This window comes from Cricetulus griseus, chromosome 6 (genome assembly GCF_003668045.3).
Source record: "Cricetulus griseus strain 17A/GY chromosome 6, alternate assembly CriGri-PICRH-1.0, whole genome shotgun sequence".
Lineage (NCBI taxonomy): Eukaryota > Metazoa > Chordata > Mammalia > Rodentia > Cricetidae > Cricetulus > Cricetulus griseus.
In genome coordinates, this window is record NC_048599.1 from 45,626,516 (window position 1) to 45,698,119 (window position 71,604).

General features: G+C 44.1%; 3 protein-coding genes and 2 non-coding genes across 6 annotated transcripts in view; 3 read left to right on the forward strand and 2 right to left on the reverse strand.

The window, feature by feature from the left end:
• Positions 1-2,521: 2,521 nt before the first annotated feature.
• On the forward strand, positions 2,522-34,218 carry Fermt1 (fermitin family member 1). The gene is made up of 14 exons (XM_035446977.1): positions 2,522-2,672; positions 4,737-4,970; positions 8,031-8,177; positions 9,211-9,424; positions 11,191-11,293; positions 17,445-17,552; positions 18,109-18,240; positions 19,960-20,009; positions 24,831-24,955; positions 25,787-25,893; positions 27,639-27,860; positions 28,791-28,915; positions 30,858-30,999; positions 34,045-34,218. The coding sequence occupies exons 1-14, from the start codon at positions 2,522-2,524 to the stop codon at positions 34,216-34,218; spliced, it is 2,034 nt and encodes a 677-aa protein (XP_035302868.1).
• On the forward strand, positions 31,153-31,262 carry LOC113836004. Its single transcript, XR_003486661.1, has one exon. It is a non-coding gene; the product is annotated as a U6 spliceosomal RNA (small nuclear RNA).
• Positions 34,219-45,162: 10,944 nt separating the features above from the next.
• Positions 45,163-45,345, reverse strand: LOC113835954. The gene has a single exon (XR_003486653.1). It is a non-coding gene; the product is annotated as a U2 spliceosomal RNA (small nuclear RNA).
• A 12,360-nt stretch (positions 45,346-57,705) lies between these two features.
• Lrrn4 (leucine rich repeat neuronal 4) lies at positions 57,706-67,023 on the forward strand. The gene is made up of 4 exons (XM_035447122.1): positions 57,706-58,365; positions 59,277-59,481; positions 63,121-63,258; positions 64,210-67,023. Exons 1-4 carry the CDS (start codon positions 57,711-57,713, stop codon positions 65,282-65,284), a joined length of 2,073 nt encoding a protein of 690 aa, XP_035303013.1. The 5' UTR covers positions 57,706-57,710; the 3' UTR covers positions 65,285-67,023.
• A 2,890-nt stretch (positions 67,024-69,913) lies between these two features.
• Positions 69,914-71,604, reverse strand: part of Mcm8 (minichromosome maintenance 8 homologous recombination repair factor) — a 53,741-nt gene continuing 52,050 nt past the window's right edge. For both annotated transcript variants that reach the window (XM_027421701.2, XM_027421700.2), the window contains one exon: positions 69,914-70,768. In XM_027421701.2, the coding sequence (XP_027277502.1) occupies positions 70,681-70,768 (88 nt within the window). In that variant the 3' untranslated portion in view covers positions 69,914-70,680. The remainder of the gene's footprint in view (positions 70,769-71,604) is intronic.

The window sequence follows — 71,604 nt, forward strand, 5'->3', positions numbered from 1 at the left end:
CTCCTGTTTTGGTCTCTTTGGGTGCGCTTCCACCCGCTGAAGTTTACTCCACAAGCAACAACTTGTTGAGGATGAGAACTTCAGGGTAAAACGAAGGCACGGAGAGATAGGAAAGGAATGTGGGGAAACCAGATTGTCTTAATTTTAGGAGGAATTTTCGTTGTAAAGAATCTGTTCATTGTCTACGCAAACGTTTTAATCACTCCGGTGAGGAAGACTAAGGACTTGGTGTCTGAAGACCCAGTAAATGAGCAACAAGAAATCATCTTTTTAACAATAAAGTTATCTAAGTATGTACAAAACGTTATTTTAAAACCCAGCCTCGGGAAATAGCATTTTGACGACCATGAGGCTCTTCAAACCCATGTCAAGTTGACCATGGAGAGGGTGTTTTTATTGTCTCTTGACTGCTGATCTATTTTTAGAAATGATCTATGTTGTTAAAAGCTAGAATTTCATTCGTGTGGTTTCCTCCTGTCGTTGAAAATTACCCAGGATAATTCTCTAATCTGATGAATAGATAAATTTAGAGTAAAAAGGGATAGATTCATGTTTGGGTTCCCCAATGGAATTTAATGTGATTTACAGCAAGTGGCCTACCTTCCCTCAGCCCAAGTTTCCTCATTTTTAAATAAGTGTTGGTGGGAGTAGAGGACCTGATGATGGGATGGTAGCTGATGCACAGTGCTTCACCAGAAATGCTCCTGCAGGCTAATGAGGGGAGCAAGCATTCAGGCCGGCTCAATCATTGAATGGAAGAAGCCACCCTGAGGGCCTCTGTGTTGAGAGGCACACCATTGCATCCTTGTGCACCATTGGGTTGCTTCTGGTTATAAAAACACTCCTGAACTTTTGAGTTTAATTCAAACACCTTCAGTCTGTACTGCATGTTGAGATTGCAATAGTTCGTCTATGGATTTGTGGTAGTTAATGTATCCGGTGTGTTTTTGAGATTCACTTAGTGCTTACAAATACACCATGTGAAATGAACACGTGGTGTGATGTTGGTGGTTTATTTATCCACCAATTATTGTGAAAACAGTGCCCCTGGGACATCATTACCATCCCAGCTTCTTACTGGTCTGGTTGGTGGAAGGGGTACTGAGTCTTACATCTACATTTTTACTTGCTGGTTGTTATTCAGAGTGTGAGCTGGCTGGGCCTCTCTGGCTCTGCCAGACACCTCCTGAGATACCCTGAATGCTGCCTTAGGAATGTGAGTGCAGTGGGTCCCTCAAGATAGGCCTTGTGAAGCATGGGCTTCTCATAAGCGGTCTTCCACAGTGATGTGCAAAGAATTCCTTACAGTCATTTAAATGACTTTAAACCTTCTTAAAAGCCCAAATTAGCAGTGTCATTTGAGCTAATATCTCAAGTTTTGTTGAGGTCCTGCCAGCTTTGGCTTCTGAGGTTCCTGAAAACACCAGGTCACCTCAGTCTAGGTTCTACTTATTTTCTTTTCTTTTATCATCTCCAGTTAGGAGGAAACCATGGGTTTGAACTTCCTACCATATCTGAAAAATGAAATTTTCACCTGTCACTCATGATTTTTAATCTTTTGCCAAAAATATATTTTTATTAAAAAAAAAAAAACACTATGGAGCCAACAGTGGTGGCACACATCTGTCTTGTCAGCACCTGGGAAGCTGAAGCAAAAGGATTTCAAGGTGCCAACCGTAGAATGACCTTGTCTCAAAAAAAAAATCTTAATCAATGTAATTTATGCACCAATTATTGGGTGCTTTAAAACACTAACTTGCTTTGGGGGGTGTGGCACAGTGCTGAGATCATTTGGCTAAAGTGCACAAGGCCCTAGGTTAGACACCCAACACTATAGAAAGAAAACAGTAGCTTAAGAAATCTAATATATGCCAATGATTATGGTCATACACCTATGCCATCATGCACATCAAGGAAAGATAATGACTAATATGCATTTATTTGGCTGAGTTTTTATTTTGGGGGTTATATCACTGAGAGGAATACAATAACACAGATATATAAAGATGCTAAAGAGGGGTTTAGTGGGGAAATGGTTTTAGTGGAAAGTGTTTTTAAATTGACTTTATTGAAGTGTAATTTGCACAACAAAACATGCTGAACTATTACATTAAAATCTATTCATTTTATCACACACAAATTATATCTTAGCAAAGACGGAGGGTATTTGAAGGTCAATGGAGGATTGCCATGGTTTATCATATTTTATCCAAATAGTTGAGAGAAAGTCACAAAAAAATTAGTAGAAATGGAAAATGAAGATTGATACATTATGTGGGCAAAGAAAATATGTACCCCAGTGGAGAAGAGAAAATACAGAACTTTAAATAGTTGGGATTATTTTTATAAATTTAATAAGGACCCTAATTTAGTAACTAGGCACCAGTAACCTTGCAGAATTTTTTTGAACAAGAATCCAAAATAAAGTATAAATATAAAAAGCAATGGCCTTTCTCTAACAACCTGCACCTATTCCAACCTATACTTGTCTTTGTCCCTAAAGACACCTGCCTGTGCCACAATGCTGTCATCCAGTGACTTTGCATCTGCTTCTTGGGAGCTTGTAGTCCGAGTTGACCATGAAATTGAAAAGCAGCTGAAAGACATCACCCTGAGGGTGTCAGGGGACTTGCATATTGGGGGAGTGATGCTCAAACTGGTGGAACAAATGAGTAAGTCATTCCTTCTCCGTGATTTTTGTGTGTTTGCACCCCTGTCTGTACTTCCCCATTCCATGGCTGGCCGGAAGTTTCCTGAGGGCATGTTCCTCATCCCTGGTTTCTCCCAGGAAGAGGAAGAGGGATCATGCAAGAACTTCCAAGTGAATTCAGCCACCTTTGTAAAAGCTTGAGTCCTTGGTGAAGCTCTCAAGAATGTAGAATGCTATACTCCCACAAGTTCAAGTGTCATCCCACCAGGACATCCTTGGCGATCTTAGGTGACACAGCATCAGACTACTGAGTCCATTCTCTATTAATACTTCATAACTTCATGCTAAACTCAGCTTGCTGTTAATGTATCCTTTTATATTTGCCCACCAACAAAGACAGAAAAGTCTTCTTCTGGCCATGGAATTCAATGTTTTGTATTTATTCGAAGCCTTGGATGATGGCTTCTCATTTATGGTGAGATAAAGGTCTTTTTAAATGCCTCTTATGTCCATATTCACATGACCATCACCCAAATCAAGAGAAAACATCCTGTTTCACTCGAAAGCCCACCCACCTCCAATCAACAGTTCACCAAGGGCAGCCACTATCCTGGCCTCCCATTTTGCTGTTTTTGAACTTCGTGTAAATAGGTCCATACAGGGCATACTCTTAAACAAATGCTTTCTTTTACTTAACAGCATGTTTGAAAGAAATCTATATTGTTGCATATAGTTTGGTTTAATCTAATTTTGTTGCTATATAATATTCAATTGTGTGAACCTACCACATTTATCCATTTATCCATTGATGAACATATGAGTTATTTCCATTTTCATTTCATATAGATAGTAGAATATATGATCATTATCTCATGATAGAATTTCTGTTGAAGACTGCTTTAATTCATTTCTCTGTTGTAATAACAAAAGTACCTGCATCTAGGTGACTATAAAGAAAGAGGGTTATTTTTGGTATGTGATTTTGGCTAAAGGTCTAGGAACTACATCTGATGACAGAAGCCTGACTCTCAAGACAGCACAGGGTATCATATAGCATGAAGCAAGGTGTGTGTGTGTGTGTGTGTGTGTGTGTGTGTGTGTGTGTGTGTGTGAGTGTGTGTGTATGTGTGTGTGTGTGTACCTGATTCTCCTGCCTTTTCTTATAAAGCCACTAGATTTGACCAGAGGGGCTGTACTTTAATGGTCATACCTAACGCTATATACTTTCCTAAGGTTCCCTGTCACAACACAGTGGTCAGGTTAAGTTTCCACCCCTTCATTCCTAACAGTGGGGGATCAAACCCCAACTCATAAAGCCTTGGAGGACACTCAAGCCATATCCCAACAATAGCAGATACATCCTGTGCCACAGAGAACAATTACCGATTCATCGACTTCCAAAACAATTCAATGCTTCCACTAAGAGCATTGAGAAGAGGACTTTGTAATTAAAGAGAGTCAAAGTTCACTGAGAGAAAAACAAGTAAATTAAAATGGTAATGTCTCTTAATTTAGCAAAATAAAAGATGTGACTGACTTCATACTAGCGAAGGGAAATTTCACCTGCGGTACTGATGTCAAAGGCAAATCTGAAGGGGAGAATGTGTAGCTCGATGTCAGTGCAGGTGCTTTCCAAACTGCAACTATAAAACGGCTAGAGGAGCTGGACATCGCTGAGCAGAGTAAACTGTCAGCTTTCTGTGTTCTGTGTGGCCTGTGGGGACCAGCAAGCAGTGTTTCCTTGGGATCCAGAAGTGAAAGGATTCATTTCTGTTAGAGATTAAGATTGAGTAAACAATCAAAATTGATGCACAGAGTGATTGGGGGTGTGGTTTAACATTCATCAAAATAAAACATTTGCTTTTTTTATGCTACTTAAATGTAAATGAGGGTAGAGTTCACACACCATTTGTCCCCTGCCCCTCCTGGGAGACTTTGGAAGGAAGCTAAGAACTGTTGAGCTTTGAACCATAAAAAGAGATTGTAAGCTAAAGGTTAGTGTTTTACCTGTGAATAGATTAAGGTGTCTGGAACCTGTGCACTAAACCTCCTTTCATGTGTTTAACTGTGTTTTCCACTTTTGCAGACATAGCCCAAGACTGGTCAGACTTTGCTCTGTGGTGGGAGCAGAAGCGCTGCTGGCTTCTGAAAACCCACTGGACCTTGGACAAGTGTGGAGTCCAGGCCGATGCAAATCTCCTCTTCACCCCACAGCATAAAATGCTTCGCCTTCGCCTACCCAATGCCAAGACAGTGCGGCTTCGAGTCAGCTTTTCAGCCGTGGTGTTTAAGGCTGTTGCTGATATCTGCAAAGTGCTGAGTGAGTTCCCTGCAGGGGCCACTGTGCCCTTTAGACTCTTGGCAAAGGAAAACAGGAAAGTTACTTGTGCTTTCTGCCTGCCTCAAGCATTGGCTGGAGAACCCTCCTTTACAAGGAAGCAAACTCCCAAGCCCAGTGCAGAGCACCGCAGCTGGCCCAGTGGAATGAAATGAAAAGAACACTATTTGCATAAGTCAGAGCCATTTCCACGAGCTTGCAATTGTTTAAAATACACTTGTAAGTAGAAGTGGTCGTGTTGAGAGTGCTTCTCCCAACTTATTTCTCCAAACCTCACTCAGATGTTTAAGGCACACCAAAGAATGGGAGTTTTGTTGAATGCTTCATGATGGCACATCTCTGTCTTTGGGGTGATGGCACTGCACACTTCAATTCCTTCATTAGTACTCGGCTCTTGTAAATAACTCTATCTACAGAAGTCATTTAGGAAGCTTAAGCAGAAAAGTACTCCTTGGGAAGAGAGCGTATCAGTACAGGGCTTACCTTGCCAATCCCCAGGACCCATGTTTTTAAAAAGATGGGCCCAATGGCACACACCTGTAATCCCAACAATGAGGAGGCAGTGGCAGGCAGATCCCTACTTGGCAAGGTCCAGGCCAATGAGAGACCCTGTCTCAAAGAAGACAAGGTGGATGGCTTCTGAGAAACAACACCATGGATATCTGCTGGCCTCACACACTTGCACACACAAAAAGGATTTGTGGATAGAAGCCTCATCTAATTTTTGTTGGGTTTTTAAATATGCTCTTACTATGTAGTCAAGGCTTACCTCAAACTTGTGAACCTCCTGTCTCAGCCTCAAAAACATTGGGATCACCAGCATATGCCACCAGACTCATCTGATGACTAGGTGTCTTGTGACATGGTATAATTTCACAGAGATAATACTACTCTGATTATTTTTTTTTTCTTTATGCTACTTTGTAGAAAGAAGGACCCTTGTACCATGGGTCATTCTTATTTCCTACTTTTTGAAAATGTATGGGTGCCTTCTTTGGTACCAAGAATTTTACGCATCACCACCCAGCACATGAACACAGAATATTTCCTATCACTAAGTATTCACCCTCCTCCATTAAACTATAAGCTGTGTTATTCATTCACTCAACAAATGCTCACTGAGCTTACTGTGCAGTGGGTAGTGTGGTGAATGGTAGACACTATGATGGAGATGGCTGAAATCTCATCCTTTGAAACAGGCAGAGATGGATAGTCAGCAAATCAGCAAGAAAAGAAGTAGAGAGTGCTAAAACAGGATGGGAGGTGGAGCAAATGAAGGAAAGTATCCACAAACTTAGAAATGCCCACGTTAAACATTAAGGGTTCTAATAGCCTGAAATAGGATTAGGACAGAAACCACTACCTCAGTATATCAATGTCTGGCACACATGGGTTGTTTAGTGAGCCAACTTATACAAGGAACAGCTTGTTGCAGAGCACAAGTTCCTGCAGTGTCCCCGACATGGGGTGGGAAAATGTAAATGAAGCACAAGGACACATTGTTGTTGTTGTTGTTGTTGTTGTTAGTAGCAGTAGTAGTAGTAATCCAGTGAGGATTCGAACACCAAGTGAGCCATCCAATGAAAAGGCCTTTTCCATACCCCACAGGGACTAGGTGACATGTTACAGCTGAGGCCAAGCAGTCCTCTCAACTGTGGCTTTGAAGACACGTGAAGAGAGATCTCTGCTCAGCATCTCTAACCATGGCTTTTAAGCCCAATAATCAGCATTAACTCAGACTTATCAGTATGTTGGTTTCCCCTGAAGAATGGAAGAGGCACAGATCTTGGGCAGAGAAGTTTCACTTTGTTGATTGTCCCATGCATACACTATAAATTTAAGTTATATTAATTTAAGTTATCAGGTGTGCATGAAGTATACATTTGGGATGGCTCCAGGTGTTTTGTAGCCTGACAGTCAGGCATCCTGCATGATGGAGAGAGTCAGCCATGTTGCTCTTGCCTCTGGGCACCACAAAGTTCGTGACCAACTGGATAAGAGGATCCAAGAGAGCGGTGCCTTAAAGCAGCCACTTCCTTGGATCAAAGCTGCTCCGTGGGTTATCAGCAGTCTGGATACAGTTGCACTCTAGGATGAATCAGGGAAGGGTTATCACAGCTCAGATTCTTCAGAAGCAGACTCTGAGATAAGGAGTCTAGAACTGAGGTCCTGATGCCCCGAGATACTGTGTGGAATACAGATACAGAGAAGAGAGATCATTAACATCTGGCCTCCAGGAAAAGTGTCACACTGTGGGCAGCCAGGACCTCTGGGAGGCAATGTGTAGACACAGCCTCTGGGCTGTCCCAGGAGGGTGAAGTTACCAAGGGAGGAGCCTACCACTGAAGGCCCTTCTTGGAGAGCATAAATCCTCTCACAGGACTGCTGGAGGTGAGCAGTGCAGAACATGGCTAGCTGCCAGCACAAGTGCTTGATAGACACACAAATGCTCTCAAATCTATTGGAAGTCAGTTGAAATGATAGCATTGAAATGATAGAGACCCAGAAGGCAAGACAGGACATGAGGACATCTCCACAGGGACAGCAGGAAATGATGGGCAATGTGTAGGAAAAAAAGATTGCAGAGTCAGTTGTCCACAAAGAATAAAAGTATGTGGAGCCCTTTGTGGTTATTTACAAAACCAAAGAGAGAGACATAGATGGGAAAGGAAGGAAAAGAGAAAAATTGCTTGCTCATGGATGACACAGGAGCCGCACAGTTTTGACAGTGTTTGGAGCTGGATAACAAACCCATAGAGAGGGCATTACACCATTCCCTTTGCTCTAGGTGTATTTAAAATATTTTCATCACAGATTAAAACACAAACTAGAAATTGCACTAGACTGAACCTTCTGTCACTATTTGCCCCTACCCAAGTTGAGGGCCTTTGTCCCTTCAAATGGGATGCAGTGGCTTCCATTTGCAGCCACGGTCCCCTAAGACCCATCAAATACACAGGACAGCTGTCTGAGGAGTAATTCTTTTTCTTTTTAGTTTTCTTGTTTTTTGTTTGTGTTAGTTGTTACTTTGTTTTATTTTAGATATTAGAAGACCAGAAGAACTTTCATTGTTAAAGCCTTCTGGTGACTATTCTAAGAAGAAAAAGAAGAAAGACAAAAATAACAAAGAGCCTGTGATTGAAGACGTCCTGAACCTGGACAGTTCTTCAACAAGCTCGGGTTCCCCAGGTAAGGGGCTGTTTCAAATGTGACTGTAGACCCCAAAGGAAAAATCTCTCTCTCTCTCTCTCTCTCTCTCTCTCTCTCTCTCTCTCTCTCTCTCTCTCTCTCTCTCTCTCTCTGCCTCCCTTCCTCTGCCCTCTTTCTCTCCATTTATAGCAGTTTATGACCTAACTGCATGATCAGATCTAAGGGACTCCCACCGCAGGACCCTTAAAACAGCAGAGGAAATCTATGTCTCTCCTTTTTTCTTTCGCTTCCTCCCCATCCCCTACTCTCCAAACAAAGAAGGATCAATGTTGCTGGAAGATCAACTGACAAGTTGAGAAAGAGATACATAGTTAAGTTTCAAAGTCTTTGAATTTACGCTTTTACCTTAAGTATGCTTAGTAACTCACAGTTTTAATTGTGTATCTTATGTTGTAAAATCCTAGTACATCTGGCCATGATTTGTGGGTGAAAAAGTACATTTTAGAAAGAAGGTAATTTGGATAATTTAAATACATTTCTCTTTTCCTGGTTTGTTTTTGCGTGGTTCTTCAGCATGCTTTCATTGGCCTGTAAAGGAAAGGCAGGTAAAGATTTTGAGAAGGTATAACCTTTTCTTCTTGTATCAAACTGTCTCTAGTTTTCTTGCAATATCAAGGGCTTTCTCTTATAGTATATTCCAATGCAAAGAATAAAGGAGGGATTTGAGCAGTGTTCAGAGAGACAATGGTCAGGTAACCAGCTATTAGGTTCTTAAAAGTAGCTAATGTAGCTCTTTGCTGTCTGAGACATTTTGTGCCTATATTCTCAGTTTACTAAAAGCACCAAAAGATAGAGAACTCTGAATGCTTAGAAAGGACTTCCGTACCAACATTTATCTGTGTTGGAAACTTTTACATCTTTGGGATCCCAGGACTGGAAGGTCTAGACAAGATCTTTATCCGTGCAACTGATCTCCCTACTATCCTGACATTTAAAGTCAAAATTCATTTTCTTATAATCTTCTTCTAAATATCCCTAACCCGGAATCCCCTATCATTTGCCTGCCTCACAGTAAGCCCTGGCTTGTACAGTAAGACCATGACACCCACCTATGACCCTATCAACGGGATGCCAGCCTTATCCACTATGACTTGGTTTGGTGACAGCCCTTTGACAGAGCAAAACTGCAATGTTCTGGCCTTCAGCCAACCTCCTCCATCTCCAGATGTGCTTGCCGACATGTTCCAGCCTCGATCTTTGGTGGACAAAGCCAAGATGAATGCAGGGTAAGGGATGCTCCGTCTTTCTCCTCCCTGAACTGGTGTTCATACACTAAGAGGTATGAAAGAGACAGGGGGCATTTTAGTTAATAGGCATGGGCATTATGCTTCCTTAGCAAAATTCAGAATGCTAACTTTAACAGAAAAAAAAAAGAGAATGTAGGGCTGGAGAGATGGCTCAGAGGTTAAGAGCACTGACTGCTCTTCCAGAGGTCCTGAGTTCAATTCCCAGCGACCACATGGTGGCTCACAACCATCTGTTATGAGATCTGGTAAACTTCAAAAAAATTTTTTAAAAAAGGAATGTACACAGACTATGGTGGTCTCAGTACCTTAAAAGTATGAGAAAACCATCTTCAAATAACTTGAGGTCTTACCATCCATGACTGTGACTCTCGATGCTGTTAGGAGTGTGACAAGGGTGCTGGGGATGCAGAGTAATTTATACTAATGGTAGCCTCTATGAGCCCATTAGAGATGTTGAAGGCGGTCAACCCAGCTCCTGCTGTATTTTATAGAGCACTGCTTCCCCTTAATTAAAATTAAGATACAGCGTTACTCACATTTAAATATTCAATAGCCACATCTGGATAGAGGTTAATGCATTGCACAGCACAAGGAGGACTTTGCCATCATTGCAGAAGGGTCTACTAGGCATGTCCAACTCATGGCCTATGGGCCACACATACACAAGATAGCCACAAACGCAGCCCAACACAAAATTTTAAAGTTCCTTAAATTATGAGTTGTTTTAATTTTTGCATGAACTTTGTAGATGATAACACCATGTTGCTTGTTAAAAGGCTGGACACTGGCTAAGCTAGCCCTAGCTTTGGGCTGGCCACAGTGGAGTAGCAGAACCGGCAGGCAGAAGCACAGAGTTACATGCTAGCTCCACCATAGAGCTGTAACCCTGCATAAATCACCTAACTCACTGTGACTGGATCATGTCATCTGCTACACCTAGATAATGCCAGGCGCAGTGGAACATGTCTATAACCCCAGCCCTGAGAAAGCTGAGGCAAGAGGATCACAGGTTCAAAGCCAGTTTGGACTACATAGTCAGAGTCAGGAAGGAAAGAAGGAAGAGAGAGGCAGAGGGAGGAAAGGAGGGAGGAGGGAGAGGAGGGAGGGAGGGGAGGGAGGAGGATATTAGCTAACTACCCTCCTAGCTCCTTCACTTTCATATGTCAACGAGAATATTTTTTCAGCTTGTTTTTTTTTTTTTTTTTAACTAGTTCAAATTAGGAACAAGCTTGCTTCACATGTCAATCCTTCTTCTCTCCTCTCCCTCTCCCTCTCCCTTTCCCTCACTTCCCCCCTCAACCCTCCCCCAACTCCCCACTGCCCCACCCCATCCCCCCTCCATTCCCCAGGCAGGGTAGTGCCCTCGATGGGGGCTCCCCAAAGTCCACCACCCAATGAGAATATTTTTATCTCAAAAATTATAACATAGCCACGTGGTGGCACATGTCTTTAATCCCAGCACTCAGGAGGCAGAGGCAGGAAGATCTCTGTGAGTTCAAGGTCAGCCTGGTCTACAAAGTGATTTCCAGGACAGCTAGGGCTATTACACAGAGAAACCCTGTGGGGGTGGGGGTGGGGGTGGAACAACCATAAGGTAAAGCACAAATCTAAGCTATTATGTGCTCATTGGTTTTGTTGATATTATTTACGATGCCTGTATTCTTGTAACATGCAATATGTAACAAAATGTGGTGGGTGTGTGAGAAAAGTGGGCTGTTTTTTAATCCTAACCTATTGTTTCCTAGTTGGCTGGATTCCTCAAGATCCCTTATGGAACAAAACATTCAAGAGGATGAGCAACTGCTGTTAAGATTTAAATACTACACCTTCTTTGACTTGAATCCTAAAGTAAGAAATTGTTCTTTTGTTTCATTTTGTTTTCCTTTTGTGATGTGTGTGCACTTTCCATGTTGTTGTGTGTCAGGGCTGACTTGTGTGGCCCCCTCATCTCTGCAGGTTAGACTGCGACAGGTACACCTGCTTCTGGCTGAGCAGAGTTAGCAGGAGTTGCCTGGGGTCTTTGTACTCAGCGTGGTATTCACTGCCTCTCTACACTTACAGGAACAAGAAGGCATGAGTGAGGGACCCACATAGCTAGAATCAGTCATGCCTTAGGAAGGAGAGGAGGTACCAGAGCCAGGTTGAGGACATGTTCTTAAGAGCAAGCCAGAACCACAAGATGATCCACACAAGAACCCCCACAACGGTGTTAAAATGTCTTTTAGCCAGGCGGTGGTGCCGAACATCTTTAATTCCAGCACTTGGGAGGCAGAGGCAGGCGGGTCTGTGTGTGTTCAAGACCAGCCTGGTTTACAAGAGCTAGTTCAAAGCTATACAGGGAAACCCTGTCTCAAAACAAACAAACAAACAAAATGTTTTTTAAGGAAAAGGGATCATCTGTCTAAATAAAGAGCCCTGCTAGTCACCAACTCCAATTTTAGGGCAAATCTCCACCGAAAGCTTATTGGGAAAAATAATGAGGGGTGAGAGGAGTTCTTTGGACTTTTACTGCTCTCTCACTTCCAGTTAGCCATTTTGGGAGTTGAGCATCAGCGGCTCAACGGTAAGAAATATAAACTGAGGCAGTGTAGCCTCTGGTGGCCAGGCAACCCTGCTGCTGCAGCGCCACCCAGGGTCTGTGTCTTCATTCTGCCCTGGGAATTTGTATGAGGAGCTGCTTCAACCTTTTTCTAAGCTCTTCCCAATGCAGCCACGACTCTGCCTTCCTGGTTGATTTGTGTCTGTCCTTCAAAGGCCCATCTCAGTTCCTTACCTCCCCTACTTAATTTCTTCCAACAAGCAAACAAAAAAACATGTTAGTCCTTATTTCTTTTTCGGTGTGTGTATATGCTTGCATGAGTGGCAGGGGGAGGTCTGTGGGTCTGTGGGTCTGTGTCTATGTCTGTGTGTAGAGGCCAAAGTCAACATCAGATGTCATCCTCCACCACTCTCACCTTATTTATGAGACAAGGTCTCTCACTGAACACTGAGCTCACCAAATTTAGCTAGACTGGCTGGCAGCAAGCCTCTGGGACCTCCTGTCTACCCCTCCCCATCTCTGGAATTACAGAGCTGGCCACCAACCATGCTGGGTGCTGAGAATCCAAACCCAGGTCCCCATGCTTGCTTAGCAGGCACTTTGCAGACTGAGACATCTTCCGGGCCCTATTCCTGTTATTTCTATGGAAAAACTCTGGCCCGGCCCTTGCTTTAGACCCAGGTTAAAGCTGATGGGTGTGTCCTATGTCTGAAATGCATGACCCCCAGTGAATTGTGACCAAATAGGAAGTTTTGGTTTCTTAGTAAAAGTATTCAGAGATCATGAATGTATCACTTTTCTAAGCAACTGTTTTGTTTTGCTTTGATTTTTGTTTAAGTTTCTTAATGAACATGGTTTATGCTTTCTTTTCTGCATTGTCTACTAGTTACAAATCTGTACATTTCTGTGATTTTATTTTTTGTTGATTTAAAGGTACTTTAAATATTGGAAACTATTTCTGACATACGAAAAGTTAAAAAGTAGTATTTTAGCTTAAAGTAAAATTTCTCTTTTTAAATCTTTCCAACCCTTCTTCCAGAATGTTCTGAGTCTTAAGTATAGGAGATGTGTTGTAGATGTATCAGTTGGGTCTGGCACCCTATAGTCAGTTGTTCTCTACATTTTGACCAGTTGTAGACTCCATTTGTAGGGGGAAAAAAACTTCTTTGATGAGGAATGAGAGTTACACTTATCTGTGGGTATAGGGATATTTAGAATGAAGTAAGCAATTATACTTGTTTAGGAAAGTGACAGTAGTAGGTTCTCTTAGGTTTCCAGTACCAGGCATGATTTCTCCTATTATGTGAGACTCATGTCTAATTAGAAAGCTATTGGTTATTGCCAAGATATGAGTGCCACTATAGCATTATTTGGAGCATCTTGCCATGCTGGTCACTGTTGTGGTTCATAGGTGTCACAACTGGGTAGGAGTTTCAATTGCTTTTCTTCCTTGGCATTTTGCATAGCACCTTCTGGTAATATACCTCAGGAGGTGTGTTTTCAGGTCAGATCTAGTTCATAAACCTCTAGAGTCCTGTGACTGAAATTCGTGGACTTTCTTTCAACTTCTGGGAGGCAACCAAGGGTGACATCCATAGCCTATAGTACTTTATGAGTCTCTTGAACTCCCCTGACCAACAACCCGAAAGGAGATTTCTCATGTCTGTTGCTGGAGATTTTGTGATTTCATTTTTAAGCCTTATCCCTGGTTCAGCTTGAGTTTTTCCTCATTTAGTTTCCAGCTAAAATATGTTATTCTGTGCTTTCTATTCTAATATCCTATCTGAAATTGTTCACAAAACTAGATAAATATTATTAGAAACTATATTGAGGAAATTCTAATTGCTAAGTCAGTACTCTGGCCCCATTTTATCTATCTGAATGTTTGCCCATCTGTTTATTTACTCACATATTTATCAAGCAACAGTTTTATCCTGGACTAAATTGCATGCAGGAATCCAAAACTGTCAGACATTAAAGCCAATAAACTAAAAAAAGTGTAAGTCTGCCACATGAAACAATGAACTATAGTGAGCAACAGCTTTTTTCAAAGTGGACATAGTAATATTGTGTTTCTTAATTAACTGAATAATAATAAAACCAGGGTAGTTCTCACACAGTGATTGTAAGTCAAAATACAAAATAATCTAGCCCCTGTAGAAATCGAGGTGACAATATCTATCAGAATAACAACTCTACTTTGACCTGCAAATCTACTAGTTATAGCATAGTGGTGCTTATGTAACTTTATACATTAATACTGTAGATTGTTACCGCATGAATGTTTTTAAGAAAAGATTGGAAACCACCTAAATGTTTATTGGCAGAGAATTACTTGAATATATTATGATGCATCCATACCACACTGTTGTTGAAAAAGAATGAAACAGCTCACTTGGTTTGTTGTAAACACTATGCCCCTTTTAAATATATTTAAAATATGTGAATTAAGGAAATAAGCCCTTTTCTAGCTCTGGCAGTCCCCAGTATCTCCAAGTTTTGTAAGCAATAAACACATTAGAGGACCCCAGGATACTGACATCCATTCCCAGCAGACAGAGCCTTGTGGTCAGATGCAAGCAGTAAGCTTTCTTGAGAAGATAGAAAGGGTGATGCAGGTTTATTACTGTTGTTTTGTGGTTGGTATGTGGGAAAGGGATTCACTGAACTAATGAGACAGACAGAAACAGGGATGTGTATAACAGAGATGGCAGGATCCATGTCCTCCAAGGTGTGGGGGTCTAGCTTAAGTCAACCAGGAGACAGAAAACCTAAGGCTAAGCATTACCATGAGTAGCCCATCCCCAGTGTCCTGGTTGGGGTTACTATTGGAATAAAACACCATGATCAAAAACAACTTGGGGAGGAAAGGATTTATTTGGCTTATTCTTCCATATCACTGTTCATCAAAAGAAGTCAGGACAGTAATTCATATAGGACAAGAACATGGAGGCAGGAGATGACACAGAAGCCAAGTAGGGGTGTTGCTCACTGGCTTGCTCCTCATAGCTTGCTAATCCTACTTTTTTAGAAAACCCAGGACCACCAGAGTTGGTAGCCTAGAGGTGTTGGTACCACCCACAATTGCCTGGGCCCTCCGCCATCAATCACTAATTAAGAAACTGCTCTACAGGCTTGATAACAGTCCAATAGAAGAATTTTCTTAATTGAGGATCCCTCCTCTGTGGTGACTTCAGCTGGTGTCAAATTAACATAAAACTATCCAGCATACCCACTTAGGAAGAACTTGTTCCTAAAACAATGGAGAGCAACTAAAAGTATTCTCAAAGACAGAAGTCTATATAGGATGCCTGTTAATTACTTGCAGATAATTCCTGCTACAACTGCATGGGAAAACCAGCCTCTGAGGAGGAAATTCCAAAGCCAAGCAGGACCAATAGAAAGTCGCTGGATAGCTCTGGGGTCAAGGCTTAGCCAGCATTGAGCCCTTGTTCCAGATCCTATTGAGCATCTTATTCCAGATCCTATCCATCTCCTACTGCTAATGTGTAATTGCGGGTGATTGTAGTTTAATGTATTTTATATGCCATTTTTTATTTGATTTATGGAGCATATAAAAATGTTCAAGTGTGACAGCTTTTATTATACTTTTAAAGTCTTTATTGAGTACTCTGAGGAAAACCTTGCTGAGTGACCCATTGAGTTCCTATAGTATTAGTACCTGGATATACTAGGACTGAAGGGCTGAGAGACATCTAGGTGGACTGTTAGTCAAATGTAAGCACCAGTGACTACATCACTATTTAGATTTTGTCTATAACCTGTGAATTAAGGCAGGACTTTTTTGTGTGTGGTAGTGGCTGCATGACTTTTGGTTTTGGTTGGTTGGTTGGTTGGTTGGTTGGCTGGCTGGCTGGCTGGCTGGCTGACTGGTTGGTATTTTGAGACAGGGTTTCTCTGTGTAGCACTGGCTGTCCTGAAACTTGCTCTGTAGACCAGACTGGCCTCTAATTCAGATTTGCCTGTCTACTTCCTTAGTTCTGGGATTAAAGGTGTGTGCCACCACACCCTAGAAGTTTTTAAGAAGAGACAGCAGCTAACTCCTGTGACCAAATGATCCTTCTGCCTCAGGCTCCCTGTGTCTGAGATGATAAGCATGTACCACCACACCTGGATTCATGTACACAAGTGAATTTCTTTTAGTTGCCAAGTCTTGACTGAACTGTAATTTATGCACCATAAAACTCATTCACTGGAAGTCAGGCATCAAGGCACATGCCTATAATCCCAGCACTCAAGAAGCTGAGGCAGTGGGATCAAGAAGTTCAAACTTACCTGGGCTGTATAAGATCCTTTCTTTCAAAAAACAAAAAACAAAACAACAACAAAAAAAAAACCAACTCCCAGCTATCTCTCTCTCCTCTCCATCTGCTGCTTATGTACCAGGACAAAAGATCTCAGCTACTGCTCCAGCACTATGCCTGCTGGCCTGCTGCCATGCTCCCCAACATGGTGGGCACAACTCACCCTCAAACTGTAGGTTCCTAATGAACTCTTTCTTCTATAAAATACACTGGTCTTGGTGTTTTGTCATAGAAATAAAAAAAGCAACTAGGATGGTGGCTTTTAAAAAGAAGGGAATTCTGGTTCATGCTGTAACATGGATTCCCAAAAATGAAATACTTGAAACAAGCAATAAGAAAAAATATTACATGATGCCACTTATATGCACTACCCAGATTAGGCAGAGTCATCCATCCAGAAAGTCAGAAGTAAAGTGTTCTGATACCACTTGAGCCTGAGGGAGGAGAAGGGAGTTATTGTTTAATGGGTGATAGTTTGGGATGATGTGAGGTGGAACCCACTGAAGTTTTTTATATGTTTAAATTCTTTAATCCATATGTCAGTTAATTTGGAGTGGTGTTTTTTTTTCCTTTTCTGGGATGTTTGTTCCCCAAATACATGAGTGTTTTCATTGCTATATATAATGTTTTCACTTTCTATATGTGTATACATGTGTATTAGTAGCAGGTATCCATCATAAACCAATAACATGCTATTGTGATTGCTGTGTTTGGTGTCTATGGTACAAGTGTCTCTTCCAATGTGGTTCTTTTTCAAAGTTGTCCTGCCAATACTTGAGTGGTATACCTTCCAGTTTACCTAAAGAATTGGTATAAAATTCTATTTTAAAGTCCCTGTCAGATTCTCCTTGGAATGGCAGTTTGAAGATCATCATAGCAAGTGTTTTTTACTTTCAATAGAAACATGATACAGAGAGGAAAAGTCATGGCACCAAAGATTGACTAATTTAGCTGCTTGAAGAAGCTCTGGGAGATGGTTATAGAAAGTTCCTTCTAACCTCAGATGTCAAAGGAGCATGGCAACAGGAAGATAGCATGTGATTCACAGAGAATGGCCCCAATTATTCAAGAACTTTTGCACTATGGACTCTAAATAAATGCCCACACTCATGTACACATGTGTTTCTTTCTCTAGTATGACGCTGTCCGAATAAACCAACTCTATGAGCAAGCCAGGTGGGCTGTTCTCTTGGAGGAAATAGACTGCACGGAGGAAGAGATGTTGATCTTTGCGGCACTGCAGGTTGTGGGGTTGTCTGCAGCTTTTCTTGGGTGGGGGAGACAAGTTTGTTCTTGTTACAGCCATTCTATTTGTTTCTTTGATGAAAGAAATGAAAATTAAGAGAGTAAATTTTAATGTAAAATGCTCCTCACAATCTACTCGTGTGCATACACTGTATAAGACGTCTACTTTGCAGTTCACATTGGTTGTCTCTCACATGCACAGAGACAAGGAAGAGCTAAGTTTGACCTCAACTATCTCAAAGTTAGTCCAGTTGGATGTCATTTTCCTGCATAGACAGACCCCCTTCCAGGAGATGTTCAGGATTCCAGGGAAATTCTCCTCGAAGAAGAAGGCATGGTTAATGATCCACTTGTGGCTGTAACATTTTTAAAATTTCCATCTTGAGCCAGGTGAGGTAGAGCATGCCCACAATCCCAGTAAGTGGGAGACTGAGGCAGCTTAGGCTACCTAGAGAGTTTGAGACTCGCCTGAACAATTTAGCAAGATCCAGCCTCAAAAACATACATTAATGTAACTTAACTAAATAAAAATAAAACCTCTGTTTATGTTTTAGTATCACATCAGCAAACTGTCACAGTGTGCTGATATACAGGACTTTGCAACCAAGTCCGAGGTTGATGAAGTGGAAGCCGCACTGTCTAGTTTGGAAGTGACCCTCGAAGGCGGGAAAGCAGACAACACTCTGGTATGATTAGTACTGACAAACGCAGATTGGAACTAAAAGAACATTTCTTCCAAAAAGGAAAATACGCTGCTCGTGTGACAAGCTTAAATTCAGCAAGAACTGGCTTTCCTCAGATTAGCTCTGTAAGGGACTGTAAGATAATTTCACCACCACCAATGAAAGTTTTTATACTGCATTTCTTCCTGGAGATCAGTTGGCACCGTATGTGGGAAATTCCAATGGACTCCACTACACTAGCATGGAACATGCCATTGATCCTTTAAGTCCAGAAAGAGCTGTACAGCCTATGGCACGGGAAACCTGTGAGGATGGAAAAAAAAAAAAAAAAAGCTTTAAAAGACTTGATGCCTGGTCATATGTTGTCACTGAGTAAGACTGACAGAGAGGAAGGTCTGTCTCTGGGACAGCAGTTCTCAACCTGTGAGTCCGGACTCCTTGGGAGTTGAATGACCCTTTCATCAGGGTCACATATCAGATATCTGTATATCAGGATATGGTTCACTAATACAGTTATGAAGTAGTAATGAAAATAATTTTATAGTTCGACTCACCACACCATGAGAAACTGTATTAAGTATACTAATGCTGTAGTAACTGTATTAATGTTGTATTAACCACAGCATTAAGAAGGTTGAGAACCACTGATCTAGGATATCATCAAACACTCCTAAACAATTTTGATTTCATGAACTAAAACCCTCCAGTCACACCTAAGGAGGAAAACTAGTTGTCAACCTTGTCCCTCTCCCCATGGGTGCTTGAATGACAGCCTTGAAATTGGAGTGCCCCCTTGTTTGATTCTTTCCCTGGGCACTGCTGTTTTGTTTTAACTTCTCCAACCAAGGGAATAATTTCTGGTCTAATCACATTGAATCCAAGCAGTGGGTGTGCTGAAACTGTGATCTAAATGAGCCCTGAGAATGAGTTGTCACATTCTTAGGCTTTCATTGTGAGCTGTCTTATCAGTAACTGCCTTGCAATGGGGAGTTGGTTTCACAGAAGAGTGAATGCTTGCTACTACACAAGGCTACTGACTGCCCAAGCAGAAAGTGGAGCTCCTTTTTGCCTGCCTCCTACACTGAGTACATAACAGGAAGTTAATCCTGCTTGAACAAATGAGAAATTCCCTCCTTCCCTCAGAGATTTTATGTGCTGCAGTCAGACATCAACCGCCACCTCAGAATGAACTTTGAACCAGTTTCCTTTCAAGTTTAATCAGTGATCTGGATGTTACCATAGTAGCCCACTTTAACTTAAAAATTACAAAATATCTGTTCATGCACAAAAGTCTGCGTTCCTAGCTCAAATTTTTAACTTGAATGATGTGTACATATAAGAAGTATGAGTTGATTTTTTTTTACTTCTTTTCACATCTTATCCTCACAAAGGTAAATATATATATATATATATATGTAAATATACATATTAACCAGTTAATATTGCCAACCAAGTCACCATCCCGTATTGGGAAGCAGGACCTTGTCACCTAGCCAGGAGTCCCTGCATGTTCCTTATTCATCTAACCCTCCCTGCCCCTCCCCCAGAGATAACTACTGTGGTTCATGTAACTAAAGAACTCAGTCTCTCGTTTTATTTCCTTTTAACTAATTCAGATTTTAACGTCTCTGTGGCAAGTGATTGCCATGCTGAGTGACATAGGTGTGGACTAGCAATGCCATCCGTGAAATTCCTGGTAGTAATTCTTGTATTTCTCTTTAGGAGGATATTACCGATATCCCTAAACTTGCAGATTATCTCAAACTATTTAGGTAAGTAACTTAAAAGGGCAAAAGATCATTGTGTAACAGATCCTCACAAATAGAGTCTAGGATTGGACATAATCGCATAACGAGCAGGCAGGTTCCTGGGTCAGAGGTGGGTTCAAAGAGTTACAGGCTTTGGCATAGACAATAATGAGTTGAACCTTACTCCTCCCACACACACAGGCCCTGGCCAACTCAAGTGCAGTCTCTGTGACTCTGCACTTTAGTTTCCCAAGCTGTAGAGCAAGGGTATACCTCTTCTTGAGTTTGTTGGGAGAAGTGGATAAAATGAGACATTCAAAGACTGTAGAATGGTGCCTGGCACATACATGCTCACAGACCAGGGGTGTAAACTTTAGGAGCAAGTCAGCAAGAATGAACATGTATGTCGCAACGCCGTTTCTGTTAGGGTCTGCTTGGGAGGATCAGGACCCTGACCCCATCAGAGAGCTGTTTGGCAGTGTAACAATTGTTTCTTTCTAGTTCTTTGTTCCTGGGCTTACAGGGAGTAGTCACTTTTATTAACCTCCATTCACCTGCTCGGTGTTGGTCAACGTCTGCTTGTTTCTGTTTGTTTTAATGGGTGACTGCCACCCTTGTGATCGTGCCAAGGAGTGTTAAGTTGAAAGAAACAAGGCAGTCACTGTGTCACTTTATGGCTTATTGACTTTTCTTGACAAGCCAGTACTTCACTGGGGCAACTGGCTTGGAGAGAAATGCAAGTTGCTTTTGACCATACAAGAAGCAAAGAAGGATCATCGAAGACTGAATGGCGAATGGCTTCTACATGGGAAGCAAGGGTCCAAAGATATTATTTGTCACTGGGTTTCTAGCGTTGCTTTGTTTGGTCTTTTGTTATGATGATACGGAATGACCCCAGGTAACTTCTGTGGCACAAGTAGCTGTAACTACAACTGATTAGTCGAATGATACTCAGGGGTTCAGGGGAAAGGGGTAATTTGACATGGCAAGCACCGCTTTATAAAATATGTATAATTATTTCACAAAGAAATTTTAGTTCTCATAGTCTCAGAATAGAGTGTCGCCAGCCCATCACAAAACAAATGAAGACAGCCTCTCCCTGTAGACATTACAGTTGAAAGTGACCTGTATCCTTTTCACGGCTGCTGCCTGGTGGCTTTACTGTAACTTTACCCAGTGTCACTAAGATTGTCTTTGTATATGTTGAATGGACACCGTCTACCAAAGGTCTCATGGCACCAAGTTTACTCTATAAGTAATAGTAATACAGTAGTGTTCCTGGCTGGAAGAAATGCAGAAAGAGAGTGAGAGGTTATGTGAGAGAGGGATGGGGGGTGAAGGAGGAGTACTAGAGAGTAAGTGGAGTGGCATTTGCATTTCTAATCTAGTGTTAGGTCCATAAGGCTCTGCATTTCCCTGGGATTCCTTTCCTCATTAATAGGAGAACAGTAGACGAATCCTTTGAGGTCAACTTTTTAGTCTTTGTTCAGGGAAGCTCTTTATTTTTTTTCCAAACAAACTCTGTTGTCCCCACTATCACTATTGAACAGTGAGCTTCAGTTTCTTGCAACATGACATTGGGTCTAACGCACATCCCAATCTGGCTGTAAGTACATTCAAATGCCGTGTAAATTACTAGATTGTAAACAACAAAAAATGTTCATAAAATGAAGCTGCAGCCACGTAGGAATTGGGTTCTCATGGCTTGGGACTGGTGTTTGTTGTTTTGCTGTGCTAGGTTGGTCCGTTTGATCATTTGAGGCAGGTCTCTATGTAGCCCTGACTGTCCTAGAACTCACTGTGTTGACCAAGCTGGGCTCAGACTCACAGAGTTCCACCTGCCTGTGCCTCCAAGTGCGGGAGTTAAAGACGTGTGCCACTACACCTGGCTGGGGCTGGTGTTTTAATTTCTATACAAGACATACAGCTCCATAGGTCACATAAAGCAATAAGCCAGAGAGAAGCACCCAGGGAAAAGTGGGAACTCATGAGGGCTGTCTTCTCTGCTCAGTACAAAGTGGGAAAACTTCAGGTCACCTGGAGAAAGCAGAGGGGATGCTATCCTTGCAATGCCATCTGTGGGAAAACAGAAAGACTCTCTTATGGAATCAGATCCAGGGCTCATGCTTCCAGAAGACTGGGTAACCCAGTGTCTCAAATGATAATGGATTCTAAGGAGAAACTGGTTTGAGTCACAGACCTGTGAAGCCCTAGCAACTGCAGCACTGAAAATACTTAGAGGCAAAATACTTAGTGGAAAACAATATGAGTTCCCACTAAAATCACAGCCATGTGAGTGGGAGGGCCATTAATAATTTTAGATGTTAAAATATTAAGAAACTATCAAGTGATTACAATATTTAACCAGTAAATTGAAAAGTAAAAAATATAACAAAAGAGAATATGGATTGTTGAAAGGATCAAAATAGAAACTCTGAAGATAAAATGTGTATCACAGCAGTATTAAATTGCTAGGTAGAGAGTTGAAGATTACTGCAAGTTTAAGGTCTGCCTGGGATACATAGTGAGAACCTGACTCAAAATAAAAATTTTAATTGTTTTAGTGTACTAACCATCAGATATTAATACCATCAAGGAAAATCCAAAAGGCATAAATTAAAAATATGATTGTATTTACTGGGTGTTCTAGAGGAAATAGTTGGAGAGAATGAAGCATTCAAAAGATAATACTTCAGAATTTTCCATGAATCTTGAAAATGAAAGTCCTTAAATTCATGGGCCACAGGTCTTAGGCAAGATAAATCATTAAATCTGGGTAAACCCAACCATTGATAATGGAAAGTCTTTAAGATGATAGGAAGAAAAGATTGGACTCCCTAGAGGAGAACATCAGCGAGGTGGCAGCCCAGCCATGTCTGTCACATGGGCAGCTATGTCATATGGACAACTGTGTCACAAGTCGACAGCCAATGTCGACAAAAAGTGGTCCGGAAAGTGCTGAGAGAAGAGAGCACTCTGTCAAACCTCTCAAATCTACTTCCTGTATGTCTGTACATATATACCAAACAGGATCCCAAGAAATCCAACATGTGAGAAGAGCAGATTTATAGGTCTTAGTGCTACTAACAAATGACTTCCTGTGGACTGGTTGTATGCCAAAGCTGCCAAGAACCGCCACTGCTGCCAGTGCCACTTTGGAGCAGATACAATGGCTCCATGAACAGTTAATAGGGATGCTACAGATAAAATTTGTCCGCTGAGTTATCTCTAGGCAAGCTACCATAGCAAGGGACTTCTAGTAATACTTACATGAGCTGTAGGGGTCAGCTGGTTTATTTCAAGACAAGAGTCTTAAAATATTGCGGGATCTTTGCAATACTTCATAAATAATCAAAGAACAATCATGAAAGCTTGATGCCACCATGAAACTCACTGGCTTCGTGTAGGCAAATGTCAGTAAGTGGCAGTGTGAGGTTTTCTTTTTCAAAAATAAGTGTCCCCACATTTATCATCACTCGTTAGCCACCACACGCTTCCAAAACAATAAACACACTTGTTTCTCCTTGAAGGAACACGTAATTGTGAAGTAGTGATGATATAACCAGTTTTTGAAAGATAGTAATGCTGTAAAGATAGCATTTAGTTTTTTTTTGTATTTTATGTATACGAGTGTTTTGACTCTGTGTGTGTGTGTGTGTGTGTGTGCGCACTATGTGCATGCCTGGTGCCCACAGAGGCCAGAAGAGGGCATCAGATACCATGGAAATAGAGTTACAGATGGTTGTGAGCTACCTTGTGGGTGCAGCAAATGCTCTTAACTGCTGAGCCAACTCTCCAGCCCCCAAAGATAACATTTTTAAAATATTCTGCAATGTTTTCATGGCTACTCTTTGCCAATAATCATGATTCAGTGATCACAGCTGAGATAGAGCCATTGGATTTTGAGTAACTGCTTCCTTTCTTGAAATGGGCTTAACATTTCACTCACTTTATATTTTTGTATAGGTTTAATGCTACTGTTTATAAATACATACAAAAAGAAGTCAGGGAGCCAGGTATTCAAATGTTTTGGGTTTGTTTGTCTTGTTTGTTTGTTCCTGATTTTTAGAGAGAGGGTTTCTCTATATATCCCTGGCAGTCTTGAAACTCACACTGTAGACCAGGCTGGCCTCAAACTCAGAGATCTGCCTGCCTCTGCCTCTTGAGCGCTGAGATTAAAGGTGTGTACCACCACCACCAGGACTGTATGTATGTATGTATGTATGTATGTATGTATGTATGTATTTTACATTCGGACTGAAATTCTCCCCTTCCTCTCAGTCCTCCCTAAATCTCCCCTCTGCCCCCTTCCCCATTCTCTCCTCCTCCATTTCTATTCAGAAAGGGACAGGTCTCCCATGAATATCAACAAAAGATGGCATCTCAAGTTACAAGACTAAGCACCTCCCTCTTGTATTAAGGCTGCACAAAGCAATCTAAAGTGAGGTATAGGGTCCCAGGAGCCAGAAAGACTAAAAGACAACCAACCTCTGCTCCCACTGTTAGGAGTCCCACAGTGGCAGTGGAAACACATGGACCCAAGGTCTGACTTCCGATTTGTGGGCCTTTGCATTAATTTGCATTAATTTGTGCATCACACAGCAAGGGTTCATTTCTTCCTTTTATATGTGAGTGGGCTCAGGATGCAGTTGGTGGTTCAGCACTTACTCAGCATGCCCAAAGCCCCTGGTCTGACCCTCAGCACCATTAGAAAAAAAGTAGAAGTAAAACCAGAAATTTGAAAATAAAGAATATGTTAAACCAAGGCCTTAATCCACTCAAAATTTGCAAGGTGTTCTGCAGTTCCAACTGGTGTTTAAATATGTGCTGTACTTTAATTTGCAGGCCCAAGAAGCTAATGTTAAAAGCTTTCAAGCAATACTGGTTTGTCTTTAAAGACACATCTATAGCCTACTTTAAAAATAAGGAACTTGAACAAGGAGAGCCAATAGAAAAACTGAACATTAGAGGTAAGAGCTTTTTGCACCTTGCTGTGGTACAGGCTGACTATACTCTTCCAGCGGGGTCCGGAAGAACTCTGAGCCTCGCTACTTGCCGAACAGCAGCTCCTCTGATTTACAAGGCATGTGCATTGCATGGGGTATGGGCTGTGCTCGCTCTCCCCTCTGATCTAGCAAGTGAGGCTTCTGATTTCAAAACAGTTGTGCCCAGGCTGGGGGTTGGCTCAGCAGTAGAGCGAGTGCTTTTGTGCAAGGTTCCTGGTTCCATCCCAAGCACTACAAAAAGGGGGGTGGGGGAGGCCAAGAAATGTTGTTTCGTTCTTAAGTTAACTTCAGTGCCTGTTCTAGTTGCTGAAAGTGACTGTGAGTGAATTGGTGTCTCCGCTCCCTGGGTTATTTCATCAGCCAGTGTACTCATCTCTGCCATCATTGTAGCAGAGAATCACTTCTGCTTTCTTCTCTTTTAAATTTTTTATTCATACCAGGAGTGGTATGAAACCGGATTATGGATTCAAGGCCAGTCTAAGCTACACAGCAAATTCAAGGCTGGCCTGGGACACACTGAGATCTTGTCTCAAAAAAAAAAAAAAAAAAATTGCGCCTAAAAAGATAGCCAGTATCATCCTAAAAATGAATTCAATTGATTTTTAAAGAAAATAATAAAACCATTTTCTTTATCCGTGTTGTTTATTATAAGCTTATTCAGCTTTCCTGGAATGGTTGCTATTGGCTGCTCCTCCAGCTCTGTCTTATGGTCATGTCTTTGCTGTAGATATACGTTGGTGTTTATTACAACAGATTTCTCAGCACTCTGTCTTGCCCCTGCTTTTTGTTCTTCAGGCTGTGAAATTGCACCAGATGTAAATGTAGCTGGGAGGAAATTCGGAATCAAGTTACTAATCCCCGTTGCTGATGGTATGAATGAAGTATATTTGAGATGTGATCATGTAAGTAAAGCCACTAAATCTCATCAGTTCCCCTGTATTAAGACTAAGAGCAGGGGCTGGTGAGATAGCTCAGTGAGTAAAGGTGCCTGCAGCCAAATGGGATGAGTTCGAGCCTCAGGACTCACGGTGGAAGGAAAGAGCTGGCTACCCCAGGCTGTCCTCTTACCTCCTCCACTCATACACCAGGATACACATGCGTCTGCCCCCCCAAACTAAATAAACAAACAAATAAATAACAATGTAATACAAGAGCAAAACACACAGACACTTGATGTCCATATAATGGGTCCGATCCCATAAACACATCATAAATTAAAATTACTGTTCAGCCAAAATTGCATTTAAAACAGCTGACCTACAACCCAAATAAGCCTACCTTAGGCATGCACAGAACATATATATTAGCCTACACATAGGCTAAAGCACCTAACACAATGCCTAGATTATAGTAACTACTAAACACTGTATGTGATGTATTGACTTCTGTACTGAAAGGGAAAAATAATGACTATAGTATATAGCAGCCCCATAGAGGAAGTATCTCAAACTGCTGCTCTGTAGCAGACATGGTAAGCAGTGTTGTCCTGATGTTCTAAAAACATTTGAATTTGGGCTTGGGGAGTCTAATGCTCCAGGCTGATATTAGCTAGCTGCATCTTGTTGAACTATTGGTCTATGTAGGCTTGGCTCCTCACTTCCGTTTGAGCTGATTTTATTTACTCTGGGTCCCAGGCTGCCTGGCACAGGCATTAAAGAGTAATAGAAACTGCTGCTGACTGGGTCAAATCCCATCCAAGGCCTTGATTGTGTCATTAGAGTTAGACTCTTTACCAGGGATAGATGAGGATACAAATAATACAGAAAGCCGGGGGGTGGGGTGTTCCTCATCATCTATGTCACCCATATTTTGAAGATGGAAATTGTATCTGTGAAGGTCTTGGGAAATTTCATTTGTCTGCACTGCTCAGGATCCCTTTGTCTCCTTGCATCATCTTTGCACACAAAGTTCCCTCTGCAGAATGGTTCAAAGCTGACAGGACACACTTCAAAAGCTCATCCTGGGTGTTACCTTCAGTGGTTAGCAGCTTCTCAGAGAGTGTGCCAGCTCACATCTTTCCTTGACAGGAAAACAAGAGTTTTGTGTCATAGCCTATTGCTTCTTGCCATTTTGGCTAAGATCAACTATGGAGCCAATCTCTGTGGTGATATTGTTTATGATTTATTAAAGCTTGCCTGAGGATTCAGAAAGCAAAGTCAGCCATAAGCTATAGCCACAAGCCAGGCACACACCTTTAATCCCAGCAGCCAGAAGCTAGGAGGTGTTAGTACTCTTAATCCTAGGACACAGGATTAAGAGAGAGAGGGATCTCTGTGAGTCCAAGGCCACCTAGATCTATGTAAGAGTGAATTAGTCTAAAAGACAATTATGGCTCACACCTTTAATCCCAACATTAAGGAAATATATAAGACAGAAGCTAGGTCTCAGAGAACATTCATTCTTCAGCCACGCTAAGGAAAGGTTACAGTCTGAGGCTTGGTGAGAGCTCATGGAGACAGGATCAGCCCATTCAACCTGAGGTAGAGTTAAGAAGCTAGTGGCCAGATGCTTTGGTTTTCTGATATTCAGCTTGAAGCTTGAACCCCAATATCAGTCTGTGGGTCATTTACTTATTCATGTTACAAATCTTTGCTTATCTGTGTTCCACTAGTGAACTCGATGCTAAACCCTCTGGCATTTGTTTCAGGAGGATCAATATGCCCGGTGGATGGCTGCCTGCATCTTGGCATCAAAGGGTAAAACCATGGCAGACAGTTCCTATCAGCCAGAGGTCATCAGCATCCTTTCGTTTCTAAAGATGAAAAACCGGAACTCATCGCCTCTGGTGGCTTCCAGCATGGAAAGCATGGATATGAACCCAGAATGTTTAGTATCACCTCGCTGTGCAAAAAAGCACAAGTCTAAACAGGTTCTGTCCTGCTTGGTTATTTGTATACAGTACTTATGATCTAAAATAAAAGGAGGGGCTCCAATCAATTAAGGCTATCATCATGGAAAATGGAGAAAATAGACAATGCACTGGGTAGTAGACAGTGTGACAGGATTACTATTGATTTTGTTAGAGATGATTTAACTGCTGACTGAGCATGGTAGTAGTCCAGAGTGGAATTTAATTAAGGAAAAGCCCATTAAGAATCAAAATTATGATCCCATAGAATAGGTTAGATGTAGGCAGGGTTTTCTTTCCCGCCAGCCAGTTCCCAAATAACTACACAGAAACTTATCACTAATTGTAAATGCTCAGCCAATAGGTCAGGCTTGTTACTACCTAACTCTTACATTGTAAGTTAACCCATATTTCTGATCTATGCTCTGTCACCTGGCTGAGTACCATTTTTCAGTGTAGCAAGTTCGTCTCCTGCTTCCTCTGTATCTTCTCTCAACTCCTGAGATGACTCCTCCTCTCCTTCACTCTCTCTTTTTGTCTGCCAGTTCCACCTAACTCCTACCTATCCAGCTATTGGCCAGTCAGCTTCTTTATTAAACCAGTCACAGTGACATACATTCACAAGACATAAAGGAATATCCCACAGTTAAAGATTGCACAGATGAACCTATTCCAGTGGATTCAACACTGAAAAGAGAGCCATTTGCATGAACCTTAGAAGTGGGCATGTATTACCTGGTCTTGGCCCTCCTTCTACTCAATGATTTTTGCAACTCTGTGAAAAGGAAAAAGTGTATTAACTAACTAGTTAATTAATAGAATGGGCCATCTGTACAGAGTTTAGGGGAGCCCTGTATTTACTGTTCTCACTGGGCATCTGGATTGAGAAGAATGATTAGAAAGCAATTAGCAAATGAGAAACAGAATTTGATTTCTCCTGTTTCTATGTAGCTGGCAGCACGGATTCTGGAAGCTCACCATAATGTAGCCCAGATGCCTCTGGTCGAAGCCAAACTGCAGTTCATCCAGGCATGGCAGTCCTTACCAGAATTTGGCCTCACCTACTACCTTGTCAGGTAATTACAGGATCCCCATGCCTTTCACTTTCCCTTCAGCCATAGATGGCTTTCTAGAAGCCTACTTTGTTGTCAGTCTAGAATGTCAAGTTCACAAATGGCCCAAGTACTTTGACTGCCCTTATGAATCTTCCATACCTTCTGCTCAGTGGGTCAACACTCCCTGAAACTCAGCTAAATGTAGGAAAGGAAATGTTCAGATTTTACAAAGAATTTTTTGTTCTTTTAGGCTAACCACCTATGCCAAACCAAAAGGAGAATGTCAGCTCCTGAGTTTGCACCACCTGTGACCTCCCTTCATGCCAAGTTTCTCTCCCTGCTATGAATCTCACAGGGTGGTCCATGTGTGGCTTTGTAGGGTTTTGGGTTTCCAGACATATATTCTAGAACTATTCCAGAAAAGACAGTGAGTGTTCCTGTGACCCACAGAAGATTTCTGGGTCTTAATGCCCTGCGTGTGGCTCATCTATTATTATAACTTCTCGTATTTTACAAATGAGAAAAAAGTTGCACAATTTGTCCAAGTTCACCCCAATAGTCAGGGACACTGACATCGGTAATCTGTACTGGTCCATTGTCTGTGTCTATCATATAAAGTGTGGTCCTCCAAAATGTGTCCATAGACAGGCTTAATCAAATCCACCTTCTGACAATCCTTCCTCTCCAGATCCTCCCAGTTCCCTCCAATCATTTTCCCAATTTCAAGTGCTCTTTTTTTTTTAAAGCCAACTGAGTCCACATTTTTAAGTAAGGGAGACTGGTGCTTAAGCATAATGTATGCTTCATTCTCTGGGACAGCAAGCAGTATGTCACAATCTCATTTCATAATGTGGCTGATTGACTTGCATTGTAAGACACAGCCATACACAAAAGTACAGTTTCCCTTGGTCTGATTCCTCCTGCCTCTGCTGGCAAGGGAATGTGTTCATACATTTCTCTTCACTTCTGTCCATATCTCATTCAATTTTTGCTTACACTCTTTGTCTGCCCCCACCACCACCACCACCAAAATAAATCCCTTCTGCTTTATTCATAACAAAAAGAGTAAGGGAAATGATACACAGTGGCACACCATGGCGATCAGGACCAAGGTAAGAGGAGCATGAGTTTAAGGCTGCCTGATGACCAGCCTGAGCTACATAGCCAGACTCTATCTCAAAGCATCAAGAACTAGGCATGTAGCACAGTGGAAGAGCGCATGTTCAGGCCCTGGGGTCCATCCCAACCCCAACGGAAAAAAAGAGATGGAGAGAGGACAAAGCTGTATTGGATATTCACATATGAGCACACACGCATACACATGTATGCACACGTGGCACAGACTTACCTGTAACTCAGAGGTCAGCACTGTGTGTTTTGCACCCACACATACACATCATACACACAAACAATAATCGTTACAATAAATCTTTCCACCAAAAGCCACCGAGCCCCACCTCCACGTGTGCGCTTTACGCCAGCCACCCGCCTGAGTTAGAGCCCAAATGAATACACAGAAACTTGTATTAGGTTCAAATGCTGCTTGGCCAATGACTAGGATTTCTCATCCATTAGCTCAGTCTTAATTATCATAAATCTATATATTTTATAAGACTTATCTTATAGAGGATGCCTTTCGCTGGTGCACTCTCTTGCCCATGGCTCACATCCTGCCACTGGAGGAAGTGAAGGGGAAAAGGGGGCACTTCCTGTTTCTCCTTGCTTAAATATGGTCTCCTTGCTATGTCACTTCCTGCCTGGAACAACACTTCTCTACTACATTCCCCAGAATCCTCTTTGACCCCTAGTCCCATCTAACTTGCTGCGTCATTGGCCAAACAGTATTTTATTTATCATCCAGTAAGATAAACACATACACATAAGCACTTCCCCCATCAAATAATAATAAATTATCTTAAAGAAAGTATGTATGAATAACAGCTGTTCTCTTAATTACTTTCAGATTTAAAGGAAGCAAGAAAGATGACATTCTGGGAGTTTCATACAACAGGCTGATTAGAATCGATGCAGTCACTGGGATCCCGGTGACAACGTGGAGATTCTCCAATATGAAGCAGTGGAATGTCAACTGGGAAATCCGGCAGGTGAGGCAGAAGCTTCTGATGATCCAGGCTGAAGTGTAAATGTGCATTCTCAGAGATCCACATTACTCTGTTTTTTTAAGGTACCTTTATATTTAGAACTCAGGAGCAGAGACATGTGGAATAGCCTATTGAAATACTAGTATCCATGCTCACTTCAGCAGCACATATACTTAAAAAAAGAAAAAATTGGAATGATACAGAGAAGATTAGCATGGCCCCTGTGCAAGGATGACACGCAAATTCATGAAGCATTCCATATTAAAAAAAAATACTAGTATACATTTCTGGACAGTGTCCTAACAAATCTAGGCTCAGAGTTCTTTGGTTAACACTGCCAATTGGCCTAGCTCTGTGAAGACTTCCTAAAACCGTTTGTTCTATTTTCATAAATAGAACCATAGGATTATATATGATTGAGCACAATCATTGCTTAGCAGAAACTACCTTAGCTAAAACCCCACACAAAGCAAAGCCAAAAAAAAAAAAAAGCCTCATCTAACTGCCAAGAGCCAGGATTGCCTGTGAACCTACCAGCTCAGTCACCTACCCAGGGAACATTCCAGGCCCACAAGGGGAATAGTGCTGAAGGAGCAATAGAGATACCCAGGGATGGCCCACAACTGTGAAACAACCTCCATCATTTTACATCCTAGGAACTATATATAGGCAAAGCATACATCATAGAAAGTTCTATATCAAGTTAGAGAGGCTTTGAAACCCTACTGATGATACAGAAGAGTTTGATGTTGCTGATATAAAAATCTATCTTGGGGGTGGTAAGATGGCTCAGTGGTTAAGAGCACATACTGTGTTAGCACAAGAGACCTGGATTTCAATCCTTGGCATCCATGTAAAGCATTTGGCATGACTATAAATGCATGTAACCCCAGCATTGAGGAGTGAAGTCAGGCACATCCCAGGAGCTTGCTGAACAGCCACGCTCACTCACACATGCAGTCTTTGTTCCACGACAGACCCTGTCTCAAAAAAATGAGTAGAGGGTGACAGAGGAAGACACCTGACCATGTCCTCTGACTTCTGCCTCCGCATGGGTGCACACAGGTGCACACACACACACACACACACACACACACACACACACACACACACCAACACACACCAAAGTAAATGCATAAGAATCTATCTTCCATTGTTCCTTTTTACATTCCCATTTTTCTAAAAGAAAACCAGCATCATGATGGAGCAGTAAGAGACGAGTACTATGTTTCAGAATTCTGAATTCCCCTCAGCAGTGTTAACTGTCTGGGCACACATGCATAGAATGAAGGTCATAAAAGCATTTTAGTATTACAGTCCAGGAGTTAGAACTGAGTGTCCACCATCTTTAAGGTTCTGCAAGCAATTCCAGAGTTGGAGAGGTGAGACTGGGCCATCCTCTAAGTCTTCTGGTGTTTAGAACTTATGACTTTCGTGTAGGAAAGGATAAAGGACAGTTGGCTGCTGGAAAGCTAAGGCAGGACTTTTATTCTCCACTAAAGAATCTGCTGCCCACAATGGTGGCTCACACCTATAATCCTAGAACTCAGGAGGCTGAGACAGGGGGATTGCTGCAAGTTCAGGGCTTCCAGCCTAGGACACACAGGGAGACCTCATCTTAAAGGGGCCACAAAGCTAGCCAACACGTACCTTTAATCCCAGCACTTCAGAGTCAGAGGCGGGTGGATTTTTGAGTTTGAGGCCAGCCTGGTCTACAGAACAAGTTCCAGGATAGCCAGGTCTACACAGAGAAATCCGGACTCAAAAAGCAAACAAAACATAAGAGTCCACAAAGCTTCTCTTTATTGGATATATTTATGTATGTGTATATATATATATATATATTTATATATATATATAATTTTTTATTTTAAAACAATCTTTTCTCATTTTACATACCAATCCCAGTTCTCATTCATTCCCCTCCTCTTTCCCCCAACCCCCACCCCACCCCACACCCACTCCTCAGAGAGGGTAAGGCTTCCCATGGGGAGTCAACAAAGCCTGGCAGCACAAAGCCCCCTGCCCCCCATATATCTAGGCTGAGGAAGGCATCCCTCCAAAGAGAATGGGCTCCTGGTCCCACTGCCAGTGGCCCAAGCCACACAACTGTCACCCATATTCAGAGGGCCTACTTCAGTCTTATGCAGGTTCCCTCCGCTGTCAGTCCAAAGTCAGTGAGCTCCCACTAGCTCAGGTCAACTGTTTCTGTAGGCGTCCCCAAAATGGCCTTTGCTCATATTATCATTCCTCCCTCTCTTCGACTGGGCGCTGGGAGCTTGGCCCGGTGCTTAGCTGTGGATCTCTGCATCTGCTTCCATCAGTTGCTGGATGAAGGTTCTATGATGATCATTAAGCTAGTCATCAATCTGATTACAGGGGAAGGCCAGCTCAGGCACCCTCTCCATTAATGCTTAGGGTCTTAGCTGGGGTCATCCTTGTGGATTCCTGGGACTTTCCCTAGTGCCAGGTTTCTCACTAGTCCCATAATGCTCCCTCAATCAAGATATCTCTTTACTTCCTCTCCCTCTCTGTCCTTTCCCCATCCTCACCATGGTATTACTCACTCATAAGTGGATATTAGATGTAAAGCAAAGGATTACCAGCCTACGCCCATGACCCCAGAGAAGCTAGGTAACAAAGAGAACCCTAAGAGAGACTTATATGGATCCCTCTGAGAAGGGGAAATAGACAAAATCTCCTGAGAAAACTGGGAGCACTGGCGGGGTAGAATGGAGGGCAGAAGCGGAGCGGGGAAACGGGGTGTGGGTGGAAGAATATGAAGGAATAGAATGATCCACAAAGCTTGCCCCTCCACACGGAGTGATAGGGCCGTTCTTACCTCTAAAAGAGCAAAGGCACACATCAGAGCTGATACCACAAGAGGGCGCTAAGAGCAAAGGCATTTTTCAGAAAGCTTTTTTTCTGCGCTGTGTTTTGAGGCCCTCAATAGGCCCCTGCTTTGGAGACTATCTATCCCCAGCATAACAGCTGCTTTCTCGTCTTTCCTTGTCAGAGTTTAAGTTTACCCATGGCTTACTTTTCCAGGTAGCAATCGAGTTTGACCAAAATGTCTCCATCGCGTTCACCTGCCTTAGTGCAGATTGCAAGATTGTGCACGAGTACATCGGTGGCTACATTTTCTTGTCCACCCGATCCAAGGACCAAAATGAAACACTCGATGAGGACCTCTTTCACAAACTGACTGGCGGTCAGGACTGAAGTGAAGCAGGCCTTCTTGGCCTATGTGGACCTCGGAGCCCTTCCAGGATGGATAGGACCTGTGGCTCTCCTCGTGAGTGGATTCCAGACTACCACCACCAGCTGCCCAACTCCTTGCCTCCTCTGAACACAGAGCGAGCACATCCCCTTTCCTGACCTTGCCTCGAACTGCCAGCAGTAGTCTGGGCTCCTGCTGTTTTTCCTATAAAATGGATGGGGAGAGAGGGGGCTGCTACTGTGGCTGCTCTAGGGTCCAGCATGGTACTTGGGTTCTGTGGCTTTGCAAGCACATGTAAATAACGAGCAGTTGACCTTCTGCTTATGTACCTCATGGTAAGTCAGCAGTGAGAACAGAAGGGTAAAAGCAACGTGTTGCAAGTCCAAATCTCATTCCAAAGACTCAGGTCTGTCCTTAACAAAAGTGACCATAGAGCTCCCATCTTGCCAAAATGGCAGAGGGAGTCTGGACACACTTTTTCTCTGGAGGTCAAAAGATGAGTGGAAAGGAGCAGGGTTACTGTGGTCTTCAGCATCATCAGTTTATAGTGACTGTCACATCTGTGAAGGTGACCACTGACCATCCGGTCTAATCATTGGTCCTCATATCATTGCTGACATGAGAGGCCCCATTCCTGAGGAATCCCGTAGACACACTGACGTCCTTCTTAAAGCCGTGTACTAAAAGGACACAGGGAAGCCCATTCTTTTTTCTTTTTTTTTCTTTTTTCTCTTTTCTTTTTTTCTTTTTTCTTTTTTTGGTTTTTCAAGACAGGGTTTCTCTGTGTAGCTTTGGAGCCTATCCTAGCAATCGCTCTGTAAACTAGACTGACCTTGAACTCACAGACATCCACCTGGCTCTGCCTCCTGAGTGCTGGGATTAAAGGCATGCGCCACCAACGCCTGGCTGGGGAAGCCCATTCTTAACCAAGATGTGTGACTCAATTGCTTCTGGACTGGGTCTCAAGAAAACAGGCCCTGTTCTCTGTTGATAAAAACCACCTCCCACAGAGCTGGAAAGGGTGCTCGGCAGTTAGGAGAGTTTGCTGCTCTTCTGGAGGACCTTAACCCAGTTCCCCGTACCTAGCTCCAGAGATCCGATTCCTTCTATTGCACTCCATGGCACTCGCATACACACACACACACACACACACACACACACACACACACACACACACAATTTAAAATGACTCAAAAAGACAAAACACCCCGACAGGATTCAGAGTCCAGCGAGGCCTCCATCCCAGCCAAGTAAGGAAAGGTGGGTAGACTTGTTCCCAGAGCCCACCACGTTGAAGTTCTGAGGACTGATGGCTGACTGCTTCCAGAGCCAAGTGGCTTGTCTACATGGTAGGAAGTGTTCATCCACTTAGCTGAGTTCTGGGTTTCTACTATTCTTGGTGTTTTTCCCAAATGGCTTCTGCTTCAGAAATCACAAGCCAACACTAGATTCTTGGGGGCTGTTTTTTGCCATGTCATCCTTGCCCTGCTACAAGCAGAAACCCTTGGCAGCTGCCTGAATGTCACATTCTGGTTTTTTCGATAGGAAGAAACGAGTGGGTTTTGAGTAGATGGGATGCAGCATGAGAGCTAAAGGGAGATGTTTTCTTTTGTTCATACACAGCCTGCCTCCTTCCACATGAACTCAAACTGCACAGATAGGGGAATTCCGCTACCCTCCTAGGTTGCACACTTCAGGGGCTTGGCTGGAGCCCAGAGTGCTTTAAGCCTCAGCTGTTGCTTTGTTCCCAACAAAGCCACCTGGGAAGTGAGAGTTCTACAATCCCAAAAGTCAGGAGACAGTCCTGGCTGAAGACCACAGACCTGAGCCAGAAGAACTTTCTGGAGATTTCTTTCAGCCTCTCCTTAGAGGTGTGTATTCATGAGCCATCAGGCACCCACTGAATTTCTCAACTTAGCTCAGGCAAGTTGGAAGCTCTTGCTCCCATCACAGAGAACTTAGTTTGGAAAGGGTTTTTTGTTTTGTTTTGTTTTTTGTTTTTGTTTTTTGAGACAGGGTTTCTCTGTGGCTTTGGAGGCTGTCCTGGAACTAGCTGTTGTGACCAGGCTGTTTTCAAACTCACAGAAATCCACCTGCCTCTGCCTCCCGAGTGCTAGGATTAAAGGCGTGCGCCACCACCACCAAGTAGTTTGGAAAGTTTTATGTGGACACCAGCGTGCACACAGTGAGCATGGCAGTTGTTGTTCACCTGCTGTCATGGGCTCTACTGTTTAGAGCCTAGACAGGATGCTGGGTGTGGCACACATCTGTAATCCCAGCACTCAGGAGGCAGAGGCAGGCAGACCTCTGCGTTTGAGGCCAGCCAGGGCTCCATAATGAAACCCTCCACCAAACAAAAAACATTTGCATGCTAGAGTCTAGACAGATCTTTCAGGCCCTGGTCACCTTGATTACATGTCACCAGTGTCAGCTCAGCTTGCCCAGTTTGCCCAAACCCAGGCTTTCAGGTCAGTCCCTCCTTAGCTTTTCATGGTTGGCTGACATTCCCATGAAATGCTCAGGGGAACTGGCTACATTCTAGCCAAACTTCATGGGGTTTGGTTTTTCCTATGGTTACACAGCAACACTCAAAGGAATAAATTGGTGTGAGAGGAAAACTGTAAATGCCACTGTTCCAAGGAACAGCTTGGTTCTTTCTCCCTTCTTTCCTTCCTTTCTTTCTTTCTAACATTTGGGTACAAAAGGTCAGGTGACATATCCTCAGTGAAATGTTAAATTAATGTATGCCCCACACACACCACATGCTTTATTATCTACCATAGATGCTGAAAACTGCAATATATTATTTATATGACTTTTAACATTGAGTTGTATATGGGTTTGAATACAGTCCAGTTGTGTCCTACCCAGTCTGATGTCTGTTTTTAAAGGTCAACATTGTCTCTGCTAGGAGAGTCCAGTCGGGTCTAACAAGGGCCTCGGCACACCAGGAGTCTAGCTCCTCCAGGTGATTAGAGAGTGCTTGGCCTTAAGTCCTAAGAGGTCAACTCACTAATGGACATCAGATTTCCTGTCCTGTTCTTACTGTTGCCTCCCTTGTCCCTTTCTAGATCTTAAGAACCCACCAGAAAACAAAGACATACATATCCAGAAAGGAAGAACCGAGGCCTCAGCTTTTGGTAGCTGCATGCCAAGGGCACATCTTTATTTAATGGATAATGATCCCTAATAGGTATAAACCTGTCCTTTATAGGATACTTCCATGCAATTCTTACATTGACGGGGGCGGGGGCATGAGGAGGACAAGTAGAGCTTGACTTCTTGTTCTACTGACAGATGAAAGCTCAGAAGAGGAATGCTACCCTGAGGTCATATGGCTGAGAAGCAGTAGAACCAGGATCCAAAGCCAAGTTTGTCAACCTTCTCCCACCCTGCTCAGCCTTGAGGCACTAGCCACCTGCCACCCAACTAGGCTCAGTGTCCCCCACTCCCAGGTCCAGTGTGACTCGGTGTCCACAACTCCCAGCCACCAAGTCAACATCCCCACAACAGACTGATACTGGTAGGAGAGTGTCACCATCTTTGGGAAAGTGGCTGTCCCAGAGTTAGAAGGAGAAGGTAGAGGTGAACCAAAGAGGGCTGGGAAACAAACCTCACTAAAAGTGGGTTTGTTTTTGGTTTTTTTAAATTGGGTTTTGAGTCCTAAAAAGTAAGGACTATTTGAGCCGGGCGTTGGTGGCGCATGCCTTTAATCCCAGCACTCAGGAGGCAGAGGCAGGCGGATCTCTGTGAGTTCTAAGTCAGCCTGGTCTCCAGAGCCAGTACCAGGATAGGCTCCAAAGCTACACAGAGAAACCCTTCTCAAAAAACCAAAAAAGTAAGGACTATTTGAAAGCTAGTCCTTTAGTCAGTGGCCTTAGAATCCAAGGTGTTTCCAAGTAGTTACTTACTGAAGTAATATAAAAATCACTTTAATTGGCCAGAGGATGTATCTCCGTTGATATGCTTCATGCCTAGCAAGCATAAAGTATAATTTTACAGCACAACCGTACAAATGTAACCCTAAGTGTACATGGTAACTCCTCAGACTTCTTTGCAGAGGAAACGTTCTTGCTAAATGAAGAATGGGACCCAAATAATTAAACCATCCCTGAGCCCAGAGTCACATGGGACTCAGATCAGAAGGTATAGAAAAGCCTCCAGGAGTGCCCCCAACACTTGCCATCATGTGACATGGAAAAGTGGGCCCTAAGGAGGAGGCAGAGCCCTTTATGTGGGAGCAGAGAAAGTCTCCAAAGCCTATGTGGTATGATCCAAACAACGCATCATCATGAAAGGCCTTGGTGGCTTCCATAGAGACTGTAACAGGGAAGGCAATGCGCTGAAAGTGGGGCGGCTAATTTGAGTGCAGTGCCTGGCTGGATCCCAAGTGTGCCATATGGCTTTTAGGAGAGAGCAAGGGCACTGTCCCTGGCCACATAGCATTGTAACAGTGGAGTATTCCGGGAACTGAAGAGGGCTAGGGTCTTTACAAAGGGGACTAGGTCTCTATGCTGTCACTCAGTTTATTGGTTGTCCTCAAAGAACCAGGACCAGAAGTCAGGCCAACCTCTCTCTGACAATCACTGCTACTTTTTTTTTAAACAGTAAAGCCAGTGTTTCTTTCCCCAAACATATACGCTTCCAGTGTGAATTTCTTCATTGCTGCTAAAGGCCAGGTGCCAAGTATTAAAGCCACAGAGATTCCAGACTGAGGCCTTGCTACTCAAAGGGTAGTCCTCAGCCAGCACATTTGTCAGAGACACAAGACCCAAACCAGGGACAGCCAGCACATTTGTCAGAAACACAAGACCCAATCCAGGATGGAGTCAGCAAGGCACTATGTGGCTCATGGAAGGAGGCCTGTGCAAATGCCAACACGGCCTTGTCATCTGGGCCAGCTCATCTGACTATGTCATTTACATTTTATGATATGCCCCAGAGTCAGAGTTACCAGGAGATTAAGGAGCTGCACAAAGCTACATGATAGTAAATGAAACCACCTTCTACCTCCCCAAAGAGCAGTCTCAACAATGTAACTGGTAGCAGGTCAAGACAGAGAGAGGTTGATTTTGAGAGGTGGAACACTGCTGGTGTAGTAAGGCTGTTACTTGTGTTCCGTGCCTCCCACAACTCAGTCAAGCATGCATTCATTATAGGCACGATTGCACAAATTCAGAAAAGATGTTCTGGTGAGCGTTGAGAAACACTGGTCACAGGGAATGCTGATTTGCTCGTTCCTGTGATGGAAAGACTCATGCCACAGCTAATGTGACAGTAGTGGACACATGCTTGTGAACATCAGGTGACCCAGCTAAAATGATGCAGCTCCAGTACACAATGGGATCGTGTAGAGAAGTCAAGCAGCCCGTCAAGGTCACGAGCTAAAAAACAGGAAACAAGGCTTGGAGTCCACATCTTCTGAACTAAAGTGCACTCTTCAACACTGCTCTTGGTTTTCAGTGTGAACTCAAGGCTCCTACACCAGGAATCCTAGGTTGTACTTATTCTTGGTAGCATCCTTGTGTGACAGGGGAAAGTAGAGAAAGTTCAGTTATCTGCGACACTGCTTGGTTTGGATAACACACACACAGAGAATGAGAGACTGAGAGACAGAGAGGGGGAGAGGGAGAGATAGGGAAGGAGAGAGAGACCTTTTCTAAGAATGCTCTTGGAAGCCTGTTGGCAACCTGCAGCCCCAAACCGGTATTGAGTTGCATGTGTGGCCTTCTCCAAATACGTTTCTCCTCCCCTATTGACCAGGTTCTATTCAAATGCATTCCCAGTTATGTCTGGGTACAAGAGACAGGGTTCATCCCAGGCTGAACTATTTGGGGGTACATGAACAATAAGCAAAGCTATGTCCCCAAGTGAACTTTTAGGGAGAATCCCCTTTTTACTGTCTTATGCCTAAGAATAGTTGGAGGTATATAATTTATAGCAGATGCATTATGGCATGCAAAGGCTGACATAATCCAAATCTATTCATTAAAACGGAGAACTGCCTGCTCTAGGCCCCTTAGTAACCAATTCCTTCTCCATAAAAGGAAGCCCCAAACAACAGTCAGAGGCCTTGAGTATCTTCATTCATGATGGCTTGCTGTCAGTCTTGACACTGGATCCTTTCTGCCCTGTCTTCCCTTCATGATGAACTACATCTGAAGATGAAATAAACTCTTTCCTCCCGAGTTGCTTATGGTCAGTGTGTTGTCTAGTTTTATGTCCACTTGACACAAGCTTGAGTCATCGGAGAGGAAGAAACCTCAGCTAAGAAAATGTTTCCATAAGATCTGGCTGTAGAGCATTTTCTTAATTAATTGATGGGAAAGGGCCCAGTTCATTGTGGATGGTGCCATCCCTGGGCTGGTGGTCCTGTGTGCTATAAGTAAGCAGGCTGAGCAAGCCATGAGTGGCAAGCCAGTAAACAGCACTCCTCCAAGACCTCTGCATCAGTTCCTGCCTCAAGGTTCCTGCCCTCTTTGAGCTCCTGTCCTGACTTCCTTCAATGATCAATGGTGATGTGGACATGTAAGCCAAATAAACCCTTTACAAGCTGCTTTTGGTCATGGTATTTCATCACAGCAATGGTAACTGTAACTAAGGTAGTCACGGTCTTTATCACAGCAATAGAAACCCCTAAGTCACCTGAAAATACCTAACCCAGACCCCGACCACCAGTAGGTAATAATTGAGTTGATTTTTCACAGAAAATATTGAAATGAAACATGGAATTTTCCCCTCCAATTACTTTATATTAGATTTCCAATGCCAAATTTTCTACTAAACAACTCTTCAAATGCCAAGTGTCACAAACCCCCCAGATGCTAAGCATCATTGTATTTGTCCAGTATGGCACTCATTTGCAAGCTTGGCTCAGGGGTCAGCTCATGAGGGAAGGAAGGGATGCCAAACCCCAACCAGAGACCTACAACAAGCACTTGGCCCAAATCCTGCTGTTGCTCACAAATGGTTGATGCCAAATCACACCAAAGAGCAACAACTCTCCCTTGAGGACCAAGCCCCTTTGGGGGAGTAGAGTGAGATGTTGTTGTGACCTTTTCCTCCCTTTGTAGCTGACTTTGGAAATCAAGTGCTCATCAGGAGAGAAAATGACCAGCAGATGCTTGGAAAAGGGCTGCTAAATAACCCCCTCCTGTAATCTGTAAAATGGGGAGTCACAGACACAAAATCGCTGGGAAGCAGGAAATGGACAGGCGTGTGGGCAGTCGGATTTGAGGCCACTTGTGAGCCACCATGTCCTGCCTACTATTTATAGGGAAGAAGGAGGATTGAGGGGAACACATTTGTATTCTGTTTTAAAGATGCTCTCATACTGTATATCATAAAAAAGAATTGGCATGTGTTACTAGTAGCTTAGCACATGCTCACTGTTACTGGTGCATGTGTTCTGAGCTGGCCACTACCCCTAGCCCAGATGACTCTGGAAGGGTACAAAGTTGACAACACAGACATTAAATTAACTGGACTCAGCATTTTGAGATGTGCCTGGGTCCAAACATCCACGGGAGGAAGGAAGAGGGCAAGGGATGGTAATGAGAGTTAGACATTGTAACTCTCAAACCCGGCCTCACCACTTGACAAGAGGGACAAGCGGGGGCTCCACAATGACTGACTGGCTTTGCACACTTCCCAATCCCTTCTGGCAGTGAGATGAAGACACAGATAATCCACTGTCCTCTCAGATTGCCAGCTCTCTGAGTAAAAGTCAGCTTTAAAGACTCAGTAATTTCTGTCTCTGTCATTGGCATCTTCAAGTATCAAGTAGCAGTGGGTGCCGATGTTCTTATTTCAGTGTTCCCATGTGACACGGCTGGACAGATGGCTCAGCGGTGAAGGCTGCATACTGCTCTTGCAGAGAACCCAAGGTCTGGTGCCAGCACCCACTCAGGTGCTTGTAGTGCAGAGCTGTTTGTAACTCCAGCTCCAAGGTCATCTCACCTCTCACCTCATGGGCATCTGAACGCATGTGTACATACCCACACAGAGACACACACACAAATACGTAATTAAATTTCTTTAAACTACCACATGACAAATATATGATAGAACCTAATGAATCTAGCAACTAATCATTTTCAACCTGTGGCAGGGCCCGGCTATTGTAATTCAACCAAATCAATTTTTCTCCTTGCAAGGTTGGAGGTAGAATCCAGGCTTTGCATGTGGAGGCAAATTATCACTGAGCTGTATCCCTCAGCCTCAGACTCCCTTCCCATTTTTTGTTTATAGACTCTTACTATTGAACCAAAGTTGGCCTCAAACTCAAGATCCTCCTTGCCTGAGACTCCTGAGTACTGGGGTAACCAGCACTCAACACCATGTCTGCTCTAAATCAATTTATTTTAAAGAATACATATGTATTTTTTGCTATCAGAAAATTTTCTCTGTTGAATCCCTATAGTTGTTTGTGTGTTTGTTTTAATTCTGTAGGGGCTTGCCACCCAGCTCCCAAATAAATACACAGAGACTTATTCTTACGAATGCCTGCCCTTAGCTTGGCTTATTTCTAGCCAACTTTTCTAACTTAAATTATCCTGTTTCTCTTTAACTACCTTTGCCTCTGGGCTTTTTACCTTTCATTATTCAATGTATCTTCCTTTCCTTCTTACTTCATGGCTGGCTGTGTGATTGGCCCCTAGTGTCTTCTTCTTCTCCTTTCTTACTCCACCCTTTTCTTCTCTCAACCTAAATTTCTCTTCCTATTTTTTTTTCTCTTTACCTGCCAGCCCCACCTATCCCTCTCCTGCCTAGCTATTGACTGTTCAGCTCTTTATTAGACCAATCAGGTGTTTTAGGCAGGTAAAGTAACACAGCTTTACAGAGTCAAACAAATGCAGCATAAAAGAATGCAACACATCTTTGCTTCCTTAAACAAATATTCCACCGCATGAATGAATGTAACATACCTTAAACTAATATTCTACAACAAATCCCTACTTTGGGAAATTTTCCTTTCTTCCCCCTAAGCCTCATCAGATAGGCAAGGCTAGACTTAGACTACAAATCATTGTACAAGTCAGGAGTCCACACACTTGCATCTTTCACTCCTCCATATCCAGCTTGAAGTGCAAAAGTCATCACTTAGTCCGGCAGCTATAGCTCTGGGAATGTCACATGACCTTAGCTCTCCTCAAGGGAGTTTGAAGTATTTGTTCTCCAATCAAAGTGGCCGCAGACTCAACTGGAAGTCAAGGTTATCTTACTGATAACCATGGTGAGAGTGGATAGTGGGAGACAAACAACCACCTCTTCTTTGTGCAATGGGTGGGCCAGGAACTGTGCTAACTGCTCAGGTTACACAAGGTGCAGAAACAAGTGAGACAGATGCCAGGGCAAAGACTTTGCAACTTAGTCTAATATGCACTAACACAATAAATAAAAAGCGTGTGAAACCAAGAAGGGTAGTTTGTGACACTACTGTCAGGGAAAATTTCTCAAGGCGAACATTTAGATCAGCCTTGAAGGTCAACAAAAGATTTGCCAAGTAGAGAGAGGGGCAGGAATTCAGTCGCTTGGCAGACATTATCCCTGGAGAAAACTAGGCAATGCTCTTCTCCATGATGGCCCATGGTCAGCTTGGAGCGCAGAAATACAAGTGTGACAGCTGACAGTGGAGCAATGGAAGGCGGGCCACACTGGAAGGTGCAGGGGCAGGCCAGAGCTAAGCCAGTAGGTGGAGCGGGAGGATGGTGGCAAGCCATCTCAGCGCCAAATGGACTTTGCTATTGTGGGCAAGACTATTTATTGTCTATGAGCAAAAACCATTTTCCTTTCTTCCTCCCAACTTGGCTTTTGATGGAGTCAATGTGTGCAGCCCCGGTAGTGGATGTTACTGCTCTACACCAACCACGACGATCCTACCCCTCCCCCCTTCATCTTCCTTTGCAGATAAGGGTGTACATGTGACCTAGTTCTGACCTATGAGGCCCTGAGTATGCAGTGGAGATTCCTGTGACCATCTATTATCTTGATGAAAAGGCAATGCCGCTTCTTTACACTTTACCTTTCTAGGTCATCCTGTCTGGAATGTGGATACAATACTTGGAGGCCCTGCAGTCATCCTGCTGCCAGAAGTCAATAAGCACAAAAAAAGAGATGAACACACTGAGATAACACACCTCTCACACAGAAAACCTGTGTGGTAACATGGAGCAGCTGAAGGAAAAATAATAGCTTGCACCTGCTTGTACATTAGTGATACTATTCAATTCTGTCAGTTTTGACGGAAAGGGGACAGAGGCTATTTCTAGGGGCTTCATTACACAGCAATGAATTTCTGCCATTATTAAGTAGGTTTTCTTGAACCTACATCTGAACACATTCCTGATTGTTCTAACACTGAATTTTCGCAATGAGGGGAACAGAGTCAAGCTTGAGCCTAAAATGTCTAGCTCGGTGAGCTGAGCAGATGGAAACCCAGCACACAACCATGAAGTATACCATATACAGTCAGTGTGTTGCTGGTGTGGAGATAAGAGACCAGTCATGTCTATGTGATGCTATGAACCCTGTGATCTTTTACACTGGTGCTGTCCAAAACATACTTGGAATTTCCCCCTTGGAAATCCTCAGCAAGGTCCTATCTAGATTAGAATGTCCTCATCATCAACAAAATTGCATTATTCTTCAGACAACTCGGCCCTTGGAAATACCCAAGACAAAGGTGAGTAATGCGATTATGGTAAAGTAATTTTAATGAGTGATTTAAAAAAAAAATTCTGATGATTGGGTGTGTGTGTGTGTGTGTGTGTGTGTGTGTGTGTGTGTGTGTGTGTGTGTGAAACTCCTGAAAGAAATTTCAGAGCAACATTTATAAATATGTAAGTCAGCAGGATGGCTCAGTAGGTGGGGGTGTTTGTCACTAAGTCTGATGACCTGAGGCTGAACCCTAAAATTTATCCTCTGATTTTCATATACATACCATACTGCCCTACTCTCCACCTCACATAAATACATGTAATAAAAAAGAATTGCAAAAGTGGTTTTGTATCATTTGCAAAAGGTCATTACCTATAAAGTACATTTCTGAGGACTAATTCTTGCCACATTTTTTAAACTGATAAGAACAGATACTACACTTGATCTTATCCAAAAGGCTAAGAAGTGATGCCAGACTTTTTAAAAAAGAATTGCCAAACATTTATTTATCTATTTATTTATTTATTTACTTATTTTTGGTTTTTCAAGACAGGGTTTCTCTGTGTAGCTTTGGAGCCTATCCTGGCACTCACTCTGTAGACCAGACTGGCCTCAAACTCACAGAGATCTGCCTGTCTCTGCCTCCCCAGTGCTGGGATTAAAGGTGTGCACCAACAACACCCGGCTTGCAAGACATTTTTAAAAAGAATTTTTATTATGGCCAGAGATGGCTCAGTGGTTAAGAGCATTTGACGCTGTGAAGACCTGGATTTGTTTCCCAGCACCCACATGCTGATTCACAACCATCTGTAATCCCAGTTCCAGGAGATCTGACACCGTCTTCTAACCTCCATACATGTCAGTCACACATGCGTGGCTGTGATACACATACATACATACATACATACATACATACATACATACATACAGGCAAAATTCCCATACATATAAAATAAGCATAAACAATTTTTAAAGGATTTTAAATTTTTTCAAAAATTCATTTGCAGGTGTGTATCCGTTTGTGTCTGTATAGCACAGGCCAATCTAAGGGAGTCAATTCCTCAGTTTAGGGTCCCTCTTCCCAGGCGACTCTCATTTGTGTCAACTTGACAAAAACTAACTAGCAACTCCTAGAATATGGACTATCTCTCACAGGTTTCTTAAATATTTTACAAAGCCAATAATTAGCAGTAAAGTTGCAGGACTGCTAATACATTAGTGAGGATTCGTAATCATCTATTTCTAATTGATGTTATTTTTCAGTAATGATAGAATGCCATCCCTATTAAAATCTGCTTTTAAAAAAATCTGGTGTCCCAGCTTCCATGCTATGCCTTCTTCTCTTCTCAGCTCTCAACAGTCCACCTCGGCCGGCGTATTCATCATACATTGTTGATTAGGGTGACATCGTCCTGTCACTGTGTCTGCCCTCTCTATGACTTTCTTCCCTCCTGTCTCAGTGATAAGAGTCCCCCATCTCCAGCCTTCTAAGTGTCCCCTTAAGGTTTCTTGGAGGAATCCGCCCCTGCAACCTCTTCTCTCCTAAGTATGAATTATTATTTTTCCCAGTTTCCTGGCACGTTCCCATGCAGCCTGTAAATGTATTCTGCCTTGGTGGGGGTGTTATCATCACTATAATTATTATCAGTGTTCCCATGAAGAGGTGGGATCTATATCTTCTCCTACTAGATCAGGGTAGGCTTGTGGTTGGACTGACCACCGAACACAGCAGAAGTAATACTATGCAACTTCCAGGCACAGATGACAACAGATCATGTGCCATGTCTAATTGGCTGAACATTCTCCTAAGGAGCCCTAGTCTGGTGAAATGACCCAATAGAACAGTATCTTCTAGCCATCCTCAGAACAGTACCAACCATTGAGTGAAGTCACCCAAGTTCTCAAATACCACCCACTCAAAGCCAATTCTTACCTATCGATGACTTCAGCCAACACTAGCTGAAGTAAATGAGCCACATAGCCAACCTCTGACCAAATTCTTAACCAGAAAATCATGGCACAGACTGCAAGGACTTGTTTAAAGCTATTAAGGCTTGGGGTCTTGTTTAGCTAGAACTAACCATAGTATCTTCTGCCTCAAAGGGTTTCAAAACTGTATGTTGTCTCATCTCCTTTTGCATCTCAACAGCAGAACTTGCCCCAGTGGGGCTGGGGAATTGGATCAGTGGTTAAGAGCATTGGCTGTTCTTCTAAAGGACCCGGGTTCAATTCCCACCACCCACACTGCAGTTCACAACCATCTGTAACTCCAGTCCCAGGGAATCCAACACTCTCTTCTGGCCTTCTATTTGCTCAAAATCTGACTGGCCACGCTTTTCTAGATAAAAGGGTTCTCAATTTCCTGAGCCAGGTTTCCCTGAGTTTTCTGCTACCTCCCTTAACTTCTCCTTCCCAGCTGTTCTGGCTTACTCTGCTTTCAATGCTGGCTTGACCTTTTCCTGTTCTCTTTGTACACACATTCCTTGGGTGAGCACAGCCCATCAATTTTCCTTAAGAATCATCTATCTACTCATGCCTCCCAAATGCAACTCCCCAGCACTAGGGAGAATTCCAGAGTTATACGGCCAACTGCCTCCTCAGCATGTCCTTTGAAGGCAGAACAGCCATCTCAAATACAACATGGCCCAGAATGGAGCCTACCCCTAATCTGCTGTGTTTATAGATTCCTGTCTAGATCCATCCAATTCTCTGCCAAACACCAAGGAGTCACCTTGACATCTTTTCCCTCATTGTATCAATTAGTTTCCCATGGCAACTGTAACAAATTGCACAAATTCCGCTGCTTAAAATAACAAACAATGCTATCCACTCACAAAAGGAATGAAATTTTAATATACACTATAATGTAGGTGGGCCTTGAAAAATTGTGTTTAATAAAATAATTCAGGAACAAAGGACAAGTGTATATGGTTCCATTTGCATGAAGTACTTTAAAAATAGGCAAATGAAGGAAAAGAAAATACAGTAGAAGTTATCAGGAGCTGCGTAGAGGGAGCAGTGGGAACTATCATTTAGTGGATACAGAGTGTGTTGGAATTGATGGAAGTGCTTTAAGTGTTGCGTTGGTTAGTTTTATGCCAATGTAACACAATCTAGAGTCATTTGGGAAGAGAAAATGACTAAGCTGAGAAAATGCCTCTGTAAGATTTGCCAGCAGACAGGTCTAGAGTGCATTTTCTTGATTAATGATTCATGGGGCGGGCCCAGCTAACTGAGGGTGGTGCCTCTCCCGGGCTGGTTGTGCCATGTTCTCTTTGATAAATAAGGTAACATTAACCCATTCTGGAAAGTAAGCAGTGAACATCTCTTAGTCTATTACTCAGCCACCACACTCACTTCCAACCTATTCACAAATCCCGTAAAATCTAATTGCCAAACACTTCAAGATTATTTGTGTTCACCTTCCCTGTCATCCAGCTTGGGCCAGCAACAGCTCGTTTACTCAGGACATTCACAACATGTTTTCAGTGTTAACAGAATTCTACCTTTGCTCTTTCCTTCAGTCACCATGGCAGCCTTTGGCCCTTGAATACCTGATGCACATCCTGTCAATCTTACTCGTGCGGTAGCATCCCTGCCTACTTCCCTCCTCACTCACCATCTGCTAGCCACAAAGCCTGCTTCTGTGACTCAGACACAGCAGGAACTTTCTTGCCATCCCATGGGACACAATGCCTGTGACCCTGTACATGACACAGCTCTATCTGCCCCGGGGCCTCCGTCCCAAAGAAGCAATGCCTCCTGATATCAGGCCATTTCCACTCTACTTCCCAATGTCTTTACATACAATCCCCCTGGTTATCCTCTTCATGATGCTCATGGCAATCTGTAACCACCTTGTTCATTTGCTTACTGTCAGTAGAGAAGGGCCTGCATCAGCTCCAGCATTCAGAACAGCTACTGAGTATAGAACAGACACTCAGTGTCTTGAATGAATGAGCTCAACACCATACCCACAGCCTGCAACTGTCTAAATAATCAGGTTCATGGTAATTCACTCATTTCTCACACTACATACAAGTGTTCGGTCCAGAGGGAGTGCCTAGAGATATAGGCAGATGGAGCAGTCACCATCACAGATAGGAAGTCAATAGATAGATAGATGATAGACAGATGATATATTGAGAGATAGATAGATAGATAGATAGATAGATAGATAGATAGATAGATGATAGACAGATCAACAGTTGTGCCAAGGGGAAGAAAGACAATCCCCTCCACCAACAAAGATCACACAGCAACAATTGAATATAATGCCTGGAAGTGACACATGCCACATTCTACAATTATTGATGAAGCAAAGCTTGGAGACTTGTCCTTACCCAACTATGAAGGTTAGGAGGTACCATCCTACCACACAGCCAGAAAAAGGAGAATGTGAGATGTGTATGTGCACCAAAGACTAATACAAAACCTTTCACAAAATGGCCACATATCACTTTTGCAGACTCCTCTCCCCCCACTCCTCCTCCAGTTCTTGCTGTCTTCCTACCACACTGAATTCCCTTCACACACCCTGCCTATCATAATTCAGTCCTCTGTGCATACTGGGTCCCGGCTCTTCAGAACTAATTACCTCTCTAATCATCAATACTTTTTTGATACAGTCTCACTATGTAGCCATAGTTTACATGGAGCTCACTTTATAGGCCAGACTGGCATTGAACTTTGAGATCCTCCTGTCTTTGCCTCTAAGTGCTGGGATTAAAGCTGTGAACCACTACAAACAGCCATCATATAAACTCATATAAATGGGAGCATATGTGTACTCTATGTGCCTAACTTCTGTCAATCAATGCAGTGTCATGAAGATTCATCTACGGTTTTGAGTGTAGCCTTTTTTTCTCTTTTGTGGCTCTGCACTGGCTCATTGTATGTCTACACTATACCTTCTAATCCATTTTCTTATTTAAAAGCCTTCGGGTTGTTTCCAGTTGTGGGCATTTATAAATGAAGTTGTTGTAAACATTTATTCTCTTAAGCATGAGACTAGGGGTATAATTTCTGAGTGATAGGGTACATATATGGTATCATACCACATTTCCACAAAGAGTTCATAAGGATTCTCTTGCTCCATATCCTTGGCAATACTTGGTATTGGTTTTCTATGCCTTTTGCTTGCTGGTTTTTCATTTTTGGCCATTGTGGTGGTACATAGTAGTGTCTAATTATGGCATAAATATGCATTTCCATGGTGAGTAATGATTTTAAGCACATATTTACCTGCTTACTAGGCAACACGCATTTCCATATTGTGGGGAGCAGATAAATTCCTGGGTGAATGTGTATTATTGACTTGAGCATAGCCGTGTCAACGACCCCAATACCCAAGACCCATGGTCTTGACAAAGCCTTCCCCCAACCCAGTGCAAATGTTGATGAACAAACAACTGACCTGTAGCTCAAACCAGTGTATGCAGAGAGTATAAATCGCAGCATCCTCATCCTTCTAGAATGTTGACATTGTGTACAGAAACTACCAACCACAGCAGCCTCCTCCTCCCAGATGACTACAACCTGAGATTGCTCCCCTACTAAAACTTCTGAAGGCCTTCTACCAAGATTAGCTAACACCTCCACCCCACCCCACTCCATGTTTGATGGGGGAGGTCCTTCTGTCTATATGTTTCTCTTATTAGTTGATGAATAAAACACTGTTTGGCCAATAGAGGCAGTCAGATACGTGGGACTAGGAGATGAGGAAAATTCTGGGAAAGGTAGGCAGAGAGGGACCAGAAAGAGATGCCATGTAGCCGCAAGAAGAGTAATAGGTCCAGGCATTCTCAGATAAGCCAAGACCACGTGGAAATACATAGATTTATAGAAATGGGTTAATAATTAAGACAGGGCTAGCCAATAAGAAGCCCTAGCAGTCAGCCAACAGTTTAATAGTTAACATAGTGTCTCCGTGTGTTTAGTTGGGGCTAAGTCTGCAGGCAGAACAGAAACCTCCAGCAACACATGTCGGTGCTAAACTTGCCGAGTTTCTAAACTGCTGTTGGTGCACCTGCATCAGCACACACAAGCCACGTCACCCCAGCTTTTCTGTATGTGTGTCTTTTCTTCATTTCCTGTCACCTCAGGGTAGGTCAATCCCTACACTGTGCATGTCTCTGAACCTTATTCAGCAAAACACTGTTTAACATGTACATTGCACATGCAAGTTGCTGTAGACAATGATGACAAATAATACCCATGTTCCTTTGGATTACATTTCATTGTTTGGTTTGTGTAACTTGAGCACTTTTATTTTGAAAGTATTTTCATAATATATTAGAAATCCAAATACACTCAAACCTGATTGTTCTTTTCCAAAATATTCCAAATAAAGAAATATAACTAGTCAGAAATAGAAGGGCACGGAATAATCAATAAATGTATTCAGCAAATATCATTTAAGCAAGTGTGTTGTTCAGCTTTCTGTTACTGTAATGAAACCTGAGATAATCAACCATCTTACAAGGAGGAAAGATTTGCTTTAGCACACAGTTTCAGTCCATGGTAGATTGCCCATTATTTGGGGGGTCTATATAAGACAGTACATTATAGCAGCAGGTAGTGGGACAAACCTGCTCACTTCCTGGTGACTAGGAAGCAAAGAAAGAGGAAGAGTGGGTTCCAGTATCTCCTTCAAGAGTGCATTTATGATAAGACAACTTCCCACCAATAATCCTCACCCATTAAAGTTTTCAAATATTTCCAAGAAGTGCCAGGGACATGGGACCAAGCCTTTTGGGTCTTTGGAGCCTTTGATGTCCAACCCACAGCACATATATAAAGCATGAGTCCTGCCAGATACAGGGATGGGCAGTCAACAAGCTGGAAACAGCTCACAGCTCAGCTCCTTGTGATCTGGTAGTGTGCTCACACGATGTGTAGTGGCTTCAGTCTTCTGCTGGAGGGCAGGATCCAAGACTTACTCAGCTTGGGACTTCATTTTATATGTGAGCACCCAACGCAGATGCTGGCGTGTGCACTGAGTTGCTAAGACAGCTGATCTCTTTGACAAATGCCATATGGAATAGGGAGCAGCTCTAAGATGACAATCCACATCCTGCATCCCACTTTCAAGTTCTTTGCTTTCTAGTGCATCCCTAGCTGTGGAGAACTCCAGAATCAGTTCATAATACATCCTATGCCTTCTTCATCTCATTTCCTCCATCTACACACAAAAGAAAGTGACACATTTGTGCCTGGCTCCTCAGCTCAGTTTGAATATTTTCAATGATGGATTTTTTTTTTTTCAAGTAGTGTGTTTTTACATTCCAAGCATCCCACAAATCCCTCTGTTGAAGTCTCACTGACACTGAGAGGTAAAGCCTGGGCCTCAACTGTCACCATCTTATTCCTTAAGACCACTTCCTCATTGGCGGGTTGTCAGTGAGTCCACACAGATACCATGAGCCTCTGAAGCCTTGGTGCTGCATACCATTCCATGAGAGGAAGCCCTTTCCGGAGACTTGACAACCTGGTACCATGTCCTCCCACAACCACTCTCCGGTCCAGCAGCTTATCTCGGGTGTCAGAGAAGAATGAAGCTTTGCTCTTTCACATTCCAACTGGAAGAGAATCTGCAGCAGAGTCAGCTGGCATCTGGAAAGCCAGGCTGGCCCGTTGGCTGGGCAGTCACCTGGCCAGCCCGTTAAACTGCTCCAGGCTACCAGAGCTGTGAACACAGCTAGACAAGACCCCTTTGGAAGATCTCTGGGGCAACCTGTATCTGAGGTATATATTCTGGCACTCCTGAGAATGGGACAGAACAACTCAGGTCAAAAGTCCTAGAGCTAGCCCCAGTGCTGGCATTCAGGAAGTGAGTGACTTAACCATCCCTGCAGGTCAGGCTCTCATTCCTACACCAGGGCAGGAGAGACCTGGTGGACTGTGCAGAAATGGCCTGGAAGGATTTATGAGAGTGAGGTCACCCTTTTCTTTACTAACCAGAAACTCATAGCTCTGTGACCTCAGACAAACCTTTGTCCTCTCTGGCGCTCAGTTTTCTACCTCCAAAATGGACAGGGTGGGGTTAGGCCAGACAAATGGTGAAGACCTTTCTAAAAACAAGGGTCACTGGCCCTGATTTTTACACACAACCAGAGAACTATAATTATTGGTTCTTTGTTTCCCTGGGGGGGGGGTGTTTCTAACCATGTGATCTTCCAGGAGAAATCCCCCACCCCAAAGCAGGCCCTAGAAGGTGCTGGAAATCTGGGATTGTGAAATCCTTGATGATTTAAATTTCTTTAAAAATATTTAATCTGTGTGTGCTTAAGTGTATGTGTGTGCACCCTGTGCAGGTAGCAACCCAAAAAGGTCAGAAAAAGGCACTGGATCCCTTGGAAGTAGACTTATAGTTTTGGGGCATCATATGGGTGCTAGGAGTCAAACCCAGGCTTTCTGCAAGAGCAGTTAAGTGCTCTTAACCACTGAGCAAGCCCTCCAGCCCCATGGTAATTCAGTTTTCTATTTCTGCTTCAGCTCCCTCCCCAGTCTCTACATGGGCCTTAACAATCCCAACACTGGGGCCCACCATGATCCTGCTGTGCCTCATCCCCCATCCTGCACCCCCAGTTTATTTGCTAAGCATTTTCCCCAGGTGCCAGATTCTGCCTGCTCTGGAGCTAATGAGACTGTCAGTGCGTGGCACAGCCAGCACCACCTGGGAAAGAGCACCCAGGACAGCATTTAATAAGACTTAGAACAAAGAGCTAGATCAGGTGCTCTCGGCACTCACCCGTAGCAAGTGGGTCTCCTTGGAAAAGCTCCATCCCAGCTCTGGGAAAGCCAGGTATGTCTGGAAGCTGCAGCAGCAGTGAGAAGAGCCCTGGGCCAGCAAGATACAGAAACTGTGTGTGTGTGTGTGTGTGTGTGTGTGTGTGTGTGTGTGTGTGTGTGTGTGTGAATGCAACACTTCCTCAACACTTGATAGACACATCCTGTGTAGAGTCTCACACAACTAAGCTTCTATTTTGCACTACAGAGTCAGCTCATTACTGTCAGATTCTCCGTGCTCCCTCAAATCATCTCCCCAATAAGCTCCCTGTGCTGAGTCCTGAGTTAAAGGTCTCCTTCTGAGGGAAACTCCAGGTACAAAAGAGGTTGTTAAGAAACTGAGTTGGTGGCACATGCCTTTAATCCCAGCACTCAGGAGGCAGAGGCAGGCAGAGCTCTGTGAGTTCGAGGCCAGCCTGGTCTACAGAGCGAGTGCCAGGATAGGCTCCAAAGCTACACAAAGAAACCCTGTCTCGAAAAACCAAAAAAAAAAAAAAAGAAAAGAAAGAAACTGAGTTGCTCAACAGGGAGACACCCCAGCAGGGGACTAGTTCAGGAGGCACCACATGGGGGAGATAATGTGGTAGGGATTTGAAAATATACTTATTGATCCCAGAACTGTGTCACAGAAATCTAGCTTCCTTCTCTGGTGGAGTAAAAACATTTATGCCATCTTTTCCTATGCTCCCAAAAATGCTAGAAGAAGAGAAAGGACTGCAAAGGGTTCTTCAGTGAGTCCTGTGAGATACCCGTGGGTGCCATACATTAGTCATCTTCAAGCCTACTATGCCCAAGAAGTCAGCTCACTGACAAAAGAAAAATTTCAATACATGTTAGCATCTTAAGTGGTATGGATTTATCTAAATATCAAAGGAAGGTTATCTAAAAAGGAATATAACAAAGGCATCAAATACTAGAATCAGCTGAGATATCTAAACACAGTGATACACAGACAGTGTGCCCATAATCTGCTCCAGACCCCAGTCAACCTTGGGAACCCCAGTTTCCTTCTCATGGGACAGAAGTCAGTACCGTGAGAAGATTCAGTGAGAGAATGCTTGTGAACCTGGGGTCTAGCAATGCGAAGTACTTAATTGTAAAGTGGTAGGCGGTAATGAAGAGCAGAAAGCATTATACAACAGCAAGGCTAACACAATTTATAAAAAATCCTAGACAAACCCATACAAGGACTGACATTAGTTTCCCCAGCATAGGGGCCCAATTGGATAGCACCAGGAACCTATCAGATGAAGCAAAAGAACAACCCAGAGGACCTGGCTTAAATAGCCTAGTCAGGCCAGCTCGGGCTAGCACTGACACAGCAGGCAGCAAGCAACACAACAGGTTAAAAGGGCTAACAGGTTAGACTGGTTAAGAGGATCGAGCTCCAGGACCACACAAGGTGATGATCCCTACCCATCCCCACTAGTGTACAGAGGAGTATTCCCAACACAATTTCTCAATATATTTTAAGGTCCTTCCAGGTATATGAATATCCTTTCTCTTTGTGGTTTATTTGTACTTACATTTCAATAGGTTCTGATCCTTCTTATCTGGTGTCTCTCGTGGAACTCAGAACTCCCCTGCTGGCTTCAAGGGAGCTAATGGCTTGACCAGGGTGGACAGAGCATGTTTAATTTTGAGAGAAACCTGAGGCTTTGATTCTTCGGTATGCAACTCTGTGCAAAGTAAAGGTTACGGATCTCATGGCTGGGCCCCAGCAGTTAACATCCATTCACTTCCCTTTGCCATCTTTCCCTGGACTTCCGCATCTCCCTCCCATTCATGCCCTTAATCAACCATGGTGCAGTATTCCTATCACTGAGGCCAGGACCCAGAATCCTGGATAGTTCCCCAGAGGCAAGCACAGAGCAGACCTCCCGTGACCTGGCCTAGGCAGAGGAGGAATGCTTCTGAACAGCAGGGCCTCAGCTCGCCCTAGACAGCCACACATCTTTGAGGCATTGCATGGAGACCACCTCAAAGGAAACCGCCAGGGACTAGTAATCCTGCCAGACCAGTTTGCAAGGTGCCTGGGACTGCTCAGAGCTGCCCAGATAAGCAGTGACAGAAGGGGAAATAAGAAGCTCTGGTCTCAGCTCTGGTCTATATACAAAGAATTGGGGCTAACAGCCCCGACTGCTCTTACGTGTCCTGGTGAGCCTGGAAGAAGCAGGGAAGGGTGCGGGAGCTCTGAGAGAACCGCACTGTGCTCCAAACAGGTGCTACAAACAAAGCTGTGTCACTGTTTTGATAACTGGGATTCATCATGGTCATGAATGTTCTTTTCTGCATTTCTGGTCTCTATATTTGTGTTCACTACTCAGAATCAAACACAGGCTGTCACTGAACTAGGTCTCAGAGCAATCCATCATTTGGCTTGAGAGCTTTTGCACACGGGCCTGAGCTAGAGATCCAGCTTGAAGACTCCTCTGCAGGTCTGTGGTCACTCACTTCCCTGTGACTCTGTGCAAGCCACTCTGGGAAACCACCTCTCCCTCAGGAGAGACAGCTTCTTTCTCTCCCAGCTCACCATTCAGTTCCAGTCATGCCAGGAGATAGGAATCACCTAAAAGAACAAGATTCCTGGGAGGTGACAGGGCCGCCTCACTGGGCACCAGCCCTTGCTGCCGGCTCCTTTTCTCGAGCTTGGGAAAAGTGAAGTGAGGAAAGACAAGGATGAAAGGACCATGGGTGGGGGTGGGGATGCCAGGTCTAAGAGGGAAAGGCCCGAGGCAGGAAGAACTGGGATAAAAACAAGAAAAGTCTTGGTGGAAGGAGGGGCTTCAGGGCTGGAGTATCTCAGGCTCCTCCTGGATGGGGCTGGAGGAGGGGCAGCAGGAAACCAGACATCTTCCCTCTGACATTCAGAGTCACCTTCAGAAGTCACTGGTTCCTGCGATATTCAAAAGTTTAAGGAGTGTGAAGGGGTGCCACAAACCACGGGGACAGCTTCCAGGTAAGTGTTACATACTATAGGATGCATTCGCTCCTGGCCTTAGGTCCCAGCAATTTTCTCATCACTTTCTACCAAGAGGGATGCCTTTCCCTTGGAGCCTTAATGGCGACTGAGAGATTGGTGTTCAGCGGAGAGCCATGGAGGGTCAGCCAGTCACTTCTTGCCTAGAGCCTCCTTAGAAGCCACTCTGCCATTCTCAAGTCAGCCCATAGTCACCAGAGCTACTCTTCGGGCTGTTTCAGAAGCACAGCTAGCAGGGCTCGGCCATCCTTCCTACAAAGAGCCAGCGTCCTGTGCTGGCTTTTGTTAGAACCCATATGGGACCAGGAAACTCTTGATTCAAGGGTCCCAAGCTGTCTAGGGCTCCTATCTTCTTCTGAAGGCAAGCCTAAACTCCCTCCCAAAAGAGGGACCCTGGAACTTATTTTATACAAACTAAGAAGTGGCTGGGCACTTTTAATGAGAAAAATTGGCCCAATCTAGGTATGACTAAATCTTTCTTGACTCCCAACTCCCATTTAATCTCAGCTGAAGCTTAAGGGGGGGGCTCACAATTAGGACGAAGCTGCTTAACCTGGGGGGTTTACAGAGGATAGGAAAACAACCAGATTACTCTCAAAAACTATAGAAGAGGGACAAGGAAGCATGGTGGACTCTGGAAGAGTCAGGTCAGACATGGAAAGATGTGGGAAGCCTCGGGGAGGCTGGAAAGGACAAGCAAATGTGCATGAGTCCTGCAACAAAGATAAGGGCAAAGATGGTCTCCACCTGCTCGCTGACAAGTACGTGGTGGGGGTGCGGATGGGGGTGGGGTGGGCTTCACTCTGTCTCTCTCTGTGTGTGTCTCTCTGTGTGTGTGTGTGTGTGTGTTTGTGTGTCTCTGTGTCTCTCTCTCTCTCTCTCTCTCTCTCTCTCTCTCTCTCTCTCTCTCTCTCTCTCTCTCTCTCTCTCTCTCTCTCTCTCTCTCTCTCTCTCTCACACACACACACACACACACACACACACTCTACAGGACCATCCAGGGACACACTTTTGCCGTTCGGGAGCTTCCTCTGAAGTCACGGTTTTTTTCCCTAGAGACTAGAGATGCGGTGGACGCTTCTCCTGCTGCTGCTGCTACTACTACTGCTGATGGAGCAGAGCCAGAGCCTGGCTGGACTTTCCCAGGAGACGATCCCCCTCTTCCGACTCACTCGTCAGGGACCCTGGGACAACCACGACAGCCACGCCACCGACTCGTCCTGCCAGGGGCTCCCCGCTGCGGGAGCCACGACCCTGACCCTGGCGAACCGCAGCCTGGAGCGCTTGCCCAGCTGTCTGCCACACACGCTGCGCATCCTCGATGGCAGCCACAACCTGCTGCGCGCCTTTGGCGGGCCTGAGTTCGGTCGCCTGTCCGAGCTGCACATGCTCACCCTGAACCATAACCGCATCTCCTTGCTGCACTGGAGCAACGGCACGCCAGCCATGCTGCAGGAGCTCGACCTCAGCCACAACCTGCTGGTCAGGCTACCCCCCTGCACCGGGTCCCCGGTGCGCCACCTGCGCTCTCTGGCGCTGGCGGGGAACCCATTGGGGGCGCTGCAGCCACGGACCTTCGCATGCTTCCCCGCGCTGCAGCTTCTCAACCTCTCCTGCAGCGAGCTGAGCCACATCGCCCAGGAGGCGTTCGTTCAGGAGAACGGCGGGCCCCTGGAGGCTCTGGAAGTCTTGGACCTTAGCAGCACTCACCTCGAGCGAGGTGAGTGCGACGTGAGGGCTGCACAAGCGCCTGGGGGAGGGGGGGGGGAGGTCAGGCCTGCGTTCTTCCAGAGGTGGCCCCAGAAACCAGCCGTGTGGCCCCAAGTGCCCAAAGTACCACACAGTCACAGAACTGCTGACAAACCTCCGGATTGCATATAAGGAAACGAAGGCACAGAATGGTAGCATGAATTGACCAAAGTCTCACAGGTCTAGAGCCTTAATGTCCCCAAATCCAAGCACAAGCATTCTACCGGCAGAGCTCAACACCTCAGCCACTGTGTGGCTGGATGAAAGCTGTGGGGTGGCAAGGTGAAGCTAGCATTGGAGCTCGTGAACATATATATGAGCTTTGCCCCAAGTGCGCCAGAGGAATTCATTGATTCCCCCATCACCACCACAAATTGTTTCTACAGATGCTGGATTCTTATAACAGGATATGGGAAGGAGGCGCCTTTGATTCACAAGCATGCAAAAAAAAAAAAAACCATTATGTGCCTATAGTCATTTCTTCAGCATAATGGTGTGAAGAAGGATGGCAAGGGGCTAGAGAGAACAAGACGTCCAGAAAGGGGAATGTTTTCCACATATTGGGAGATGACAAAACTGAGTTCCTGGGGCCTCCTCCATGTGTCCCTCTCCTCCTTTCTTAAGTTCCTTGAAAGCTCTCAACTCTTAAGAAGCATCAGAGCTAAGTCTGGAAATTTTGTGTGTGGAGTTTAACCTGAGGCTGAGACAGCAGCAGGCTAGTCATTCAAGCTTCTCAATGTTTTTAGCCAACTTGTAAAAAAGGATTAGGCATAGCTGAGGAAGGGCCTTGCCACCTGTGTCCCCCTCCTGTCACTCATTTCTTTATTGCTGTCCCCTGGGGTTTTGTGCCTTGTTGTAATGGATAATTCCCTTTGATTTCAGTTGAGTCTGGGTGGATCAGAAACCTGCCACAGCTCAAGTCCCTCTACCTGAGAAAGATGCCCAGGCTGAAGACACTGGAAAGAGACATTTTCAAGATGACTCCTAACCTGCAGCAGCTGGACTGTCAAGAATCCCCAGCACTTACTTCCATCCACACAGAGATCTTTCAAGACACACCTTGTCTACAAGTCCTTCTGTTGCAGAAGTAAGTGATTCTAAGCCCAGCTCAGGCATAGAACCGATTTTGCCCATTATACTATATTGAATTTTATATGGCATGGTAGTCCTTACTGTTTCTGCCACTGATCTCCCAAATCCTCTCTGGCCTTCTGTTCTCCTCCATCTTGCCTGTGGCATCTTAACCCAGACAGTTTCCCCAGCTTAATAACTAGCAACGAGGAGACAAGGATGTCAGGTCTTCTCTCCACTGGAATCCCCCTTCCCCCAAATGATGCCATTTTAGTCCATCAAAGGTATGAGTGGGGCTGGGAGGGAAGGAGACAGGGTAGGAAGGTTTACCATGCACTGGGATTAGGACTTGGTCCTCTTATTCTAATAGCAACCATTGGTTTGAATTCTCAGAGTAGCAGAGCACTGAAGACAATCCCAGGCCACCTCTTGTCAGTGGGACCTACATCTGGGACTTGTCATTTGACATAGAAGCGTCCTTTTTTGTTTTTCATGTTTTGGTAGGGATGGGGGATAAGAGGAGCTTCCAAAGCATGTCCAGTCTCTTCTCCCCTCTTTGATCAAGTTTACAGATGGGTAATGAGTCAGTAAACCCCTTGCCTTCCTTTGTCTTGAGCAGGGTGTAGAGCAATTCTCTTTGGGATCTGGACACCTCGGCCAGCCCCTTACTCAGTGCTCTCAGCCTTTATGGTTCCTGTTGACCCTAAGCCTAAAATAGCCCTGTTTGTAATATCCAGTTATTTAGCAGTCTGTTCTGTGTCATTGGCCATTTGTAAAAGATTAAAAGTAGCAGCATTGAACCTTAGTTCTGTGGCAGGGTTCTGTGTTGTCTGACCCACTTGGGCCTAGTGATTTTTCCCAGAGGACAAATACCTGTCTCTCAGAGTCCAGGAAGGTGGTGCCTTAGAGGCACTACAGGGCTTACTGCATTCTGGATAATGATAGTGGTATGGCTAGCAATTCCAGGGGAGCCTAGGAGTGCTTCTTTGTTCTCTTTTGCCCAATGCAGGTGCCAAATATGGAACCATTTTCCCTTAAGAATAAATGTTTGTCCTTCATTCAGTAACCAGATACTAAGAATGCACGGTGTGGAGGGAAAACATGTGTGGCTCTGACTCTTTTGAGCTTGATAAAAAAATGCAAAAAATTCAAAGTAAAAAGAATGAAGCACTGGAAAATGATAAGTATAACAATGGTACTCCTTTTCACATGAGAAAAGCAAATGGGAGTCCTTACGTCCATTTCTAGACTTAAGAGTCTATCGAATGGATGAAGGTGGGGCTAGAGAGGTGGCTCAGAGAGAAAGGTGCAATCTCTAGTGCTCCAGGCATGGCAGTGCACATCTGTAACACCAGCATCCCAGGATGCAGAGTAAGTCCCTGCAGTGTGCTGGCCAGCCAGCCTCAGCCAACGGCAAACTTCTGGTTCAGTGCAAAGACCCTGCCTCAAAAAAAAAAAAAAAAAAAAAAAAGGTGGAAGGCAACTGAGGAGAACATCCTGATGTCAACTTCTGACATCCCCAGACACATGCATGGATACATATCCCCACGTGCATGTCAGTATGCATATCCTCCCCAACTCTCACACACACACACAGAGATGATAACACTAACTGGTGGAGGTGATGATGGTGATGGCAATGATGGTAGCGACAATGACTGTACGAGAATAATGGGGTGGTGAGGCTGCTGATGGTGGTCGTGACAGGAATGATGATACGGCACCACCTTTCAACAAGACCACAGTTTAATATAGGAAGCAGATGACTGTCAACTAGCACAAGCCACCATGAACCACAGCAGCGGCACACGCCCTGCGCTGTGTTATAAAGCAGGTAGTGGTAGTGCGCCATCAGACTGGGTAGGGGAGGCCTCTGAGTGAGTGAGCGAGCCGTAGCCCTGTGCAGCTCATGCTGCCCATGATGAACTGTTACTGTGAAGGACAGGGAAGTAAAACCGGAGTCAGAGGAGCTCAGAAAGTGTGAAGAGCCCAGGTCAAACATTCTGTCAGACTCCAAGGAAGAAACAGGAGAGAGCCAAGAGTGGATCTACCATTCTTAGGTGTGAGAAACTGTAAATATGCCTAGAGTAATTCTCCCCTATTCCTGTCCCATTCCTGTCTGTGATTGCTCATCTCCACCCATCAAAAGCTCGACGCAGAAGCCTGGTGACTTTAAGCCGGTGCTGTATTCACCAGTGTAGACAGAAAGGAGACAGCACTGAGAGTTGGGGTTTGTTTTCTCTTACTCTTGGAGCCCTGACTACCAGGTGATGTTCCAGGCTGACCCCCCCCCCCCCATGTGCTAAGGGGTCCTCACCCAACTGGGGCTCTCTGTAGGCGATTGCAGCTCTACCTCATCTGGCCCAGGTGAGCCTGCCCAGACCAGGAACTACCAAGCCACCCCAAGAATCATGTGAATGAAAAGAAGGCATTTGCAAGCTTCTATGTTTTGGTGCCATCCTCCACTTAACAAGGGCTAACTGGTGCACTAAGGGCAGTATTGTGTAAGTATTGGCATTGTGCCATCAGTTACGGTCCAACTCTAGCACTGAACTGCTTTCTCATTTCTGGCTACATCAAATTTGCTAATATCCTTCTGGCCTAAGTAAGTCACCAAGTCAAGGGGGTAGAGAACTACAGACTAGCTTTGGATGGGGAGAGGGGTGGCCACATTGCAAAGGCATGTGCCTGCAGAGATGAGAGGACATGTGGACACTTTTACAAATAGCCCACCATACCCAGAAATGGCAAACCCACCCCCGGCTCTCCCCTTTCATCCCTGGAGTTCAACAGAATATTTGTTCTAGACTCACTCCACTCTCTGGGTCTCTTGGCTTACCTGGTGTTCTCACTAAGAGTTTTGGATTAAGGGTGGTAAAATGCTTACCTAGTATGTGTGAGGCCCTGGGTTCAATCTCCAGCACTGGTCTCTAATAATAGTCTCTATTATTTACTTTTGGGCTAGAGACTTTGTATTTACTAAACATGTTCATTATCACAGACTTCTGGTAAAAAAAAAAAAGCTCTTGGCATGGGAGTAGCTTCTCTATTCAATATGAGTTAACAATGACTGAGCTTGGTTGGCAAAATGGGAGGTCTAAACTCATTTTGGGTACAACTCAGGGTTCTATTGCTAGTGGAATTGTTTTTCCACAATACCACTGTGCCTCTTAAGAACTTTTTTTTTCCTTTTCTTTAAGGTTTAGTTGTTGGGGGCTGGAGATGGCTCAATGGTTAAGAGCTCAATGGTTCCAGAGGTCTTGAGTTCAATTCTCACAATCACCTATAGTGGGAACTGATGCCCTCTTCTGGTGCAAAATCATACATGCAGGTAGAGAAGTCACATGCATAATAAATAAAATATTTTTTAAAAAAATATTATTTTTATTTTATATGTATGTTTGCTTTGCCTGTATATACAGTGCCTATGGAAGCCAGAAAATGTGAGACCCTCTAGAACTGGAGTTACAGCTGTTTGTGAACCACCATGTGGGTGCTGAGAACTGAACCCAGGTCCTTTAGAAGAGCAGTAACCAATGCTCCTAACCTCTGGGTCATCTCTCCAGCTCTTGTGGGAACATTGTAAACCTAATTGTTCAAACTGAAGCTAAGATCACGACTTAACTGATTTACGTGTGTATGTGTGTCATTTCAGCTGCAACTTGAGTTCCTTTGGTCCTTGGATTGTGAATTCTTCCCAAGTCTTGTCTGTCAGCCTCTTTGGCAACCCTCTCACTTGCAGCTGTGAGCTGGCTTGGCTTCTCATGGATACAAACAAAACTGTCTTACACAGGTAACACATTTACCAACCAGACGGCTGTGAGATGAGATAATCCTCCCAGAGCCAGAACTGTCCCAGCTTATGTCTTGTCCATATGACTTTGTGGCATTCACCCCCATGTAGTCAAACAGGGGGGATGAAAGCTCTACTTCTATTCTAGTCAGCCAGAAAGGACAAAGAACATAGAAAAACTGAGTTGGGAGCTTTTAAATGGTGGTGCTCACAATTTCCACTCGTATTCATTGGCCAACAGTTAGTGGACAGGCCATACCTAACTGCAAGGGAGGCTGGGAAATGTAGTCTCCATGCCTTGTAGAAAAAGGAAGACCAGATGTACCATTTCTCCATTTTACGGACAAGGGAATGGAGCGCAAACAAGTTAGGTACTTGTTGAATTCATGTTGCTATTAGATGAAAGAGGCAGTATCCATCTTCATCTACATCTGTGCTCTTAACCCCCAAAATAGCCTAGTTTCCTGCTCTTGGTCACTCAGTCTAAGCCCAGCATGCTTACAGAGCTTTCTCATGGAACAAGAAACACATTCTAACGGCATCTCTTGGCTTGAAGAGCTCCAGACCCTTTGACAGTCAGGGTCTAAGTGAGGCATTAAAAACCATGTTGAGAGCACATGCTAAAGCAAAAAGTCTGGCTTCGCTCCACTTCCTACTTTAAATACGACTGTGTTACATCTGTGGGGAAAATAGTTCCTACTGCATAGAGCTTCCCAGGTTTATGCTCTGCCATTGGCTAGCCATGGCATCTTGGGCAGTTAGCACCTCTCTCCTGTTTCCTTCTCTGCCCAGAAGAAGGGGTGACAGGATCTTCCCCCAAAGGTTTCCTTGGTCAAAAAGTGATGTTACTAGGTCATACCTGGTAGAGATGTGTTGGCAGAGGAGACCCCCACATTGAGGATTTAAAACCCTGAGACCAAGTGTCTCCTAATAATTGGTTTTTCCTTCCAGGGCAGCAGATACCATGTGTGAACTCACTTCAGGATCCGAGGACCCCCTCTCTGGTCCTCTCTCTCTCGTCCAGCTATCTGATGTGTGCAGGCCAGACCAAAGAACCACCCTCCTGGCTTCAAACCCGCCCCACTTTGATCATTCAGTTTCTGCACCACGGACACAGGGGCCTTCCATTGGGCAGAGCACAACCCCATCTGCTCAGTCTGGAGGAGGCCAACAAAATATCACCAAGGTCCCCTCCCACACCACGGCTTCTCTTACACACGGGTCATGGATGCAGAGCGGTACTTCAGAGGAAACTCCTCGGTCCACTACTGACTCAGTGACAATTTACCATCCCTCTAAGACTCTGCCTGGTGCTGCCAACCGGAGGACACAAGCCACCACCAAAGCTCTCCACATACAGCCTCCACAGGATGAGATTCCAGTCGTGCTGTTAGATGATGAGAGCGAGGAGGATGAGACTCACGGTCAGGGGGTAGCACCTCACCAGGATGTCTCTTGTGATTACCACCCCTGCAAGCATCTGCAGACTCCATGTGCAGAGTTACAGAGGCGCTTCAGATGTCGCTGCCCTGGTCTCAGTGGGGAAGATACCATCCCAGACCCTCCCAAGCTGCAGGGGGTTTCAGAAATGACCGACACATCAATGCTCATCCACTGGTGTGCCCCCAACTCAGTGGTGCACTCGTACCAGATCAGCTACCTGGCAGAAGGAAAATCTGGGAACCAGTCAGTAGTGGACATCTATGCTACAGCCCGACAGCACCCCCTGTACAAGCTGTCACCAAGCACCACCTACCATGTGTGTGTACAGGCAGCCAACAGGGCTGGCCTGAGCCAGCAGCAGACCTCAGGCTGGAAGAGGTCATGTGCCACCTTCACAACCAAGCCCAGCTCTGTGGTCATCTTCTGGGGACTGTGTACCTCCAGTGGACTGTTACTAGTTTGCACCCTGGTGCTGTCTGTGTGTCTCTGGAGACAGCGCTGGAAGTCACACAGGCAGTACTATGACACAGACCTGGTGGCCTTCAAAAACCCAGCTAGGGCTGAGGAAGTAGCTCAGTGGTAGTGACTTCCCTATGCACAAGGCCTTGGGTTTGTCCCCAACATGAAAATCAGACACATTTGAGGCTTTGGGTTAATCTCTAGTGACCAAATTAAACAACAGACCAGTATTTGACCTGCTGAGGCTCCAGACCTTCAATTATCCCAGCTTCTTTCTTCCAATCGAACCATGTCTTCATGCAGAAATTACAACCTAGTGCATAAAAACAGCACTTTTGAGTCCCACCTTCCCCAAAGCCAGCATGCCTCTCACATACTCAGTACTCTGTTCCTTCCTTCTGTTCCTCCTCTAACTGTTCTCAGTAACCTGACAGTCAACACCAGACAGTTCTACTGGCAGCTGTCATTCTGCCCTGTCCTCTTGGAGTTTTTCAGCCATTGGTGTCTCCCTCAGTATCCACTGGGAGAAAACAAAGCAATCGTAACAAGGAACAAAACTTTTGGAAATGCCATCCTTAAGTTTCTTGCATGGAAGTTGCCTTGTGGCCCCTGGTGTTAGCATGAGTTGATAGCCAAGAGCTGGTGGTCAAGGAAGAGCTACTGGTTTCCTAAGGATTTATTAGTTGCATTTCAATGTGTGTCGGAACATGTATTTCAAGCTTTCCAGTTAAAACTAGCCTTCTCGTAACATCTGTGAAACATAGGAAAAGACTATTTGCTTCTAGGGTTTCCTGCATGTCACTCAAGACTCAATAGACAAAAGTAGTGTGAATTTTATTGCTTAGACAAGGTCTTACTGTGCAGCCCATACTGGCCTCAAACTTGGGAGCCTCCTGCCTCTCTCTCCAAATGCTGGGATTACAAGAGTTTGGAGAGGAGGTAAAATTGAACCCACAAAGACTGATTGAATCCATCTCTCATCTCCAGGACAGGTTGAAGCACAAATGCCATGCTGCAGAAAGCAAGCGTATCCTAGCTGGAGGCGGTATGAATACTTACACACTTGTGAATGGCTAAGTATTCAAGCATGTTTTCAACATCCTAAAACATATCCCTAGTTTCATTAAATATATGCCCCAAGAGAATTGGAGTAAGCATTTGAAAGACCTCCCCTACAACCCTGCTTAAAAGTTAAAGTCAAAAGTGTGCATTAGTATTGTCCTAAGACAAGCAATTAAATGGCCCCAGTGTTTTAGCCTACTCTCAAGAATGAGTCTAGCCAGTCAGTAGTGGTGCATGCCTTTGGTCCCAGCAGCAATTGAGAGAGACAGAGGCAGGCGAGGTGGATCTCTGTGAGTTCGAGGCCAGCTTGGTCTACAGAGCGAGTTCCAGGACAGGCTCCAAATTTACACAGAGAAACCCTGTTTCGAAAAACAAAAAGTTCTATGGAGACACTGAGATAAATTTGCCAATCTGTATACATAAATGTATACTCTAGTATTTGCATTCAAATACAACTCCAGTATTTTAAAAAGAACATGACACACACCTTTAATCCCAGCATTCGGGAGGCAGAGGCAGGAGGATCTCTGTGAGTCCCAGGCCAGCCTGATTTACAGGGTGAGTTCTAAGACATCCAAGCCTACACAAAGAAACCGTCTTGAAAAACAAAAAACAAAACAAAACAAAAAAAAGAAAATGGACAGAATGTAGTTTTTTAAACAAAAACCATTAGGACATTTGAACTATTTTGTAAGCGTTGATATGGGAAAAGTGTTGGTCAGAGCTAGATCAAAACCCCTCATAGTAAGGATACTAAAGGTCAACAATAAGCAAATATAATAAAGCAGAATAAACACCTAACTTCCTCCAGAAGCGTCTTCCCATCTTTTGTGTGACATTTCTGTGGGCTTACCATCCTGGAAGCTCCAGCAGCCCCTCTCTCCACCCTCAGCAGCTCCCAGTTCGAAACTGTATGGAGAGCTGAGGCAGGGACCCCTCCAGCCTCACCCCACCCTTCTCTCCTGTCATTCTGTGGTAGAGTTTAGTAGGCTCCAAGGCCACGGTGGCTACATTTGTTAATTTTCTATTACTTTGACAAAATATCATGACCAAGGCACCTTACAGAAGAAACTTTATTTAGCTTGTGGTTCCAGAGGGGTCAAGAATCTGTCATGGCTAAGAAGTTGACAGCAGATATGCATGGCAGTTGGAGCTGGAAGCCCAGCCTTCAACTTTTTTTTTGGGGGGGGGCTGGGGGGGAGGAGTGGAGGTCTTAGTAAACTTTTTTTTTACTTTTATTCCTTGTGGATTTCACATCATTCATCCTGATCCCACCCGTCTCCTGTCCCTGCCCCCCCCATTCACCCTCTGCTCTTGCAACCTCCCCCCCAACAAAGTTTAAAAGAAAAACCAAAAACCAAAGTAAACAAAGCAAAAACCAACAAAAGAACAACAAAAACCAAAACAGCAAACAACAACAACACAAAAAAGAAGACCCTTGTCGTGGAATCTGTAGTGTGGCCCGTTGCATTACAGTTCACCCTAAGTCCTTTCATCTTCACTTGCTCTTGTTCATTGTCATGAGCCATTTGTCTGATTCGAGGCCTCTGGCAATAATAGGATCTCACTAGGGCCCCTCTTGGATATCCTGTTGTTGTCCTGTGTCATGGGGATCCTGCAGTTTTGGGTCTGTAAGTTCTCCCCCTTCACATACTGCTCCAATAGTCCACAGATTTGGTGGATGTTCGAGTGAGCCAACTCATAGCCATGGTTCTGGGCCTGGGTGTTAGCTGGACTGGTCAGCCCACCAGCTTTCTTCCATTGTCACCACCCAGGTGAGCTCGCCAGCACTGCCTTGGCCAGCCTACCCAATGCAGCCTACAGCAAGGCCAGCTCTCTTGCTCTCAGGACCTCATCTGGCTCACCCATGGACATCAACAGACCCCAGCTGCAGCAGGGACCATGGACCCAGATATGAACCTCAGCAGCAGCCCTGGCCCAGGTGTCACCATGGCCCTGGTGGCAGCATAGGCCACCTAGATCAGTATGGCCCTGGTAGCAGCACGGCCCTCGGATACCACGATGGCTGACCAGACCCCAGGCATCTACGTGGCCCTTGGCAGTAACAGGAGCCACAGACATCAACTCAGATCCTGGCTGCTGTAGAGCCACAGACTTATACATGGTCCTTGGCAGCAGCCCTGGCAAGGACAATACCATGGCTCTGGGTGACTGTGCAGGCCACTCAGATCACCACGACCCTGGTGGCAACATGGCCCCCAATAACCACATGACCACAGGTTGCAGCCTAGACCTCAGGCATCAGTGTGGCCATTGGCGACAAGGTATCAATACAGAACCTGGCTGTGGTAGGACCACCAACCCAGACATGGTCCTTAGCAGCAGCCTGGGCTAGATGTTATCATGGCCTCAGGCAGCAGTGCACACCAATTGGATCTTCATGGTCCTCGTGGCTTCCTGGCCCTCAGACACTAATCTGACCTCAAGTGGTAGCCCAGATTACAGGCCTCTTCACAGCCCTCAGTGGCCCCAGGAGCCCCAGATATCAACTCATGTCTCCTCAGCTGCTTCAGGACCAAGACTGGCCCTTGGCAATAGCCCAGGCATCACCCTGGACTCGGGTGGCAAGCAGGCCTTTCACATTAGCCTGTTCCTTTCTCAGATCTGGCTCTCTCCCCAGCCCATGAACCGCTCCGCTCCACTCCACCTCCCCACACTGTATTCACTCATCATAATGGTGCCTTACTGCCCCTGCCAGGCACATAGCATGGCTCAGATATGTTGTTATTGCTGTGTCCCAGCCTAGAACTTGAGCCCCTGTGGCAGCTTCTAGTGAGTCCTGACCCCACCAGCCACATGGCATGGCACTGAGCTGTCACTGTGTTGCTTGCTGGCAGGGGCTAGGGCCCTCAGCCAGCATTTGACTGAGTCCTGCCCCACGTGGTACAGAGCTGTTGCTTTGCTGCTTTGCAGTGTCACAGCCAGGGCCTAGAGTCCCCAAGCAGTTCCTGGTGGAGTTCTGCTCCAGCCAGCCAAACAGCATGGCATGCCATGGAGCTGTTGCTGTGTGTGAACTGGGAATGGCACATGGCTTTGAAACCTCAGCTTAGAACCTCAGAAGCATGTCCCCAGGGTCATACTTTTTCCAGCAAGGCAACACCCTCTAAACCTCTCCCAAATGGTACCACTAATTAGGGACAACATATTCAAACACCTGAGGCTGTGGGACATTGTCATCCAAACCACCACAGAGGATAAGATGTGACAAGTCAGCAGCAGCAACAGAGGGTTGCACCAACGCAAAATACAAGGAAGCTTAAGTTTTATCTCTACCTTCCATTTTAACACAGCTCAACAAACTGATTGGAGAGTTATTACTGTATGGTTCCACATTACACTTAGTTGTTAAAGCTAGGGAGAAAGGGCAACCAAAGGCTTCCAGGATGTGGAGGAACACGCAGCTTCCTGACCCGACCCGCACCCCACAATCCTAAACGCAACAGTGTGGCAGGTCTTTAAAGTCAGATGGTCCTGAACCAGTTATGTTTACCATGTTAAGGGGAAGTGCTGCATCTAAGTATACTTCATAGATTGGGAAACTAATGCAGCAGCATAAAGACACACCAGGGAACAACCCAAGTGGAAGGCACGCCTTTTCTAGCTCTTTTATTCTTTTATTGAGTTAACAACAGAAGATTCCCCCAAAGCTTAAAAAAAAAAAAAAAAAGACTCTGAAAAATATAAAGTTTTATATTATTTACATGACATATGAGTACAGGTTCCAATATCATACAAACATTACATTAGAAACAGTAGGAAGGCATGATGTAATTCTCTGCCTTTAAGATGCAAAGCCTATTATTACATGTTCTCCTACTCTGACTCCTGTGTTGTCTATTATGCCAAAACAAACTATTTGGTACCTGAGAGGCTGGAAGACTACTGATGAACTTCAAGACCATCTATTTTATTTGACCTTTCTTTATTTTCTAAACTTACTGCATTTTAAGGCTGTGTACACCTCTACCCTACCCACAGCTAAGTTTACTGTCAGTTTCTCAAATGGTCAAGTATTAACCACATCAATGTGTATATAGATTTAAAATTCAAACATAAAAATGCATAGTCTCGTTGTGTACGGTATATATCTAAACTCAGGAAATCCCTCTTGCTTTCCTGTTTCAATGCTATCAACTATTTTTTTTAAAAAAACATTTTTAAAAAGGACAATAACTAGAATAATTCATCTCACAAATTAATCAAAAAAACTAAGATTAAAAATTCTACATTATAGTTTTATTTGTATTTAAAAATACACTGGAAATTCTGCATAGGCCCATGATAGAGCTTATTTTCGACGCACATTACTTCCGTTTGAAGACATGGTTTGTCTGACAAGTCCTTTCTCAAGCTGAACACCAAGATGGGGAAAGTCCTGTAGCTTTCGCTGGCGCTGCTGCCGATGATGCAAGTCGCTTCCTTGCTGCAGGAGCTCTCTCATTTGCCCTTTATCACCTGAACAGTTTTCCGACCATAGTGATAATAGCTGTATGCTGACGCAGCTGTAGTGAAGGCTGTACAACACCTTAGAAGGGGAGAAATGGGACTCAGCTGTCAAATCTAAAAACACTAACAGCAGAAATCATAAAGAACACATGTAAAAGACGAACTAAGAAAATACGACTATGTGATAGAACTGTCTAACCATAAAAGTGTAAATCCATGGCTTCCTTTAAGACTTATTTGAATTGGTGATGCCACATAAAAACCATCTAGTTATTAAGGCCTGCTAACTAGCAGTACTAACAACTGTCCTTTCTGATCACAACATATTCATATAGACAGAATAGAGACAACTGTAAAAAGACTGGAGAAATATGTTGCAAATCTAGATAGTTCCTACTTAAACTGCTTGGTACATATCTAAAGTCATGTATTATCTTGAAGCAAAAACAGGAGAATATGGATGCAGTTTGAGAGAGAGAAAAACCTCCATTGATGAACCAAACACAAAGGGAGGTAAAAAACCCTTCATTTTATGTGAGAAAATAATGTTCAGACTTTAAGTCTTTAGCTTAATTTACTTTGGTTATCTTGTTCAGACCACCAAGGCATGTTTTAATTATAATTAAAAGTTTACTAAAATACAGTTCAAAATCCACATGACAGCCTATTTGGAATGCCTACAAGTTTGACACGTTTCAAGACATTTACAAATGAGTCATTTATATCAAGCTTTCTTGTTGGACTGTCTTTAGACCACCAGCCCCCAAATAATGACACAGCAACTTATTAACTAGCTCTTATAACTTAAATTAACTCATTTCTATAAATCTAAGTTCTGCCACACTGGCTCTTTACCTCTCCTCCATTGCGTATGTCTGATTCCCTCCATTTCTTTGGCTAGTGAATCAGGGGGAT

Coding starts and splice junctions, on each gene's coding strand:
- Lrrn4 (XM_035447122.1), top strand. CDS start 57,711: ATGCGGTGGACGCTTCTCCTGCTGCTGCTGCTACTACTACTGCTGATG. Junction 58,366..59,276: donor CAGCACTCACCTCGAGCGAG/GTGAGTGCGACG, acceptor CTTTGATTTCAG/TTGAGTCTGGGTGGATCAGA. Junction 63,259..64,209: donor AACAAAACTGTCTTACACAG/GTAACACATTTA, acceptor TTTTCCTTCCAG/GGCAGCAGATACCATGTGTG.
- Fermt1 (XM_035446977.1), top strand. CDS start 2,522: ATGCTGTCATCCAGTGACTTTGCATCTGCTTCTTGGGAGCTTGTAGTC. Junction 17,553..18,108: donor TGATCTTTGCGGCACTGCAG/GTTGTGGGGTTG, acceptor TTTATGTTTTAG/TATCACATCAGCAAACTGTC. Junction 28,916..30,857: donor CTCACCTACTACCTTGTCAG/GTAATTACAGGA, acceptor AATTACTTTCAG/ATTTAAAGGAAGCAAGAAAG.